Consider the following 60,948-nt stretch of genomic DNA (forward strand, 5'->3'; position numbering starts at 1 on the left):
ACATGCAGAAAAGACAACGGAGAACACTTTGCAACATGCAGGTCAGCCCAGGCTTTGCATCCCCTTGATACCCCAAATCTTTTCCCAGGTACTGTCTTGGTGAGTACATATAATGATTTGAGAACTCAAATCACGTAACCACCTTAAAAATAACTGTCCTTCAGAGAGCTGAAGTAACTAAGATTTCTTGCATTGCTATCCACATTCAGCATGGACTTTTCTTCTGATAGCATTGGCCATCCATACCATTTGTGAGAAGAATCACGCAAAGTTCAGCTGCCTTTTCTCCCTGGTTGGGTTTCTCTGCTGATAAATGTGTCACAAGGACCTGTTTCACCAGAAGTACTGGCAGACCAGAAACTACTTTAGAAGGAACATCTCATCTATGTTGCACAGTTCTTCTACTTACATTCCACCCTACTTTTCAGCTATTCTAGTAGTAGGATCTAAGAAATGGGTGTTATGATTCTTCTAGAGGAGAAAACAGTCTCTTTTTCTCCATTCTATCCCATGGGTTTTGCTAGAACTCACAGTGAATGGTTTTCAATCTCTTTCCCAGCCGTTTCAAAATGTTTTTTTTTCTCATTGTTTTTTCTCAGTGTGCACAAGATGAGGCAGTTGGGATAATGTGCGTTTGTGTTGTGGGTGGCTTCAGTAGACTTCAGTAGTCTAAAACAACCCACTCTAGTCGCCCTTTTCATCTCCACCTTGTGGTCAAACCAGATGACGGTGCCGTCTTTCAGACATACATTTTAGGATAGAATAAAATACTTCATTCAACTTAAAGACAAAGATTTTATTTGTTCAAAGGAGTGGCATTTGTATGGGGGGTTGAAGTATTTTTCAGGATCTACTTTCTATGAAACCTTAGGAGAAAGCATGTACTACTGGATAATTTTTACCTAATGTAATTGCTTAAATAGGTATGGCATAATGGTCATCATTATATGTAGGTATATGTTAAAATATTTACATTGAAAAGTTTTATTAGAATTTTTTATCCATTTTGATATTCACCTGCATGTAGACTCCTGTGAAGATTCATCTTTGTCTAAGATAGTTAAGTTCATTTTTCTGTACATCTGAGAACCAGAAATAGGAGAAAAAAACAAATTAATAATATTTTCTCATTAAATCTAAAGATTTAAGAATTCAAGCATCATAAGAATTGCTGCCTGAACGCCATGGCATAAAACCTGAAATAAGCAGAACTGAATTTGGTATGGGGAACATTCATGTACTTGATAACTGTGATTTAGCTCATAGTTTTCAAATGCAAGATTGAGTTTGTAGTTGCCTCTCAATGCAGTGTGTATGAAAGGGCCAGTTCTACAGAATACAGGCACAGATTCTACTGTGCTTCTACTGTGCTTCCTATATGTACTACTTCCTATAGTACATATAGGAAGGAGTTCCACAGTTAAATGTTTTCAATGGTGGAACAGGCTACCCACCTGCAAAAGCTGAGACTCAATGGGTTAGAGAGTTGTTTGCGCTTGCCCTGTCTCATAACATGTTGCATTTCGATGACACTATCCGGCAACACATGAAATAAATAAACTCTATTTGATGCAATGTAGATAAACCTCCTGATGTACAGATGTTAAGCAAATTACTTAATAGGAAAAAGTTCATATGCATGAGTGGAAATACCACATACAGTAAAAATAAACAAGGCCCAACCAGCCCACTGATGGAAAGAGAGATAGCAGTAAGTGAAGATTAAGCAGGCACTACTTAGTTTTGCACAGTTACACTAGCTGCATTATGGAGATTTGCAATCTTATCCTGAAGATTTTGCACTAGACAGTGCCCCATCACTGAGATCATCCCAGCTAGGAGATCTTTTTGCCCTGTTGGTCAGACTACAGCTTCTAGATTTTAAATTCGTTTTGCACAGAGACAAACAGGGCTCTCTCCAGGCTGATTATTACCCAAGGAACAAACAAACTGAAGCAAGAAACAATTTTGGTTGTGAATAAAAGTATGGATGCTGACAAAGCCTATATGAAGCCCTAGCATTATGTTCAAGCACACCCCTCTGGAGCAAGGCTTTTCTCAGTGGTAGCTATGAGTAGCTATGCACACAGCCTATTCTACAGTCCTACAAGAAGCAATCCATTTTGTGGCTAATACACTGATGCAGGACTCCAGTGTAGTTCGTCTCTCCCCTGTTTCTGCAGCTGTATCTACATTAGAGTCCCCAAGAGTGACTTTGCTATGTGTAATTATACGTGCAGCAATTAAGGCTCTAGTAACCAGCAACTGAAATCCATTTCTAGGTAGACTTATTAAACTTATCCCTGTGCAGCTAGTTTGCCGTTTACAGAGATTAGGTTCCTACTGTCAGGGTGCACTAACAAGCTTTAATGGCCCTGGCTGGCCTCTCCTGGGTCTCCACCCGAGCTCTCTGCCTATAGGCCCAGAAGCACCATGTAAGCCGAGGTGTGGGTTCTTGCTTCCTTCTTGAGCTGCCTTGTAGGAGAGCTGATCTGTGAGCTGGTTACACCTATGCCTTACTCTGGATTGATTTCATAGTTTGACCCCAGGCATGTCTTATGGCTGTGAACATGCCTCGTGATTGCTGGTTTGTGCTACCTTCACCTGACCTTGACTTGTAGAGTGACTTCCCTTGGACCAGCCTTACCACCATGAACTTGCCTCATGATCTGGACTGGGCTACTGCCCCCTGTACCGCCCTGCTTTTCCCTGGTGGAGGAGTGGTGAGAGGGTAATTTTGGTCATACCCCTGCTAGTCACTGCACCTGACCCATGGGTATTCTTCAGTCCTAGACTGCCGCTGCTCCATCACAGCCAGTGATGTAGATGTAGAAACATCTACAGGTGTTTCTACCTTGTGCTATATAAAAGATCAATAAGGCAGAGTCCTTGTTGTAGTTCAGCTTAAGTCTTAGACCAGCATAGGTGGGGGAGGATGATATTTTTTACTTACTAGAATGTTATTAGCTATATAAATGCCATCCTGAATTGTGCTGGCAAGGATACTCCATTTGTCATTAACTCCTTGTTATTGCATGTATTCCTGTAGTAGAAATTCTGCCCTTTGATCTTGTTGTAAATAGGAACTAACTCTGACTCCGCTACTGTTACTAGGTTTGCAATCTCGTTACTGAGGGAAATCTGGATGAAGGCATATCTGCAAACTCTGATAGGTACCTCATAGCCTTATGTCCATCTTGCTAAGCTGGGCACTATAAAAATCTTTATTTTAATGATGCTTAAATCATCAGCACCAGATGGGATAAGAGAGTGGTCTCCACTGCTTGCCTATGTCATGATTTCCTTAGAATATCTTTTTATTCTAAAATAAAATATCTAAATCACTGACGATAGGAGAAAAGTTTCCATCCGTTCTTAGAATTACGTGTCTGAATGAGATGTTAAAGCTCCCATATAACAGTGTCATGAGCAGAAATCATTGAGTGGTGACACTATTTGCTTTTAAATATCAAGTTCAGTAAGACTTGTAGTAGTTTCAGCATTGAGCAGAAGAGACATTACAAAGGGATGCAGACCCTAGAACTACTTTTTAAGCACTAAAAGAAAAACTGTGTATACTCCTCAATATTAATTTGGTATTTAGTTTTCGTAGGTTTAATATTTATTTCATAAGATAGGTTGTAAGTTCGATACATGGTTCTCATAAGTTCTTTATCTTCCTGATAGTCTCTTGTCCTGATGCCAGCATGAGGATGGTTAAATTCCAGAGGACCTGGGTCTCTAGCCAGCTCTTTCTGTTGTATCATCCAATTATTCTGGAGCATGTTTATCTTTGGAAGAGTAGTGCTGCTGATACATCAGGTTAACGCAGAACTTACTCCCTGGTCAATTGGGATAGACATTTGGCCCATATGCCATTTCAGGAAGCCGTGTAACCCTTCCTCAACTGGCCTCCACAACTTGTTTCTCATGCCTCATTTGGGCACCTGAGGTTCTGACCTGGTCTTCGATGTGATCTCAGTGTCTGGCTAAGAGTGTGACAAAGAAAGAAACAGCCTGGGCACAGAGCCCTGGCCCTAGTGTGTAACAGGGCCATGTTCCAAAGAACAGTCTGACCCACCCGTTACATTTGAGGTCTCCTAACACAAGGCACAAGCTGGTTTTGCACTCAATATTCAATATTTGCTCTTGTCCCTGTCTCAGATGGTATTCCATACAGTCTGGCTTGTGCCAATTCCTGTTGTGCCAGTAGGTCCTCAGCAACCAGAGTCATTGCGCTCTCTTCCCTACTGTGTTGTGACTCCCTGTTATTCTGGCAGATTGGGTCCTTGAAGCTGGAGAGCTTCCACCCCATGCCTTTTTGCAGAGCTGGGCTTCCTGCCCCCTCTTTGCCTTGCCTCTCCTCATGGGGCTGATTTGTAGCTGATAAACCCCACAGCAAAGCTCAGGTGGGGCAGGAGTCTCTTCCTGTCTGTGTTTCATATCAGAGAGAGTTTTCTTATTCTGAGCTAGTGGAAGAAATGTTCTTCCTTTAGCACTAAAAATGCTAAAATTATACCTTCCACAAAGTGATTAAAGAGGTACTCTGGCATGAGCAGGAGTAAAGTTATAAGCCCATGTCCAAAGGGACATCCCAGGTAGATGGGGAGAATGTAAGGAATGAGGTAGAGATGATGGACACCTGTCACGTTCTTCTAAGGTTTATGAAATGGTACCAATCCTGCTCCGTATTACTGTTCTAGTGCATACTATCTCTGGAAAATCTAGCGTAATTGGAAGCAAAACCATGTAGCCTGGGAGAGTTTTGAGCATCTGCTGGTCTGCTGGATCCTTGCCCATGTGAGAAGTTGTGCTGGAAAGAATCCTGTTTGGTTTTTTTAAGTTGCTACTGTGCCTTCTGTGACCTGGCAATTATTCCCAGGCCTTACAGGAAATATGCTTCTGTCCTTTGGTCCCCATCTCTAAAATACTAACGAAATCACCTGCTTACCTCAGCGGTAGAGGGTGACTTGCTTAGATACCAGATTAAACATAACTTCTGACCTGTAAAGGTCTTAATCAGCAGAAAGTTTGTCTCTCTGAAGGCATTCTGCACATTGATGTGGGTGAGCTTCTGTGTAATCCTCTGTACAATCTGGCAAGTAATAATGAATTGCAGTAGTGATAAAGCATTGGAGTCTGCAGTCAGATCTTTGCTATTTCCTAGGTAAAACTTGGTGCTTACTTCAGTCTTGAAGCTTGTTGACTGGACTCTTTTGGTAGCAGAAAACCTGAAGGCAATTTCTGGACCTCTGGGGAAAAGTCTGCTATTTATTTCTCTTACAGTTTGTCTAGACGGCATCTAGCCAAATGGAGGAAACTGTAAATAGTGAACAGAACAAATATAAAAGATAGAACAAGGCTACTGGCGGAAATCAAATACAGCTGGTACTTGGAGGATGTTGCTGACACAAGGTATTTCTCTGACAGTATCAGAAATGGTGACAAGGCCCACAGTCTCATGAGTCGGGAGACCGTAGAATGATTTCCACAAAATCTACAGTATTCCCTTTGCCTAGAGTATTTTTGGCCACTAACTTCTCAGAGAGGCATAAATAGGTCTTGAAGTATACCCATCTCTTGTGACCAGGGAATGGCTCATCTTGTGTCCTAGGCAATACCAGGTGTGCATCCTCTGTGTGACTGCATGTGAACTCGCAAGTTGTGTTGCTGCTGTAAAAAAGGTTTTCTAATAAACAAGCATCTTCCATCTGCAGCAGGACCACTTTCACTGTGTGAACTTGATCTTCATGTCAATTTGAAATACATATTTGGGACAGTGCAGCTTTCTGGTACTGAATTTTGTGGCTTTCGGTCATGCAGTTACATTACCACAAAGAACTAATAGCAGCCCAAATATAGTCCTGTGCAGTGCTCATTGTGCTGCTTCTCAGTACAAAAGGAAAATGTTCTCTTTGCTCTGATGGCTGATTTACACACCACACTGTGTGGTTTAGACTGTTTGGAAACTGTACTGCCTACACAGGCATGCACAAACCTGTGTGCCTAGGTGGTACCTCTTAGTAGGTTAACTTCAAAATACTTCATAAAACATGGTTGTGGCTGTGTAGAAGCCTCATTTAACTAACAGTCAAAATACTGACCGTATCAGGTGGAAATCTGGCTCATGTCTGTGTTCTCCCACTATATTGCTGACAAGAGAGTGGCTGTGAGGAAAAGAGCATGAGAAATGGTGGGGGGAAAGGAAACATCAAGACCTCCAAGATCAGACTGCAACAGGTTTGTCTCAAGGTTCTGCCTTTTGCATTAGTCATCTATATGGTCATTCTCTGGCTCATAAGAGAAGATCTTGGTATGTCAGGGTGTATGACCATGCTGGTCATAAACAACAGAACAAAGAGGTTTTTTTCCAATACAGTCATAATATGGCTTCTGTTGGAATTCCCAACACTGATTCCAACTTCATGTGTCTCTGATATGGAACAGAATAAAATTGGAAAGGAACCTACCCTTGTTCCCAAATACTAGTTTGAGTTATTTATGCCCCAGAAGGAAGAACAATTGTAGACTTTTTCCTGTAGGAAGTGTGCTTACAGTTTCTCCCTCTGGAGGGGCTTGCTCATTGACAGATTCGAAGCCTCTCAGACACAGAGATACTAAATACTTACAAAAATGGAGCCATTTCTACTTCAGACACAGGTAATCCCATACTGAACCTGTGTGATGCTCTTCCTCACCAATGGCTAGCTCTGTGCTGACAGGCTAGAATATGGGGCTATGTAAAAGTAATTGTCACTGGTAATGGTATTGACACAGCTAGAGCCAAACAGCAGAAAGGCTAGTGCATGACTTTCTGCTTCAGTCATCGGCTCTGCTGGTTCTGGCCCATTTTCTGAGAAAAATGTCTATGTAGATTACATCTGTAAATGGAACCCAAGGATCCTGGTGCCACAGACTCCCATGGCAGCTACTGACCCACACAGGGCAGCCTAAAGTTAGACTTCATTTTCCCATTGTTTCACCCTTGTGATCTTTCTGGTACACACCCTTATATTTCAGGGTAATGTGACATACAAGGAAACAGACTTTTCAGGCAAGTTTTTAAAGCAAGCTCTTTCTGTTACACAGCATGGGACATGGACACTAAAGTGGGAATACTTGTTTGTCACTCTTCCTCAGTTTCCTTCCTGCTTTTCAGCAGCATTTGGGATTTGGATTGATGGTCATGGCTATAGGTTTCTTTAGATCACTTCTCTTCTACTGGACTTTTCCTCAGAACTCTAGAGGCTCATTGTGTTTTTCTGCCATGAAAAGCCTAACAATCCTAAATCCACCTGACTTAAGAAACGCAACAAGTGTTGTTCACAATCCTGCTACATAAAGAGCTGTGTTACTCCATTTCCCTTTTCTGAAACTGCAGGCCTACCCCTTTGTTTTTGTTGTTCCTACTTATAGGCTTAGCGTTGGTTTGAACTTGAATTTATACAGACACTTTCCTGTCTTTGGAAATCCTTCTGTTTCAAAATGCTGTAATTCTTCTTGCAAAGACTCTTAAGGTCTTGGTCTACACTCACACTTCTGCATGTAAAGTCTTACAGTGACACGGGACTATACCTGTGCTTTCATTCTCTGAAACTCATGCATGTTCCTTTTGGGAAGAAAGATTCAGTGAACAGTGCAGTGCATGTATGAATTGTGCATTTACAAAATTTTGTCCCTTGATTAATTTTGGCCTTTGTGAGACTTGGCACAGCATATCACTAACAAAGGCAAACACTGCCAAACATTAACCCCTATGTCATTGCTACAGGTTTTCAAATGAAAGATTGTCCACACTGTCTGGTATGAGTAAAATGTTATTGAATTATAGATCTAAGCTAAAAAATCAAGCATTGGGCTGAGGCAGACATCTACCAAAGGTAATTCCAGCCCGAACTCGTAACATTTAGCAATATTGTAAACTGTAGAAAACAGATGTTTATAATGGGAACTGTTGCACACTCTTAAGAGCTGGCTGTATGAATCCCACCTACAAGCACTCACCCATGCTTCCGTACAGTATTTGCATAAAGCTTACTTGTGAAAAAACACAATGTAATTTGTCAGGGTAAAAGGCTTTTCCTCCTACTCATGTTTCAGGGGATTTCTTTCTAGATTAAATCTTTTTCGCCTCTCTCTTACCTAATCCCTTTCCAAAGTGACAAGGTCCACTTAGCAGAAGGTCCTGAAGTCACTCCTATGACTTCCATTAGTTATACTGCATGAAAGAAGAGGGTCCATGGGTTAAGCTAGCACAACCCAAGATCAATGTTGTTCTAGATTTCAGACTTCCTGTTTGCTCTTGTGCAGGTAACTGCATGTAGTTTTCTAACTATAATTAAAGCATATTAAAAGTGCTGTTGTGTGAGTAAACACACTGAAGATTAAGAGGTGCTTACCTAGCACGGTATTGCTAGCTCGGGGTAGGTAGGATGGAGGTCACTAGGTTGCTCACATGCTGAGAAGATGTGGGTGGATTTTTCATAATCCTCTGATGGACAGATACATTGAGTAAAACGTAAAGAACTTGTGGTCACAGATTTGCTGTCTTGCAAGTACGCATGCGTGGCAGAGGAAGACTTGAAACTTACTGATTTCAGTTTGTTTTGGTAATGGAAAGTTAGAACTAATGGCTGGTTTTCTCACAAGAAGCTCCACCTACTTCTTGCTCACTTTGTATCATTAGTGTAAACATACTACATCAAGAAGGTGATAGAAGAAAAAAGGCAAAGAAATTCATATGAAAAATGCATATTATTAAAGGCTTGAAAAGAAAGCTGTCAGAAGTAGTAAGGAGAGGCCCAAACATTGCATAGCATATGTGACTAATTACAGATTGTAAAATAATGCATGTGACAGTGTACACAGACCACAGGGAAAGACTGTCCAGAAAGAATTAATGAGGGGCTTCATTAGTTTGCCAAACTGTGGCTGGGCATCTGCTGGAGTGACCTGGAGCTGCGGCAATCTGGGTCTGTAGAAGAAAAGAAACTGCAGGGAAACAGCTTTGTTAGAAGTACTGGTGATAGCTTAATAGGGTTGGTTTTCACTTGCTTAACAGAAATAGTACACTGGAACTCAGAGTAGTGTCTTCTGCAGATCTCCATCTGCAGCCTGGGGAGGACCCCACACCAGAGCAGGGGGATGCCTGAAGGAAGCTGTGACCCTGTGGCAGCCTGCACTGGAGCAGGCTCCTGGCCAGACCTGTGGCCCTGTGGAGAGAGGAGCCCACACTGGAGCAGGTTTGCTGCAGGACTGGTGACCCCGTGGGGGACCCACACTGGAGCAGTCTGTTCCTGAAGGGCTGCACCCCATGGAAGGGACCCACACTGGAGCAGTCTGTTCCTGAAGGGCTGCACCCCATGGAAGGGACCCACTTTGGAGCAGTCTGCTCCTGAAGGATGCACCCCGTGGGAGGGACCAACTCTGTAGCAGTTCATGAAGAACTGCAGCCTGTGGAAAGGACTCACATTGGAGAAGTTCATGGAGAACTGCCTCCTGTGGGAGGGACTCCACACTGGAGCAGGGGAAGAGTATGAGGAGTCCTCTGAGGAAGAAGGAGAGGCAGAGACAACGTGTGATGAATTGACAGCAACCCCTATGCCCTGTCCCCCTGTGCTGCTGGGGGGAGAAGATAGAGAATTTGAGAGTAAAGTTAAACCTGGTAAGAAGGGAGGGATGGGGGAAGGTGATTTTAAGGTTTAGTTTTATTTCTTATTACCCTGCTCTGACTTGATTGGTAATAAATGAAACTAAGTCAGTTTTGCCCGTGACAGTAATTGCTGAGTGATCTCTCCCTGTCCTTGCCTCAACCCATGAGCCTTTCCTTTTTATTTCTCTCCACTACCCAGCTTAGTAGGGGGAGCTATAGAGCAGCTTTGATGGGCACTTGGCATCCAGACAGGGCCAAACTCTTTTATGAGCTTATTGTAAAATGGTAACAGCAATCATGAAAGAGATATCTGAGATTAAGTCCTTTCTCTTGCCTATGATTTATTTGCATATCATCCCTCCTCTGTAGGACTGAAATGATATGATGACTCAACTAACTGCACAGATATCCTGGCGCAGAAATCCATGCTTGTAGCCAGTCTGAAGTTGTATGAGTTTAACAAGACATTTTCTGGTGGTATACGTGGAGACCAATAGGTTTATGGGATATAGAGCTTTTCTTCCCTGACGGCTGCTTTCAGCTCAACCTATCTCAAACTGAGCCACTTGTAGACAGACTTTCTGCTGATGTGAATGAGAGAATGTGTTCCCTGCAGTGGATGGGGGACTTGTTAGAAAAACTTTGGTCCAGAAATCTTGAAGGTCGATTTATGAATAAAAAAGTGCCTGTTTTCTAGGGAACAAAAGTTTTCTTCCCACTAACTTTCTTCATGGCTGGGCACTATCTGCTCCTTTGATCTGTTGGAAAACTCTTGTTTGAAAACTAGCTCTTTTGACAAATAATCTGCTGAATGCACGTAAGAAGAAACTAGATGTTAAAGGATCCTGTTTTCTGTGTGAAATTTGTACTGCCCATTAATGGCTGGAAGGCATAGCCAGACAAACTCAAACAGGAAAGCAGGCACACGTTTATTTTTATCTAATTCTATGTAAGGCTAAAGCTAGTTCTAATATTAGTCTTTTCCAACATTCCTGCTCTCATGGCGAGGACAGTTTTAGTCTCTCCTGCATGAAGGAAAATATCCACTATCTCTACTTCAGGAGGATATGGGGCAAAATCCGTACTTTTCTTCCAGGAAAATCTTTCTAAAAGACATGCTAACAAAGAACTGTAGTTAAAATACACTGAGCTAGGGGAGATTCGCTTGTCTTCTAGAATGAGCCATTATTTCTTTTATTTCTGCAAAATAAAAGATGAGGCGATAACTGGGTTCACATTTGAAGAAGAAACAAAAGCAAAGATCTGATTAAAATAAACTCCCAGATTCTAGAGCTACATCACAATTTCAGTTATCTCAAGTCTCTGGCTGTACTGTTCTTCAGAGCAGGATTGGGAATGAGCAGTAATTCACCAGCATAATGCCAAATGTCACATTAATACAATATCTCGCTGCTACATCATGAGCAGACATGCAGAAAAATTAAGCATCTAGGTGAATGTGGGGGGGAACCACTCTTCACCTCCAGCCTTTGCTCTGATTCAAATGCGGACTGAAAATTCTATTTCTTATTCATTCCCGTGGGAATACATTTATTGATATGTCTCCAGGTATTTTTTAATCTGGTTATTCATATTTTGGTGCATGAGGCTACATAGACTTGCTAATGTTCTGATGTGTTTGTTGTGTGTAAAAGCAAGGTAACAGTTCTAAAATATACTATCTGCTATTTAATCATCATCTTATGTGTCAAGCAAATAACATTTACCTTGTAGGGTGAAATGAGACCTACCCTAACTGAGCCAAAACAGCATTTGATTCATTGTTGGGATTTTCCGGGCATTTTTTATTGTTGTGAGACTTCAGGGAAGACTTAAAGGTTTTTAGATGTTGGATCTGAATGTTTAATTCCAAGGTTTTTTGGCTGAAGCAAATTGAAGCATTCAGAAATTCAACATCCATCATAAATATATTCCTAGCTCTGCCTTGGTACAGGATTCTTGTCTGGTCTCCTCTGCACTGAGTTTTCAATTGTAGCCCTGAATGGGTTTGAAGTGGGTGAATATCTGGTGCCCTGAGGTTTTGTGCAATGATGGAGTTCAGAAGGCAGTTTTAAATCAATGTCACTGTGTGCTTATCTAGCCAATACTTTTTCAGATTCTTTATAAGAATGTTGTAGGAGACCATGCCAGAAGTCTTGAAGTTGAGGTACACAACATCCGCTGCTCTCCCTGCTCCACAGAGCAGGTCTAGTTGCTACCTGGGTTACACAGTCGCTGCTGAAGACTACATTATCACTAGTGGATGTGCTGTGGTGACAGCATGAAATGTCAAAAACAGCTCATGGAAATAAAGTCAGTTAAACTTCTGGAGTACACAACTGTCCTCACTTAACATGTGCTCCTTTTCTTCCCCAGAAAATGCTTAAATGCTTTTGTTCTTCTGGATGATGTTCAACTCTGCCCTGTTGAAGGCATGTAACTTGTCTTCTGTCTTAATGGACAAAGGCCCCAAGTGGCCACTTGGATCGGTAGCCTGCTCCAGAGCTACCTGTTGTCCTCAGTCCTACATGCCAGTAAGAAGCACGGTTTGATGCACATTCCTCTGAGCAGGTTTAGTTGTGAGCTTTTAATAAAAGGATTTTTCTCTAAAATCTTTTGATGTCAAATATTTTTTTTTTTAATCTTTTGGCAAGTGCCTGAACACAGGGAAAATATAGTTTACATCAAAAAGCCCCACAAAAGCAACTGGCATGTGTTGATGTGTAGTTGGAAACCTGTAGTTTGGAGCTTGTCATGTTCCTAACAAAAGCTGAACATATTCCCAAGCTGCTTCCTGCCACCAAGCTTCCTGTGCTGTCAGTCTAGGAAAGCATGCGGAAAGAGATATAGCAACTATGCCTTCTATTTTTCACTTCTAACAGCTGGGTGAAGATAAATTGTACATTAGATGTTAGGGAACTGGAGGAAGCGTTCTGCCTCCAGTACGGACAGGGTGTCAGCACAGCCCTCCCCCTCAAAAAAAATAACAACCAGAGATCTTTTCTTTAAATTGTGGAACCACAGAACGGTTTGGGTCGGAAGGGGCCTTAAAGACCATCTAGTTCTAACCCCACTGCCATGGGCAGGGACACCTTCCACTAGACCAGGTTGCTCCAAGCCCCATCCAGCCTGGCCCTGAACACTGCCAGGGATGGGGCAGCCACAGCTTCTCTGGCAACCTATGCTAGCCCCTCAGCACCCTCACAGTAAAGAACTTAAAGGTTCAAGTCATGCCTAAATATGCCCTGGAGCAGAAAAGCGGTTCTAAACTTGCTTTTGCAGAAAGTTACTGTGCCAGCATGGGGAAAACAGTGAATATAAGGTTAAGTAGAAATGTCTGTTGTCTGTTCATCTTTAGATCCTTTCAAATTATCTGTCTTCCCTTGCAGTCCACTCTGCAGTTTCTCTTCCACTATAAAGAGAGATTGCCTCTGACTAGAACACAGCTCCACTCTCATACCTGACCACAATCAGCACTTGAGAGAACTAAGTGGGCCCTGCTGTTTAAGCAGATGTCCTTACCTTCCCTGACCCTGGCCATTTCTTTCCATGCCTGTGGTACTTTTCTTCTTACAGTTTGGTGTGATAGCTTGTCAGTGGGATGACTTGGATTTGTATCCTTGTACCAAGCTTCAGAAATACCATGAAGTAAGAGCATCTTTCAACCTCCAAGTGTTCCTGCTCACCACACTCAAACAGAATAGCAGGGATATGAAGAGACTTGTACTAGGGACTTGTTACACTGAAGTAGTGGTAATGTGGAGGAGACACAGCTGGTGGTGCTGGAGCAGTCCCTGAGATCATTCTGTAAGAGAACAGGATGTGAGAGGGATTTTATGTAATCCTTTGGGCAGTGAAAAAATGAGTCTGTGCTCTCTGTTGTACATGCCTGCTGGGGAAGGACTGAGCCTGGGAAGAGCCAGTTCTTATTTATGGGTGAGAGGAGAAAAATCAGTGCAGCGTGTGAGCTTTTTCCCCCTCTTTGAAGTTCGAGAGTTTTTATGGGGTTTTTTGTTGGGTTTATTGATTGTTTGTTTGTCTGGGTTTTTTAGGACAACAACAGTTTAAAACTGGTAGAAGTTAATAAATAAATAAATAAACTAAGAGTCACATAAAAAAAGTAAGCAATCCTTTTTTCCTGCTGTTGTGGTTTAACCTTGACCAGCAAATAAACCCTCCCCGCCCCAGCCACTTGGTCGCTTGCTCCCCCCAGTGGAACAGGGGAGAGAATTGGAAGAGTAAAAGTGAGAAAACTCGTTGGTTGAGATAAAGACAGTCCAGTAAGTAAAGCAAAGGCTGCACACACAAGCAAAGTGAAGCAAGGAATCCATTCACCACTTCTCATGGCAGGCAGAGGTTCAGCCATTTCCAGGAAAGCAGGGCTCCATCATGTGTAATGGTGACTTGGGAAGACAAACACCATCACTCTGAAAGTCCCCCCTTTCTTCTTCTTCCCCCAGCTTTACATGCTGAGCACGATGCCATATGGCCTGGAATATCCCTTTGGTCAATTGTGGTCAGCTGTCCCAGCTGTGTCCCCTCCCAACTCCTTGTGCACCCCCAGCTGCTCACTGGTGGGGTGAGAGGCAGAAAAGGCCTTGGCTCTGTGCAAGCACATCACCATTGCTGTTATCAAAATGTTGCAGGCACAGTAGAGTAACATAATAAGCAGTACAGCAAGCAGCGAAAACAAAAAGCAGCCACTAATGAGCACTAGTCTCTAATATACAGTAATGCAAGCAAGCACCATGGCAAGCACAGGAGCCTGCCAATTAATACCTAAACAGCTATAACAGCTATACATTCAATCTAGCACATTCCAATCAAATCTGTCATTATCATGTGGCGAACACACCAGTAAGATGGATGGCCAGTGAGAGAAAGGAAGAAAAGTTCTTAGTTGCTCTGGTAGTTGCCCAGGAGAATGGGCTGAAACTCTGACTGTAGAAGGCTTGGGTTGCTCTATCCACCCTTCTTCAGGAGGATTTGTGATGGCTTGGAGAGTAAATAGACCAAGGAGTAGGGGCAAGGCTGGTTACAGAACCCTGTGGACTCTGGTACGTGTGATCTCTTTTATCCTTGATGAAGGATAGAGAGACTCAGCCATTCAAATGGAAACTTCAACAAAGGATATGAGATTTTTCTTTCCAGCTGAAAACCTGAGCAATCTAGAGAAAAGGAGAAGAAATGTAATAATAATAAATTTACATGTAATTTTACATGTAAAATGTAATAAGAGCTCAACAAGAACCCATCCTGAATACCATCGACACCAGTGGGCTGTTGCACATCTTTGTTGGTATCCAAAAAATTTTTACTTGCCCTGCAGTTTGTGAAGAGAAGAAAGGAAGATGAGTCTTCTCTCTGTACTCTCTTTGTCTGTGACATTCTTAGTAAGAGCCAAGCAGAGTTGCAGCTTTGGGGATGGTCTTAACCTAAAATAAGATTGCTGGTGGAGAAGCCGTGTATTTTCATGTAGGTTTGTATGTGCAGGTGCTCAATGCTTGCTTAGCTGCTGCAGAAATGAGATTTAGCTGAGCATGACTTGCATGCAGTCAGTTGATGTGCACTGTGGAAACTCAGTTACCACAATAGCTACAGATATCAACTAAAGTCAGTGTTGTTTTCTGCTTGCTAGCCTTTTGATAAAGCAGTTAAGTTACCACAAAGAATTAGCCTTTTTTGTTAGCTTCCAAATTGCTTATTCTTCTAGCTCGTGTCTGCATTCATTCGCATTGTGTGTCAGCTCTGCAGAGTTCAGTCTCTGTTGTGACCAAACAGCCATAGGTGACAACAGATGGAATGGGGCTGTGTCTGTAAATGTGACAGGAGCAGTTTCAGGGAGCTGTGTCAGCAGAATCATTGTCTGCATCCTGCAGGTGTCATTCTGCAGCAACCCCAGGCAGCGATTTACACCAGTTTATCTGGCTGCACCAGAAAGGATGAGGGGCAGCAAGGCAGTGGTAGAAAAGCTGCCACACAGGAGGGAGTGCAGTGATACGGCATTTCCTTTCTGGTATAAAGCTAAACAACTCTTCTGTATGTTAGTGTGCTGAGACTGAAAAGCTTGTTTGTTTTGTGGTTTTTTTAATTACTGAAGTTTAGGTGAGGTTTTGGCCCTGGCTCCTTTGGTAGCTGGTTCAGATGTGAAATGAGGCTCACAAACCTTGAGATGTGGTCAGTCATGGGTAGACGCAATGAACGAACAACAAAGATCAGGATCATGTTCTGGCTCTGTGGAAGCTGTGGAGTTCCCTGTTCTCTACCCTCTCGTCCTCCCTGCACATGTAATGCTCTAACTCAGCCTTAGACAGGTATTCTTCTGTCCTGGGGGTCTGGGCAATCGCCCACCTTATCAGCCTTAAACCTGGTCTATGTGCACAAGGCACTATAACAAAGCTAATAAATCAGGCTGAGGTTCATTGATGCCCTCAGACCAGCTGAGATTTGTGGACAATTGTGTAGGCTTGCCCCCCTCAGAGAGCCCCAACACCCAGAGGAGTTTAGTACCTTGTCTTCTGTGTTATACCTTCTCTGTAACATATTAATGCTCCAGTTCTCAGCCCAGGTTGCTGGCTGACAGCTAGTATCAGCTGTGTAACTGATACTCAAAAAAATTAAATAAATGCTATAACAGCTAAAGGGAGGGGAAAAAAGTAAAAAAGAAAAAATACTTAGTCTGGGTTTGGAAGGGTTGTGAAGAGTGTAGAAAGGCCCAACAGCTCTGTAACCTGGGCACAGGAAAAACACAGACACAGGGGAGCGTGCCTAGCAAAGGTGCTCCTGCAGTACCCTCCCACTTCTGCCCTTACATAAGCTGACATCTCACAGGAATATCGTTGTGGAGATGTAGCAGACTGAATGACTGTAGCACGTGGAAAAGGTCTCTGGAAGTATTACTAGTTTGAAATAGAATCTCTATACAGTAACAATGATGAGACGTGGATTTCTGCTGAGCATGGAGGAGTGAGGTGGGTCTGGAATACCTGTGGTTCCTTTGAAATTTTGGGTGCACAGTAATAGTCAGTTCTAGTCAGGTCTATTCAGAATAGAAGTCAAGAAATGGTGAAGAGGCACAGCTATGTTCAGGGGCTTAGTAATGACAGTATGTCACTGAGGGAAAGATTAAACCCAAGGCTCCCTTGTGATAGGTCCAATAAGATGTGTTTAAAGAAATAAGTATTAGAGAGCTGTGATGTGTGGACTGCTGCTCTCTGGATTACACAGAGAGATAAATGAGTGTGAGCCTTAGATCTCAGGATTGTTATAATTTCTATGCTTCATGGAGCAATAACTGCTCAAGCTCAAATATTCTCTCTCCCTTTTTTGTAGCTGTTGGTGAAACACTTCAAAATTCTTATAGTGAAAATGAGTTGCTCAAATTTCACTTCAGTCCTGTGTGTTCATCCTGGGAAGGGAAGGTTGCTGTCATTACTATGCAAGAAAATTCCTTCTGATTTATTTTCTCCTGTAAGACATGATACTTAAATACTGGGATACAAAGTATTTGAAATGTAAATACTGGGATACAATGTATTTGAAATGGAGTGACCTCATTTTTATCCAATATGAATTAATTTCCTGTTGCATATATGTTAGATTTGGTTTTATACAAGAAGATCAATATTTGCATGAGTGATAACAGCATCTATAGTTGCACTATAGAGATGATGGAAGACAGAGCTGACAAGGGTTGGGTAGGATCTGTCCTGCATGCCATGTTTCTGCAGTTACACCAGCTGCGTTGCAGATGTTTGCTTCTTTTTCCTGAATGCTTTGGTACTGCAGAGTCCCTGCTGCATGTCACATTGCTGACTGAGGCATATGCAAGTTTCTTTCATCTCTGCCCAGATGCCGAGTTAGAAATAGGTCCAGATAGCTCTATAGGTGGAAGGTGCCTTGGCTTGTACTGGTTTCTCATCATCTAGGAAACAAGAGACCAATACCATAAGCGTGAGGACAAGGCTCTTTCAGGAACGCAATTTTGGGCTCTAGCATTGTAAGAACAGAAACACACACACACACACAACCCCCTTATTTGGTAGAGAAACAAAAGAACATAAGGTTTTATGTCTGTAATCTCACATAAGCATGACCAGAGCTGGCCATGGTCCGGACAGCACCAGACAGAGAGGTGCCAAGAGCCGCAGCAAAGCATGGAGCTTGAGTGGCTTGAATGCAGTAGTTAGTTCTGCCTCTGTCAAGACGGCATCTTCTAGACAATCATAGAATCGTACAATAGTTAGGGTTGGAAAGGACCTTAAGACCATCTAGTTCCAACCCCCCTGCCATGGGCAGGGACACCTAAGATAGTGGGAAAACAGTACTGCCAAACAGTACTGGGCACAAAACTGGGGAAAACCCAATGTGTCCCCATGCCCTTAATGGAGGAGCCTTGTCTTTTGCTATATGGGCACTAATTAGATCCTTCTCACCACTTCCCATAGTCCCGCTGCAGGCCTTGCATGTGCATCCCAGCAAATTTCAGCTCTGATTCTCTCCAGCTGAGCACCTCAGTGAAGTACCTATGGTCGCATACAACTCCCCAGAAAAATCAACTTTACCATCTAAAGCCTTCACCTACCAGCCAGTCTTTGGAAACTGGAAGGTGGCTTTCAGTCTTCCTGTCACAACCTATGTGACAATTAGCAAGACATAATGCTACCACTGGACTATAATACATAGATCTGGGTGATCATACCATTGACATCTTTGTGTGTCATGAAGATCTGAATAATCCTGCGTTCCATTCAGCCCTATTGGTGGGAGGGAAGACTACTACATCCACCACCTTTCCTAGATTTTGACAAAGGACTTTACAGTTCTGACAGCACTTTTGTTTATCCTTCCCCTTCCAAACATACTTCTCACTGGAAACTTCAGCTGCACAGTTCCTACTGCAATCCTGCCAGTGCCACTGATGTGCATGAACAGAAGGCTAACCAAGGTTTTGAATGCCAAATGCACAAAGGGAAGCTCACCTGAGGGATGACAGACTATCGAGTTGCTCTGGTTCCCAGCTGGGTGGGACACAAAGCAGGTTGTATTAGTCACGTTGCTGCTATATGCTGTGAACTTGCTGACAACAGTCACTGTCCCGTTGTCATGGCCTTCTTCCCTGGGGGTGAAGCTGCTCTCCAGGACCCAGGAGATCTGAGCAGCCGGCTTCCCTGCCACTGCCTCGCACACGGTGTTCCCATGGTCATCGCAGTACAGGGTCAGCCTGGGGGGGACTGCAAAGCATCAGGAAGGGCTGCCTGGGCACAAGCAGGCTCATGTTCATCTCTGCTGACTGTTGCCGCTACAGCTGCACTTTCCAAAATTCACTTTATTAAACAGTTCCAGGCAGCAACCTGCACCTTGGTCAGTGCAGCTTCTGCTTCAGTGCCATGTGGTTTGGTGGTTAAGTGCAAAAAACCCCATTTCTCATGTTTAGAGGCCCGTCAAGATGCAAAGATCACATTCAGACCACTGCAGCATGAGACACACCATAGTTTCAGCCACAGAATTTGTGAGTGACATAGCTCAGCACTAAATGGCAGAGGCAGCAAGAAATAATAGTCCAAGCCATGAAAATCGGAAGCTTCCAGGGTCCTAATTACTTGGGTTTTAATTGTGAGCAACATACCCAGGCACCTTGAAGAGCAAAAATACCCAAAGCAAAAACACTTGCTCTGTTTCACATGTCACGGTTTGGCATAGAAATTGGTAATCTGTTTAAACCTCTGGCCACTGTGGTTTTTCTGTTGCTAGACTGACCACAGATTTCAATAAATCAGGTTGTTGCATTACTACAAAAAAAAAAAAAAAAAAAAAGGGAAATAAAGAAAAAATATTATAGCGGCGTTCCTGAAGTAATTCCTGAAAGGTTTATTCTTCTGCTTAAAACCATGTACCTATGGCTATTTGCACCACTGGTGATGACAGGAGAGAGACCTGCTCTGTGGGTTTCAACTGGTTTGGAACCAAATAAAGGTCATTTGTAGATTTATTTGGGAACGCTCCTCTAAGCATGCATATAGGAGCCTGTGACTGTAGTCTGTCCTGAGCTATGTGCATTTGAGTTATACGCTGCTGTGAAGCAAAACAGATTTTAAGAGGCCTTAATTTACAGGGCTAAAGTGTAAATTTACAGGGCTAAAGAATACAGTTTATTTCCCCTAGGTTTACACCGTTAGCCTAACTCTCACCAGTAACTGCTTTCACTGATCACAAATTTGAGAAGGAGCCTATGCATTTCAGAGGGAGCTTGTTTTATTCCAAAAGATTTGAAGCTATCTCTGAGGAACACGCAGGTTGTTGGCTGGCTTTTTCTTAGGGAATAGAACTCCCTCCCTAGAGCTTCACAACCGGGCTTAATACCAGGGAAGTAGGATATAGCCTGTGCTATCTTCTAATGGTCCTTCCTGGTCTTATATCTATTCACTATAATAATTAAACCTGCCAGATTTTCAGGGCATTAAACAGAGGTCTCTGACGGCAGAAGAAGAATCGGTCTCTGTCCCAAAGGAGAGGCAGCGTTCCCCAGGGCCCTCAGGCTGGCCTGGGTGCAAGGTCGAACATCAGAACAGCTCTTGGGAAAACGGCTCGTTGCAGTGGAGAGATGGAGCGTGCTGAATGACATTGCCGCTTTGCCCCGTTTCGTGGCCAAACAGGGGCTCAGCGTACAGAGCCCGCAGCAGCCCCGCGATGTTCCTGGGTCTGTAAAGAACAGAAGACGAGCAAGAATAAAAAGCCGAGCCTAGGAGAGACGTGCAGCTCTCTTGCAGCCCTATGAAGGCGAGCGCCCTGCGGATACGGCACCGGCCGCACGCACCACCGGACACCCACCGCACCGGCCGGACGGGGGCAGCCGGGGGCCCCGCTCCGCCCTCCTGCCATCCGCCATCCGCCTTCCGGGGCGCGGCCGCGCCTGCGCGGCGCCGGCACCACTCGCGATGGTGCTGCTGCGGGCGGGTGGCCGGTCCGCGCCGCCGCTGGCAGCCCTGGCGCAGGTGCTGCGGCTGGAGCAGAGCCGCCGCACCGGCCTCCTGTTCCCGCTGCAGAAGCTGGAGCGGTACCTGGCTCCCGGCACCGACACGTCGCGGTTCCGCCTCTTCCAGCCCGGCCTGCCCGCCCTGCAGCGCGCCGAGGAGCTCTTCAAGTCCGGCCGCGACCACCCCATCGACTACCTGAGCTCCGCCGTCCGCATGGCGCACGCCCCGGCGCTGGCCCTGCCCGAGGTCGGGTACCACCGCACCGCGGCCGGGTAGGCTGGGCGAGGGGAGGTGTGGAAGTGCGCTCAGTGCCTCTCCTTCTGCAGGTGTGCTTCATCGGCCGAAGCAACGTAGGGAAGTCATCTTTAATCCGGGCCTTGTTCTCACTGTCCCCAGAAGTGGAGGTCAGAGTGTCAAAAACTCCGGTGAGTGACCTCTTTAACTTCCCGCCCCCTTGGTCAGCAGCTGGTGCCAGCCTAGAGGATGGGATTGAGAAGGGCAGGAGGAACCAAGCTCTTGGGTAACTTGAAGCAGCAGGAGATCATGCCAGCCGTCGTGGTTGCCAGCATGTGGCTGATGTGGGCCTTGCTGTAGCAAAGGAGAAGGTGGAAGGAGCCTAGCTTAGCCCTTCAGCCAGGGCTGGCACATGTGCCAGACAAAAGAGTCATGCAAGCTGAGCGGAGGACCCGTGAAGGCATTTTTAGTCTCTTTTAAGAATAGAGCAGCAAAGGATTTCCGCAAGGTCAGGAGACCAGGCAGTTTAGGGCAACTGTGGTATTTTTGCAGCATTCTCCGGTGGGCGGTGGTGTGGTGTAGGGTATGGTACAGAGATGTTTTGTGGGACATCTCCTAGTCCACTGCTTAAAGCAACTTTTTAAAACCCCCCCTTCACCTTACCTACATCCTCTCCCCAGGGCCACACCAAGAAGATGAATTTCTTCAAAGTAGGGAAGTACTTTACTCTGGTGGATATGCCAGGATACGGCTACCGTGCCCCGCAAGACTTTGTGGAGATGGTGGAGGCTTACCTGCAGGAACGGCGCAAGTAAGGGGCCTACAGAGCAATGAAAGCCAGATACCCAATATGGTGTCATGTAATTAGGTGGGAAAATGCAGGGGGAGCAGCTACTGCCAGTGGTAGTGTTGTTTAGTTCTGACATTGTTTCCCTGGGAATCACTGTGGTGTCACTCATTCATGCTTAGATCAAAATGACAGAGAAGATTATGGTGCTGCTCCATGCTGGCCCTTGGCTCCTGTGAATGGCTTTTCTTGGCTGTGTTACTTGTTCTTGCTTATGAATTTGGAAGTAGCAGAACAGGCATGAAACAACGGTAGCTTGTGTTTCTGGCAGCTTGAAGAGGACTTTTATGTTAATTGATGGTGTGGTAGGACTTCAGAAGACAGATCATGTTGCAGTAGAGATGCTGGAAGAGTTTGGGATTCCTTATGTGGTAAGTAATGCTTCATTCTGATCTTGGTTATAAGCTATAGATCATCTATAAAGGTGTGTACCCTCTACCTGAGCTTATCCAAGTTGTCCTACCAAAGTACTAACAACCCCTTTATTGTTAATAAATAAATATGTTGAAAGGGGTAAGCGGAATTTAAGGGATTTTTTGCTTGACACTTTTTTTTTTTCAGTGCCCAGCTTGAGGAGCTTGAAACGATCTGCTCCTTATGCAAGCTAGAGAACTGTTTTGGTGAACTGTATCGTACGATTTTCCACCTAGATATGACTCAGAGCTTTCGGCCTACCTTGCAGGATGGTCCAGGACTCTTACAGGTTTCAGGGTAGCAGCAAAATAATCTTCTTTTCCTCTTTTAATTCTCCTTTCTGGATCTATGCAGATAGTGTTAACAAAAATTGACCGAGCTTCCAGAGGACTGTTGTTAAAGAATGTACTGGAGATCCAGGAGTATGTGAAGGAGAAAACTCAGGGGTGCTTTCCTCAGCTATTCCTGGTCAGGTAAAGCTCTTCTCCATTGCAGCTGTTTCCTGTCAGGTGATGATTTCAGTAGGGCAAACTACTGAAAAGGGTCTGTCTGCTCTAGAGGCGGCAGTTCTGTGTGCACCGAGATGGAGGGTGGGCGGCTGATAGTGGAACACCCCTCCTGCATGTGCATGGAGTTCAGTTTTCAAGGCTCTTCTTCCTTTGGTCTTTCTCCGAGCAGCAGCAGACCCTGTGCTGCATGCTAGTGGGCTTTGCCATTCTATTTGGAGTTGTGTTAATAGTAGCAAGCGGTAGTTGTTTACCAGGGTTGTACTGCACTGCAGGAAATTAATACAGCCAGTGGCTGAGTTTGCTTATATTGCTCCAAGCTGTGTCAACACCTCTTCATTGTTTCCACAGTTCCCTGGAGTTTTCAGGGGTTCACCTGCTAAGGTGTTTTGTAGCCCATGTTACTGGAAACCTGCCCACGGTAGACACCAGCTGAAAAGACTGGTTCTTCGCCTGCTCAGCTTCTCCAGGACAAAAGGTACCAAAACCAAAGGTCTGGATTGTTGTTGTAAATAACTCAAGGTACTAGACTTTATTTTTTGATAAATATTTATAAGGCTAAGGTTTTTCTTTAATAAATTCATCAGTTCAGGAAGTTTGCGCTATGAGTTAATGCAGGTTATTACAAAACTGTGTTATAAAACCTCTGTGACCGTGCCAAGGAGAAAAAGGGAAAGAGAACCTCCAAAGAGAAGCTAAGGTTTAATTCAGCATTTCCTCTCCCTCCACCGAATTGTTCAAAAAGCTACCCCTGCATGCCTAAGCTCTGCTATGTTTAGGATGTGAGAGATGATAGTCTAGTAATCCTATTAATAAAAAGGCATTTAGTCTAGAAAAGAAAAACTGTAGCCCTAACATTAAGCAAACTATACTTACCAAGTTGAATTGAATGACACAGAGGTTTGCTTCTTGCAGTTTATGTAGCAGGGGCTAAAACACAGCTTCTGTGCAACCTGCCTGCTTTAAGGTCATCTTGAGTAGAAATGGACACATTCTTTGTGAAGGTGTGTTTAGTTCTCATGTATCTTATTTTTGTAACTCTTCTGCATCGTGCTCTCAATAGGTGCATCATGATAGCATGCCTCGCTTGCGTTGTTCCTCTTCCTGGTGGATGAAGGAAAGGCCAGCTCTTTAATGGGGTCTACTTTATGATCACTGTTGGCTTGAAACAGAGTGGAATAAAAGACTGACATCAAGGAGAACTATCTCCTCCTGCACTTTATCATCAGTCACTGCTGTGACTGTCACTTTATCATCAGTCACTGCATCTACCTTCTGTTTTAAATCCCGCATGATGTTCTGCAGCTGCCCTCACATGAATTGCCAGAGATGGGAAACACTGTCTGTTACCTCCATGTGTTCTACCCTGGCAGCTGAAGCACAGTACTGATGTCCCATGCTCTTTGAGACACTGTAGCAGTTCACAGAACCGTGTGCCTCAGCAGCTGTGTCTGCCTAAGAGCACCCAAAGCTGTACAGTTAGAAGGCACAGGATCGGACAAAAGGACTGCCACCACTGGCAGCAGTTGTACAGGAATGCTTAGACCAGAACTAGGAAGTGTCTATGTCCAACTCAGGGATTCAGTCTTGTCATGTCTTAACATTGCCAAATGTGGGTGTGCAGATGTCAAAGTTACTTACGTGAAGTCTTTAAAGCTCAAAAGGCAGTTCTTTTGTAAATGATGCTGAGGGGAAGGTGGTACTTCTAGTGTTGCCTTTCATTATGGAATTTCGTGTAAGTGTCAGACCAGACATGAAGTGACATCTGTTTTCAAAATACATTTACGAAGGTGTGTGTGTGTGGGGTTGAGGAATGCAGTAAAAAGATTTGGATCTATAGCTTCCACATCTTAGCAGAGATCAAACTTGTGATTCTCTTAATATTTTACCTCTAATACAAAAATGCTCCAGAGCCAATGGGATGCTTTATCCTAGGGGGAAATGCAGTAGTATCGAAACATATGGAACACATGCAAGCCAATATTTTGGGAATAATCTTTTCTTAGTATCTTAAAATGACCATAAATCTTGCCAACGTCTCAGCCTTCATTGAAGACCCTCTGAAGATAAGCCTGTATATGTAAAACAAGCATAGTTCTGGTTTTAGTCCCTCTTCTAAACAAAACCCCTTATAGTGCTAGGAAGTCTTTTATTTGTCACTTAAATACATTAGATGTGTCTGATAATTCATTTATATAAAAAATGCTTTGAAATGGCAGCAGACTGTGAACTGGACCCCATGATCCGTGTGTGTGTGTGTACACTTGCCTTGGGGTGTCCCCTTAGCGGAAGCTGTGCGGAGCTAGGTTGTATGTTTTACTACCGCTGTACTAGAAACAGTAGGTACAGCCTTATCCTGAAGAACCAGCTTTACCTCTAGACACATCTCAGTTTTCTGCTGTGTTGGTCAAAAGATCTTCATTTGCAAGTGCTTCAAATGCTGGAATCACTCTTGCATTTCGCTCAGCCATCTGCAGGAGAGAACACCACAGTTGCTGGTTACACTCAAGAATCGGTGCCCCTTTCTTCTTCCCCACTCGCTGATCAGTGGTGGGCCTGGCAGCATACTGAAATAGTGGAGATCATTTCAGTTTTAAACGCTTTTGATGTCTTAAATTGTTTGCAGTGTATACGCCACACTGCAGGCACCCAGCATTGCCTTGGAAAGCTTTGCCTCTTCTGCAGCTGTTATTTACAGAAATGATGTTGAGTACTAGCTTCTATGGAAAAGGATTTCACCTTGTGCATCTTTTCTGCTCTTTCACCAGTCCTTTCTCCTTTTTCTTCCCCTGGTGTCTGGTCTAATCTGTTACTATAACCCTGACACTACAAAGCTGGTATTTTTGCAACAGTCACTATAGCATAGAATGCATTTTAGTAGGGACCTTGACCTGGTACTATGTCAATAATTCTATTTATTAATGAAGTAACCTAAACAGGGTTAGCCGTAGACATTTCAGATTTAGTGCCTCTGAGGCAATTATATGGAGAGGCAGCGTGCACTAAAGCAGAAAGAGCTGTTTTCTGTCACTTTGAAGGTTGTTTAGTGTTGCCTTCTTTCAGTCTTTATCTTGTCACAAGTCTTGCTCCTTGCGTTCAGCATTGTTTTCATACTGAGCCAGAACTAGGGTATAGTACTAGGTCTCTGGTGCAGCATGAAACAAATCTTGGATGCCAAACAGAATATGCTAAGTGTTGAATGCAGACAATTCATTGTGCATTAAGTGGGGTGGCTGCCTATGAGAAGCAAGAAGATACTGCTACATCAGCTATCAAAGTTTATGGCAAGAGAGGAACCAGAATTTTAGCAGCAACTAGTGGTTCAAGCCTGTATCACTGGCTAATCCTACTCGTACTTGAGATTACTTTAGTACATGCTTATCTCAGCTATAACACGGTACTGTATTTTACAGAGAAATTGCAGCTTTTTGTGTGCAAGTAAAGACAAATCCAGGGAGGCATGCAGCTTCTTACACCATTCTCCTGCTTAAGTGTTGTGGAAACAAAGTAGGACCAGAACCCATTTACAGAAGAGGCAAAGGAGGGAGGAGTAAGTTGTGGGGTTTTCCTATGCTACAAACTGGGCATGCTATGAGGAAAGGAACAGAACTAAGAAAAGGCAAACTGACCTTACATTACATCCCAAAATAAAAATGACTGGTTAAAAAATTGCAAGGTGTGACTTACCTCTAGATGAGAAGCCACCCTCTCTGCAATATGCTATAACCAGTCTTGTAACTTCCTTTTCTTCTCATCCGATGCATTTACAGCCAGTTGGTATCTAAAAGCACCACCAATGAAAAGTAAAGTAGGCATCCCTTCCTCACCTGTACAAATCATATTAATACTGGCTGTGGTAACTGCAACTTGATCTGCTCCTAAGAAATACCCACAGCACTAAGCCTGTAAGCACAGCTTTATTTTAACACTGATTTAACACTGTCCAAGCACTTCTTAAATACTGGATCTGTAACTACTTCAGATATAATTAGTCTGCTTTTAAGCATCTCATATATAAGCATAGGAAACTGGTTTGTTCAATAAGGTAATTATTGAGAGCCATCAAGTGTTTAGTTAAATATGCAGCAGATTTTTTTCAGGTAAGGTAGCTCCCATTTTTGTATTCTAATAACCTGCAGTGGCATTTTTGCACTTGTGACACATTTACAAAGTTTATAGAATACAATAAATCCACCACTTGCACGGATGTAGCTACTTAAACCAGTATTTTCTTTGAAAAACATTGAGAATGATAGAGAACATAGCATGCCGAGCAGTAGGGAGGCTTGGGGGGCAGGGAATAAATCTTAGTGCTCTTCTTGCTAATGCTGTTCCCCAAGAAGTTCTCCTCCACCGGTTCTTGTGTGATGAATATATTACTGTTGGACTGTTGCTCTCACTCCTGATGCAAGCACAGAAGGTGGTGTGTAGAGATGGCACCAGCCCCGACCTCCGTCAGGGAAGGCTGTTGAGATTCAGACACCAAAAGGCACTGTACTCACTTCTTTTGATTTCATTCCTTGCGAACCTTCACTGCTTCGTCAAGACTCTCTGACTCTACTCTCCAGTATGTTTTTGTTTCTCCAGTGTCTGCACCTCAGCTGCACCTTTTCCTTCTTCCTCTTTAGCTTCTTAGAGAAAAAACGTTGCCCAGTGTGAGCAAGGCATTTATTACACTAGGAGAGTGAGCCTCCTACTGGAGACATAATGGATTTTTCTTTATAAGGAAAAATTAAGAGAAAGTTTTTACTTAAACTGAAACCTCACAAAGACACAAGAAACTTGTGTTTCTCAAGCATCAGCAAAACTAGTTTAACTGCTCACAACAATCTGTGAAGGATGTAAGCTATTGTACAGTTCAGAAGTATTATTTAACAGGGCAAAACAAACACACTCGAATCAAAATCCATGTAGATTCAGTAGGACTTAAGAACCACAGCTGCCTTTGTGCCTGAACATGATAAAAGATATTGCACTGATATTTAGAGATTCTTTTTTGTCCAAAAAAACCAGGTGTGGGAAATGTGTTACTCAGCCCCAATTACAGAAGACATTTCAGAAATTCTAGAAACTGATGATGGAAAAAATATAACATGGAACAATACCTGCCAAGCATGATTACATGTTCCATGCTCACTTTATCAAGCAAGGAGGAGAAACTTATGCCAGATCATGCTAAAAACAACAGAGAGAAGAATAAAGCCCAGTCTTCTGTCTTGGCTAAGCCATATTGGTGCTACATGCAAGCAGTGAAACTGCTTGCAGTTTTTTCCCTTTCTGTATTTGCTTAGCCCATATTTAAAACCGTGGCATTTATAAGAACCATCAGAAAAGGAATAAAAACCCTACAAGTTTACTTTTACCTCTTTTTGTTTTTTAATGGTCTAAGAGCTATAAAGTCATCAGTATTTAGAATTCATGCAGATTACAAGGACATTTACTTCTATGAAGCCTGACAGGGCAGGCATCAGTATCTTACCTTGTATTGTTAAGTTTCATCTTCAGTTTCTCCTGAACAGACCTGGGCATCTGCAAAAATGTATTCTCTCCCAAGTCACAGAGGATCTGAAAGGGAAATTCCAGGAGCTCACTTGAGACCCTCTTTCCATAAGACCCTGTCACAAAGCGGTGTACCATCTTTCAACTTCTTAGTACCAGCAAAAAACCCCAAACCAACAGGCTCGCTGACTTCTGTGTGACACTCTAGCTGCTATTTCTTCAAAAATGGAAGATACGAATTGAAATTTACTTTGAGCTTTGATACAGCACATCCACTGTTTTTCATATTTGCAGAACAGAGATTTTTGCTCGGTCTATAAGTGCACAGGAACTGTCAGCATCAAGTCACAAATCAACTCCCAACGAAAGGCAGAGGAAGTTGATCTCACTTTAGCTGTTCCATAATTATCTGTTACAAGGATAAACGTACCTTCTTCACAAGCTTTGGGCCTAGAGGAGATGCAGTAAGTGTGACTGTGTGGTGAGACCGTGTTACAGACCACCCAGCCAAGGTAAGAAAGTGGATGGACATTTCACCCTTTCAAGTAACTCCAGGAAGTCTCTTTATCAGATGCCTCCCGAGGCCTCTTTCAAACCACATTAGCCTGTTCTGATAGCCTAATAAGAAGTGCCATATACAGATTTGGAGAAGGTTACCAAATCAATGTCAGAGTAATTCCTTTGTGCCACAGTTAAAATCTGGAAAAATTACAACTTTTGTAAAATTAAAGAAATTACAAGAAGAAGAGGATGCTCATAGTATCCCTGCTTCTGCAGGAACAGGATTTTACAGGCTTAAGCGCACTCATCTTTGTATCATGGGCAAAGCTATTTGCTTTACAGTTAGTTATGCAGTCAGTAGCAAGTGATTGATTCAAGGTAAACAATCCATACTCCAGCTTCTCCGTGCAGTCCCCAGACTACCCCTTTCTGGGCCAAGGCAAGTGCCTGTACAGCCCAGCTCCAAGCTGTGTGTGTTGGGTCAGCGTCCCCACCAGAGTCCCTGTGCTGACACAGGCTGGGATCAGAGGCAGCAGCACCCCAGCCAGGGAGAGAGAGCTCACTGGTCCTACCCCCGTGTTTCTTTTCATGCATCAAACCGTTTCTCAGGCAAGGAGAGCAAGTGTTTGCCTAGGAAGTGGCTACATAGGTAGTTCTGTAGCCAGAGAACTAAAACAAGAAACAAGGTCTACACCTACACAAGGGAATTAAATTTTACAGGGCTTTTTTTCTCTTGAAGAAAACGCGCTACGTTAAAGTCCTTCTGGCATCAACGCAGCCGAAAACGACACCGGCTCTGGAAGCAACAACTGCCGTCAGGGTGGTGCTTGCAGCGGCCGCACACGCGGGTACCGCCCGCCCGCCGCTACGGGAGCTGCGGCCCGTGCTCGCCGGCAGAGCGGGCGTTTCCCCCGCGGAGCCCGCGCGCCCCGGCACACCCGGCCCCGCTCCCGCGGGGAGCGGCGGGGCCCAACCACCCCGACCGCCGGGTCCGCCTCCCCGGGGGCGGGGCTAGGGAAGCGGAAGCCGTTCCGCCCGCCCGGCAGCGCCCGGCGCGGTGTGGCACCATGGCTGACGAAGAGGAGGACGCGCCGGTGAGTGGTGGGAGGGGTTGCGCTTCCCCCTGCTGCCGGACGGGACCCTTCGGGTCACGTCCCAAATGTGGGGAGGGGAAATGGAAGGGGTCCCCCCGCCGCCCCGGGCGCTGACGGCGGTCTCTCCTCCGCTCTCCCCCTCTAGTTTGAAGAAGACGCGGAAGAAGCTGGAGGGGGCTTGGACGGCGGGCAAGGCAAGAGGAAAAGGCTGTTCTCCAAAGAACGTGAGTCGAGCCCGGCCAGAAAGCCCGGCGCCGCGCTGCCGGGTCTGTTGCTGCAGAGCTCACTGCAGCGTTGTTTTAAGGACGATGTCCTTCCCCCAACACAGCTGAAACTCTGAGGAGGCAGCTGTGGAGTTACAAGCCTCAGTTTTCCTTAGAAAAACTGCAACTTCCATTCTGCACCTGGCTGAAAGTGCAGGAAGCTGTTGTGTAGGCCCCTTGGCTAATTCATTCTCTGAACCCAAGTGTGCCAATGGTCAGTCACACTGTCAGTCGGTGTTCAGTACTTGGTAGGCTAAATGCATATTTAAAGGGTGTCGCTTGACATGCTTTTCTGTATATACAGCACTAGGACTTTGTTGCCTTCTGTCTAGCTGCTTATTTCCTGTATGTTTGCTCAAGAATCATCTGGCCCAACAGACAAGAGTGCCGTCCTGATGCATGAATTTGTGGGCTCTTAACTAGATGCATGCAGCAGAAATGGATGAAAGAAGCCTCATGCTGAGTGTTTCTTTCTGCAGTAAGATGCATGATGTATGGATTCGGGGATGACCAGAACCCTTACACAGAGTCAGTGGACATTCTTGAGGACCTGGTAATAGAGTTTATCACGGAAATGGTAAGTCAGCTCTAGACAGCACTGTCAAAACATCTTCAACAAAGGTTAACACCTCTGACTCAAATACTGCATTATCCCAGGCCCAAAACTCTGATGCTAGTAGGGAAAAGCTAAATTTGAACTTTGCTCTTCCAAGATTAAGGCAAAAGTCATGCATCTTGCTCCATGTGGATTTAAAATGGTGTCTGAAGTCCTTAAGCTCAGTATTGGGAGGGAGGGGGGAAACACACAACTGACTGGGGTTTGCTGTGTCACCACTGTATATGCAGCTGACAAAAGAGAAGACTCAGCTTTGAAAGTCTGTTGACTTTTAATGTTCTTCCAGTGTCTTTACATGGGAATGTAGCTCTGCACTACAAAAGAAATGCAGGTGGGGCTTGAAGCCATCACTCTCCCAGATAACTGGATACTGTTTGAAAGTTTGTTTAAAAAACAAAACCACACCAGTTATTCTGACTGTTTGCAGATCCCTTTTCTTTGCAAGGTTGGCCTTGCTTTCCCCACATCAAAATGCCCTAAACTGTCCTGCGATAGTTACCGTGCGTTGCTTTCAAGTTCTTCCTGATGCTGTTCACCTTCAAGGACTCTGCAGGCTGGGTGTCCTACATGTAATCTGACTTTAGTTTTGATGCTGTTACTATTACATCTATATAGTGGTATGTGCTGGGTATAAGTGACAGGCAGCCAGGGACAGCAGAGCGACAGTAAATCCATGGTTTACTGGGAAGTTCTCTTTGACTACAGTGATGGTGCCCAGATCCTGCAATTGCTTACTTTTGATTATAAAGTGGCAAGAAATAAAGTGGAATTGAGAGCTTAAAAAAGAATTAAGAGGCAAAGGAACTCTGTTGACTTTCCTTTCTTCCTCTAACAGACACACAAGGCCATGTCAATTGGGCGGCAGGGTCGTGTACAGGTTGAGGACATTGTCTTTCTGATACGCAAGGACCCCCGGAAGTTTGCCAGAGTTAAAGACCTCCTAACTATGAATGAAGAACTGAAACGAGCCAGAAAGGCCTTTGATGAAGCAAACTATGGATCTTGATTCTGTGCACAAGCTGTACTGGGGCATTACCTGGGCACCTGCTGCCCAAAAGGAAGGAACATCATGCATGGTGTTTGGAGGGACTATTCAGGATGGAGGTCACGTCATGTCTGCCCTCACTCCCAGCCTTTTCCAAGAAGTATTCAAGCAGCTGGATGTTATCTGATTGTATGTGGTATACTTGGGTATTTTTGTATTGGTTTATGAATTGAGAAAAGAGCTCTAATGATTCTTGTAATGGTGGGAAGTCTGAAATAGAACTGTGTTGAATTGGATATCTAAAGGGCTAATTATGTGTGATTCTCTACAGCTGTTTCAGTTATCACTGGGTATTCCTGTGACAGGAAACCTAGAAAATGGATCTTGGTGAACTAGACAAAGTCTTCAAAAGCCCAAACTACTATAGGAATTCTGCTCTTTGCTCTGTATATGCTCTCTGAATAAACCATTTTAAGTTTGTGCCCACTTCTCCTAACTAAACTTAACTGATCAGTTCACACAAGGTGTGTAATACAGGGGCTTTTATCACTTCCTTGGCTAGGAAGGTGGATACTGAGTAAGGATAACAAACTCACTATTCTGGATCAAGGCTAGGTGAAAGGATGAAGACTATTCAGCTGTTTGGAACACCCTTCCATAAAAAAAAAAAAAAGCAGCTGTTTTACAAAACCATAATAAACCAGTTGCCCCTTTCTTAGCAGAATTCAGAGTGTGAGTCACCAAGACACCATTAGGGTTATGATGGTTTTACTTAAAAAATATTTATATATGTAAATGGAATGACTTGACCCTTTTCCTCCTTGCACATCCAGCATCAGACACCTATTGTTGCAAAAATAGAATCAATATCCATCTTCTCAGTAGCTTCTTTCCACATAGGGCCAGGGCTTCCTTCTAGCAGCAGCCGCTTAGGGGTCTCTGTTGCGCTTAGTTTGATACAGCCTCTGTCAGCACTGGAACGTCCTGCCCAACTCAGAGGCCCATCCTGGAAAGCTGGGAGAATGGGTGATACACTGTTCTCGTGGACTCCAAAAATCCCAGGAGGTTTTTGCCAAACAGCCTTCAGAGTTCTCTTCAAACATGTGGATGACTTGAACCTCCTTCGACAGAACCGTGCCCAGAGGTACTGCTTTGGCCAGCGTGCCTTCTGTGACCCGTACAGGAGGTATTTACAGACCGATGTTTTGACACAGCACAGTTTCTTCTTCAAGCTTAAGGGAAGGAAGGTGCACAAATCATAGAATCATAGAATCGTAAGGGTTGGAAAGGACCTTAAGATCATCTAGTTCCAACCCCCCTGCCATGGGCAGGGACACCTTGCCCTAAACCATGTGGCTCAAGGTCATAACTTTATCACCTGCTAAAGTATTACTTCATTTGGGGTTTGGAGAAATTTGGTTTATTAGCCGCCTTTACCATTTTCCCAAGAAGATACAATAGCACCTTGTTGTACTTTTGTACAATAGTAGCCAGGGCATTCTGAAGAAAGATGACACCCCTTGCATCATATCACTGTTACCATTAAACATGCACGTTTCATGTTAACAATTTAAGCTGCATTTTCATCCTCCCTCTTATGTATTGGTGCATCTGTTAGCCTTTAAATCCTTTCACAAATGACTGAAGCTAAACACAATGTTCATGTCAGAGCATGCAGTAACCTGAACTAGTGATCCCGTCTGAATTTACAAAGAATGGGTTAGACCACTGCATTTCCCTACACTGTAGCAAAATACATAATACTAAAATGTAAAGTGTCAGACCCAGAAGCCCCACACCCATGCAAAATTACCTGCATCCTTGAGCCTCCACATGGTGCAGCCAGTTGCTTTTCAATAACTTGCTACGCAGAAAATAAGCTTCTGGCTTAAATTTGTTGCCTTTGCACCACAGAATAACTTTTCTGAGCGCCTCTGACAGCTCCCCAAACGACGTAGCTGTTTGGACCATCTGTACAAGAGATCCAGCATGCTCCAGTTTTGCTATACGAGAGGAAAGTGATGCTGACTTTGCTTTAAAAGGTGTTGATGCAATGCTTATACCCTGAAATAAAGAGTAACAGAAATAGTTAAGTAAGTCTTTTAAAAACATGACATGCCCGACCCTCTCTGCTGGAGAGGAGCAAAGCACCAAGGTTTTTGTGAGAACATTCCTTACTTCCTAAGGAGAAAGTGGAAGAGCAGACTTGTTTTGTGGAATACAGCAAGAGGCAGATAATTAGAATTTCTATTGCTGTCTACTACTGGCTTGCTCTCAGGCCATTTCACTTGACATACCAACAAATGCTGAAGTTCCTAAGCAAAAATTAGTAGTGACTATCTGTGCAAAGCCTTCATGCTAACTTGGCTTGTTAGACAAGCAAAAATAAGGCAGGGAAAGGGACATTTTCAATCAGGGTTATCATTTTGAGAGTTAGGATCTTTAAAGTTAAAAAAAACCCCGAAACCAAAAAGAGTAAAATGGTACCATACAAACCTCTTGTGCTGGAGGTCTGGATGGTCTAAGCAAGCTCTTCACATCAATCCCCAGGCGCTTCCCTACAATGAGAGAGGAGAGTTCCCATTACAAAGTAAAGACCATTTTAAGTCTTTGCACAGACACTGTAATACTCTCAGCCCTGCTGAGCTCTCAGATCTACTGCTGCCTCAGCAGGCTCATACCTGTACTCAGCATTTCAAGGGGACTACACTCAAGGGATGAAGAGGATGCAGAGATATACAGATGGCTGCAAAGGAGAACTTAATGGGCAAAAGCTCCATGCAAACACCTGGATGCCTGGAGTCACTGCCCACAGCCCGGACTGCAGGGAAGACATGGGCACAGCCCAGAAGCAGTAAGCACAGGACACCTGCATCCTGTATTTACAGCTTTATCTACTCTTGTATGAACTGCAGACAATGTTCTTAGCTTCCCTCACTATCCTTGGGCCCTATCTATGCAGAAGCAGGAAAAAACAAATATTTACAAAACCAGTATACTGCATTCATTACCTGCTTCTCTGCAGGCTTTGCTATGAAATGATATATCATGTTTAATGAAACAAAAACCCAAAATGTCACAACCGACATTATCCACAGCTTTATAAGGCAAGAGTGCATGCCACATTCTCCTCTTCTTCCAAGAACAGCAGAAGGGAGTTTGTACTAGAACTTCACTCTGTGGGTACTAGCAGTGCTTGGCTCTGTTGGTCAGAAGTTGGGATCAGTCTCAGACATCAGAAATCAGTAGCACTGTGGCACAAGGCCTTACCTCTTCTGGCTCCAGTCACCAGAACCGGCTCTCCGATGTCCGTGCGGCATGGGATGCTATAGTTTTTCACAGCACTCCTGCAGGTCACAGAATTTCTCTTTTTCCCAACCTCTGACACTGCCTCTGGCATCGTTGGGAAAAACTTCTTCATCCAGCTGGTAGTTTTTTTTGTTGTAAGCATTCTAGCCTTTTGCTGCTTCATCTCGGAAGAAACATTAACTCCAAGGAAGTTACAGATATCAGACGGGAAGGTAAACCCCCTGATGTAAGGCATCTGTTGGGTCTCAGATACCAGATGAAGTGATGTTGATAACATGGCATACAAGGACATGAGGCTCTGCAATACACACCTGTACTGAATCCTGAAGAGAGAAGACAGAAAGTGATGCAGTCTCCTATAGCAAAACCTTGTGCTCACTGAACAACTAACTTCAGCTCAAGCAGAGAGCTGACGGAAGAGATCCCAAGCTGCCTCTTCCCTATTCCCCCTCAATATAAGCTTATCTTGTATGCTTCCATCACCACTTTCCTTAAGGTTAGCCTGACCATTAATGAACTGTTCAAGATCAGAAGGTAGGAGTGACTTGACTCATAACTTCCTGATCAGGAGCCACTCTGCTTCCCTAGAGCTTTGCTGAGTGCCACACCTGGAACTCATCAGGTAGTCAGGTCACAGCCAAATCATTTGACATGAAGTCTTCCCCAAAAGCAACCTGTACCACCTCGGGACAATGGTACAAGCACTGATGCCATACAATTGCTTACTTGATGTTTACTGGGGAGACAGATTTCTTGTGCCAAAGAAGGTTTTACCGAGTTCTTTACATAATGCTGTTACTCCTTCACTACAGACAGCAGTTACTTCCGCGAACTGAAAGACCCCAGAACACTGATTTTCCTGGAAAACTCAGCAATATTATAGAACAACTTTATCCCAGCCTTTCCATTTCAGGTCAAGGCAGGACTTATGCCTGCTGCAGAGTTCCAGATGTTAGCCTTTGTGTCAGGCTGACATTAACACTAAGATTTCATTAGTACTACATAACATTTGCTATGAACCAAGAACAAAGCCTTCTGTAGCAGCATTTAAGAAGTCTCTCTCCACTTATACAATTCTTCAGGTGCTAGAATCAAGTCCAAAAGAATGGAGGGACTCCCCCTCCTCCCAACTGAATAAAGCTCTCTCAGCAGCAAGGACTAATTACAAGCCCTCTCCCTGACAGGCACATCAAACAGACAGACAACAAACAGACTTGTGAACACACAAACCATAGCCGGCTCAACAACCCTGAAGCCACAGTGTTCAAAAGTATGAATTCTTCTGAGCAGAGATGTTTAACGGACAAGCTGAAGATTATACCAGTTAAGGATAAAAAATAAACAGCATGTAATGAGACTTGCTGAACACACCGACTAGAGGCAATTCACAAGGCAATATCCTGGATAATTTGGGAGATGATATTCAAATTTCGGGTTGCTCAAGGCCAGAACAGCAGCCAGCCAACAGCCCAAGGTTCCTACATAATAACTTGAAAATAAGGTGTATGGCTATCAAAGAAACTTCAAGTTGCACGTATGAATTGCAGTTGAGTCCATCAGCAGAACAGGGCCTCGAGCAGACCTAGTTTTGGTCTCATGAGGTGCTGCTGGTGAATTATAAGAACATTTTCACCACGAAAAAAGGATACAGGAAAGCTTTACAGCAACAGTCCAGCAGACGTAGTATGAGCTTGCAACCTCCCAATACCTTCAGAGCCACTGTTTCCAGTATAGGCTGGCTGGGAACTAAGCACTCTGCATTGCCTTGGGATGCATTCTTCCTGTATTGACACACAGATGAGGAGATGGTTATGATCTAGCACCCCATCCCTTTAGCTCTGCAGACTGTTACTGGATAGTATAACATAGGGGATGACAACACTTACTTGGGGATCAGTTCTGCCAGAGTTTCAATGCAGCCCACCAAGTTCATTTTCCATAGGCGCTTCAAGCATTGCTCTACCTAGAAAAAAGAAAACCCCTTTGACTGGCATTTTGAGAGACGGGAGCGCATTGGTCTAAGAACTGTAACTATATTAAGTGACATTTTCCCTTTATCAGTTTAACAGAATAAATTGGAGGTGTGCATGATGGAATATTCTGGTATGTTCCTGTATCTGCACTATAATGAACAAGTTCCCTTTATCACACCACTGTGAACACGGAATGAAGTGAAGGGTTGGAGTAGGCCATTGTTAACTGGTGCTGCATGGTTTCTCCTGCTGCATACCTTTGGTATTGCATACGCTTGGTTTTGACTTTCAAGAATGAAAATGCATAAACAAACAGAGAAGGTAAGATTCTTCATCAGGAACTGTAGCGATAGGACATGCGGTAATGGGTTTAAACAGGGGAAGCTGAGGTTAGATATAAGGAAGAATTTCTTTACCATGAGGGTGGTGAGGCACTGGAACAGGTTACCCAAAGAAATAGTAAATGATCCATCCCTGGCAGTGTTCAAGGCCAGGTTGGACGGAGCCTTGGGTGACATGGTCTAGTGTGAGGTGTCCCTGCCCATGGCAGGGGGGTTGGAACTAGATGATCTTAAGTTCTTTTCCAACCCAACCTATTCTATGATTCTTGTTCTATTTAAAACTGTTATTTGAAGATACTGATAGTCCCTTTACTAGAAAGCTGGTAAAGAGTTCTTAGAACATGCCTAATAGAGCAGCCTAGGATTATTCTTCCCTCCTCCCATTATTACAATTAATTGAAAATGAAATCTCTGTATTACTCTATAGTACCTAATATTACACACAGCCTACATTCAAAGGTATGCAATTGTATCTACTTCAGGCCACAGCCTAAGTATAAAAAACCAAGTATTGGTTCCAAAGGGCTGGAAAGCCAAAATCGCACTGGTTGCACAGAGCCAGGAATCCCACTGAACTAAACCGTGAGGGAGCTTAAAGACACCAAAAAGGCGCCTGCTCCACAACAGTTTTCGCACGATGCACCACGCATCAAGCACCACCCCAGGGGCCCGGTGACTGGGGCCCGGAGCGCAGCGACCAGCCGCCAGGTACCCGCTGCCCAGCCAGGGCCGCTCCTCACCTGCTGCAGGGCCAGGTACGGCCGGTGCCGGAGCAGCCTGCTGTGGTAGACGTAGAGCACGGCCCGCAGGACGCGTCCCTCGACGGCCAGGCCCGTCCCCGACAGCCGCTTGCGGGCGATGCCGCAGCGCCGCCGCAGCGCCGGCAGCCCCCTCACTGCGGGCGGGACACACGCACCGCCTCAGCGCCCGCCGCCGCAAGACCCGCCGGCCCCCCGCGCGCCCCCCGAAAGCCGCGAACGCCGCCGTCCCGCACGGCGCCTTGAGAGCAGCTTAAAACGTCCCCCCCGCCCTGCCCTGCCCGGCCCCGGCCCGCGGCGGGGACCTGCAGGGTGTTGGGCCGCCAGGGCCACCGTGGCACTGCTCGCGGGCCACGGTATGTCCAGCCGGTTCCACGCCGCCTCGGGCGCCGCCATCTTCCCCCGACGGAGACGGCGCTGCGCAGGGCAGGAGAGAGGCCGAACGCGGGCGGGACTATGTTGGCGGGCCGGGAAGGGAGAGGGCGGGCCGGCCCAAGTCACCCTGCGGGGGTGCTGCTCTCCGCGGCAGGGCTTCCAGCCCGGAGGCGGGCGGCGCGGCAGCAGCATGGGCTGGGGCTTGGCGCTGGGGTCCGCAGTGCCTGGTGTGCCTTCACCCGTTCCCGAACAGCACAGCGGGGCTGCTGGCTGCCGGGCACCCCGGAGCCGCGGAGGGGCAGCTCCCGGGCCTCCTGCCTGCCAGGGCCGAGCCGGGGAGCCCAGCGCAGCCCGGCCATGCACCATGGCCAGGCTGATGCCGGAATGTCCTGGGTTCAGCGCTTGAACCACGACACGGGGGCAGGCTCGAGGCATGGGTCAGCGCATTAAACAGTGCCTGGCCGTGGTGGGGCATGTTTGCTGTGAGCGCTCACCACATGGCCTAGTGACACCGGGACACACTGGCCTCGTGTTTCCAAGGCCCGGGGCTTGTGTCTGACATACTGTATTTGCAGAATGTCATAAGTGAGAAGGGAAAAAAAACCGAAATATTCACAGTTTTTAAACCTCACAGTTCTTGACAGTGTTCAAGGCCAGGCTGGACAGGGCCTTGAGCAACCTGGTCTAGTGGAAGCTGTCCCTGCCCATGGCAGGGGGTTGGAACTGGATGATCTTAAGGTCCTTTCCAACCCAAACCATTCTGGGATTCTGTAATTCAGTGCCTGCCTTTGGAACTTGGCTGTTCAGAGCCAGGGCAGCAGCACCTGAGATCCCTGCAATGCGCCGCAGGCACTGTGGCTGAAATAGGGTTCTTCAGGGGATGACCCTATCACAAGCCATACAACTGTCCCCTCCCATCTCATACACACACACCCTCAAGTGCAAAAAACCCTGTGTAACTTAATTCACACCAGTAGCAATTCCTGTCAGCATTTTGAACTGCCCCTACTCTTGGTGCTCACCCAGCCTGCCCAGTCCCTGCAGGCACTGATTGCTCCCAGCCTCAGCTGTTGGCATTTCTTGTGGCAGAGCCAAAGAGTCAAGGCCAGGCAGGAGTGGGCCCTGAGGTGGGTGCAGGAGCCCTGTGGAGTTGATTGCTGTAATGTATTAGTGCTCCCAGAATAGTTTCCCATGAAATGGATTGACTTTTCATGGTCTTCTGTGAGTTATTCTCTCCTGAGTATAAGAAATTATTTCCTGCCTCCTTCCCTCTGCTGGAAGTTGAATGTACTCTTTTTTTTACCTGCCAACATTGGTATTCCACTTAATATATTTGTTAGGAACAATGGACTAAAATTGAGTATTATTTGTTTACAGTCTTATGTTTAGAGTACATTTCGTTGTATGTTTTCTGTCAAGGAGCCTCATACAAATTCAGATTAAAGTGGTGTCCCTTTAAAGCTATAGAGCAAAATTAGCGTTAATGGTCACACCTGTAGGAGACCAAACGAAACCAGGATAGAGGATAAAAGGCAGCAGCTTGCCCTTGAAAGGAGGGTGTTGAGCTTTGTAGGATAAGAGTGGAGCTGAGAGGTAAAGGTGAAAATGGAGTCTCTGTGGTGTGAGCAGAGGATCACAAAGGTTTCTCTAGTTGAGATTCTGAGGTGTTTTGAACATCCTTTAACTGAGGAGCAAGCCTGGGCTGTCTGCTTTCAATGTTGCTGTAGAATGGAGCAGTTGGCTCAAGGGCAGTGCCCACCACTCCATTCTGTATTCATAAATGGTCCTGAAAGCATCTTTATCCATGCTGATGGTACTGCTTCTTTCATGGTGTACCATGAGTCCGGTAAGTGTGTGTAAGGGCTGCCAAGGGTTGTTCTTATAATGGGCTGGTATGTGGGGGATAAAGTGGGGAAATACTCTCCCCTTCCCTCTCTTCCCCCTTTAGTATGTTGTTATGAAGCTGTTCTGCTGCCTGAACTTAATTTCAAAGGAGTATAGATGAGTGATAATACACACATACAGCTTACTAGCTTTTCTGGTAGTGCCCTAGTGAGTCATTTGGTTCTAGGGAATAGCTGGGATGAAAGCTTGTTATTGGTTATGTTATTTGAAATAAATACTCTGAGGCTTTATTAAATGTCCTGGTATGTTAATCTTCCAATGTATGGTTCCTTTGGTATGGTAACTCTCAAAGCGGGTTTATGATTGACAGTTTCACCTTTTTTTGTCAGTGTACGTAGCCAGCAAGTGGCAACAAGTTTTTCTTATGCATTGCTTGGTTGCGCTACTGCTCTGGTCAATGCTGGGCTAGCCCTCCAGGGACAAGAGCAGGTAATAAAGAATGAAGACAAAGATCCTGGGTCTTCCTTGTGGTTAGATATCTGTTAGCTATGAAAAAAAAATGTATCCAGCAGCCATTAGTTTGGGACTAATGCTCACAACAGGGAGAGTATCCTGTGTTGCTTTCCAGAAGTCTCCAAATAGATACCTGCTTTCCCCAGGTGGGATTGACCTTAAGTCAGAGGGGTTTGTTTCCTTATTGCCAAGAATTCTTCTGGTTTCCCTCTTTTGACAGGGATTCCAAAAGCTGTTTGTCAGTGCCTATGCAGTTATCTTTCTCCTCCTTTTCTTTCCCTTTCAGATGTTGGCAGCATTCAGCAGTCAGAGGACAAGGTAAGCCTGTGTCTTCACCTTTGTTATGTGTGCAGATACAACCTTGCTGTAGTAGAAGGCCAGTTCAGGAGATGCAGATGTCTTTTGAAACTATCAAGGTGCCTAAATTTGCCATGCCCTGTGAGAGTGACTGTCCCCTGCAATCTGGAAAATGAAACAGAATGCTGGGACTGAACTCAAGTAAGACAATGGGACTGGGAAACAATGGGGACACATGCTGCCTATTGTGGAATAGCCCATGGTCTTTTTGTCTTAATAACATATAACTTAGAGGTGCTAGATAAGGCCATTTTAAAACCTTAAAGCAGCTTATTTAGGTAGTATATCAGGCTGTCCAATGAGCATCTAGCTGCCTTTTGGGCCCTTCTCATCCAGAGAGATGTGCTCAGCCCTGAGGAGCAGTGGAGGGTAGGCTCATGGTTGGGAAGTGATAGCTGTCCAGTTCTCCACAACACTTTGTACTGCACTGCTTCCTTGGTCTCTGTCTGCAGCTGTTGGAGTACTTAGGAATGGTGATCTATGAAGCCCTGGACTGGGGAATCAACGACCAAGTGGAGCGAGAACTGAGTGATCCTTTGGAGAAACTGCTGTGCCTCATGTTGAAATTGGATGGTGGGGCAATGAAACCAGCAGTCACCCTGCAGGGTGTTATCAAGGTTTCCCTTTTCCCACTTAATAAATATAGTAGCTTTAAAAGAGTTGAGGAACAATGCTGTGAACTAAGGGCAAGAATATTTCTGGGAAAAGGCTGGGTAGCTTGCTGGAGGACATAGAGGAAGCATGTGGCTTTCCCATCAGAGGAAAAAGGCAAACCCATTTTAAATGCACACAAGTGCCTCTGGAAAAGAATTGAAAGGCTAGACATGGCTGCTGCACAGCTATGTCTACAAAGCCCTTCTGTACATAGTCTACAAATTCAATACCTGGAAGACTATGGGTATTGAAAAAAAAAAAATAAAATCACTTGTCCCTACTGTTCAGTTTCTGCAAAAGCTGGGGTTTGAATGTGTCAACTCAAACTAATGTTTTCCTTTCAACCATAATTTAAAGGTATGAGAAACTTTCCATCCCTCAGTCTGATCAGGGTGGGGAAAAGAACGGGGCACGTGACTCCACCTGCTGTGGGGTTTTTGTGTTTTGTCTGCACTGGAGGCTAACCCTTCCAGGTACTTATTTCAAAGCACACCTTATAGAGAACAAGATAACATAGCTACTTACATTATTGTACATAGAAGATGGGACATCTTGCTGCTTTGTTCCTCTGCATCTGCAACAGTGGGGGGAAGATGTTTTTAAACTATGGATTGAGAAAACTGAATCTTGCTTTATTGCATCCAACCATATTTTTCATTTCAAGATTTCTTTTAAATAGCTGCACTTCTTTCAGGCCTGTGAGGAGCACTTGTCCAGGTCTTCTGAGGCTACCAGCCATTACCAAATTACCTGTAGGAGACTGTTTACTGGATATATGGAACTTAAGAAGCTTATAACTGTCATCCAGACCTCCAAAGAGGTACATTTGAGATCACCCCTTAGCTGCCTATTCCCTCTGCATTCACACACTCACCTAGTTCTAAAGTAACCTTCCCACTGCACTAAAAATAGAGTACCTAGCTGAAGGTTTATTTTCACAAAGTGAAAGGTCTACTGTTTCTGTACCATGTTAATAAGTTAGTGTAGCTTTTGGAAGTTTGGGTGTCTGGGGCTTCTAGGCTTTTCGGATTAACATTAACTTGTACTGAACGGTGCAAGGTCATAACTTCATGTGCTTGCTTCTCAGAGTCTGAGAAAAATGGATGTGGAAGGTGTGGTAGAAAAGTCCTTTCAGAAGAAGGACAAACACTGGGTAAGGGATTTAGTTCTTTCATTATGAGGGGGTGGGGTTTTTGTCTACCTTGGCTCTCTGCAGCTTTTCATTCACTCCTCTATGAAAAGTAGAGTGTGAATCCAAACAATTTCTTAGGTTGTTCAAAGCTTAAGTAGCTAAAAACTTGTCTGCAAAACAAGCTGGAGAATGAACTTGAAGTTAAACTATTTCGTGTGTTAATCTCACGTGGACATTTATTCCTCACAAAGATCGTCATTGTGGTTCAACTTAAATGACTTCTAAAAATGAAGTTGGAGGCAGTCTTTGGAGTAAGTGTTTCTTCCTGCAAATGAGCCTCCAGCTCTTGGCAGCAACTGATACTCACCAAAAGCAGTCTCTTCCTCTCTTGTAGCTGGACTGAAAACCCTCAAAACCCTGTTCCGTTGGTGGTAGTACTGGGGTGGACCAGTTCACTCTTTCTATGTGGAGTCTGTGCTGGTTCAGGGCTGGAGGGGACTGAAGGCCAGCAGTTGTGTCCATCTTTGTGGTTGTGCAGCTCCAGCAGCTCAAAGAAAGAGCTGAAGGAGGGTGAGGTTGGAGATGTAGCTCCTACCTTCTGCTCACTGCCTTTCTTGTCTTTCCATCCTCTCCTTCTGTAGATCTTGGACTCTCTTTGGGGCAAAGAAAGCAACTTATTCTGTTCCTTTCAAGGCCCTACACAGTCAGGGCTCGATCAGAAACAAATAGCTTTTCTGGCTGGAGCTCTGCCCAGCATAAACAAATGCACTGTAGTCTGGAGTCTGTGGAGACAAATGGCAAGCCCCAAGAGACTTGTGGACTCGCTCCCTTTGTCTAAATAGCACATGCTTTGAAGCGTGCTCAAACTATTCGTATGAAAATGTTTGTGAAATGTGTGTTTGGGCATATTCTCAATTTTGTGTTCTATTAAAATAAACTGGCAAGCTATCTGAAACCACAAACTCATCAACTGCTATAGCTCTTTTCTGCAGGGAATACATGAATAAATACATGGGCTTTGCCATGTGGCCTGAAGGCCAGTGTGTTTGGCCTCTGCTCCTTCAGGAGACATGAATTCCAAAGCAGGATGTCTGTTGCAAGTCCTCTGCCTCTAGTTTCCAAGTCCCTAAGCACCAGCTGGTTGCATTGCTCTGACGAACTCTTCAGTTTAAAATAACCAGAATGCCAACTTCACTGGGGTCCCACAGATTAGAGCTGATGCCTTGAGTGGTGCCAAGCAGCTAATGCTGTCTATGGACCACACTTTTTCATGTGGACTGCTACAATACAGGCCTTCTGAAACCTAGATCCCAGCCTGATAGCATGCAGCCTTAGCAGAGCTTATCCATATGCGTCACAAGACAGTCTTTGCTTTGAAATCTAAGCAGTGAGACCTTTCAGGAAAACAACTGTCTTACCACTCATCTATTGAACTGAAGGCAGTGGGTTTGGAGGTTTGTAGCATTTTGTGTGTGACAATACATGGAATGGCTCAAGTAGAGTAATTGCAGTGACCCAGTCAGTAGGGAAAGTGTGAATGGTAATGATACCACCTACATCTGAAAAATGTTTTGGGTGTACAAGTTGCTCTGAAAGGGCCAGATGAAGGCAATTCTTGTCCTGAAACTAATGTGGCAATATTACAGTACAGAAGTCTGTCTTCAGGTCATATTTTTCAGTCAAGTTCTGTCATCATGTGAAATACAGTTGTAAAAAGTGCACATGGCTCAGGATGAGCTTTCATAGGTCTCTAATACTGATCAGTTTGCCCAGAGCTGAGGTATGACTGTTCTAAAGCCAGGCTAAAACACTCCAACAAAAAAATCCATCTCCTTGAAGGCAGCCATCAGTCAGAGCTTGCATAAGAGTCTTCTGATCTTATACAAAGGTATCTGAAGGGAAAAGTTGAGAGAAGATGCTTCATACTGTAAGTGGAAAAGGGAGTCTAAGTCAAATTCTGTGCTGAGGCAGTGTTCTAAAATATTTTACTTCCCTTTCACTGTTTATAATACAATCGCTTGTTCTCATCAGTTTGCCTTTGAGATCCAGATAAGCTGTTGATTTAGCACTTCCATTACAATGTTGTTTAAAGATGATATTGAGTTGATTATTTTTTCCTGCTTTTAACTTTTATTGGGTTATACTGCATGCCTGAGCATCCTCAGATGTTAATACAGGAACAGGATGAGCAGATATCAGAGTTATCAGCTTGTGTCTCCAGGCTGAAACTACTGACATAGGCTGCTGGGAAGGTTGAAGTATGAGATCCCCTTTTTATTTATTTTCTTTTTTATTTCTTTGTCTGTGACCCTCCAGCCATTGGTTTCTGAAAGTTCAGAGGATTTTAATGGTAAGATTTGGGATTTAATTCCCAAGGTTTCATTGGATCAAATAATATGAAAAAGCTCTGGCACCTGGAGCACTAGCAGGAAGTATTCAGGTATTCAAGAAAATGGCTCTAGCTAGCTGGCAGCAGAAGCTGTGTTTTGCTAAAGTATGTTCATGAAGTTAATGACAAAATTTGGGAATGAGCTTGGTGAGCCAGCTCCCAGGGCCCTTGTTGTAAATTAACTTCTGCAAAGATAAGCAATTCTCTGCTGTGGTACTGCGCCCTGATCTGGAAGTGAGTTGAGAGTGGTGTTAAGGACTTCAGCTGCTAAGTGTGCCCTATTACATGGAGGGAGGAGATGGGATGGGGTGCTGCTCCATGTGTTTTAGCCAGCTGTTGACTAGGCCCTCACTGGTTTCTCTAAGGCATCCCTGTGGCCCAGTGTTGTGCGTGAGCTGCAGAGTGGTGTGAAGCTGCGCAAAGCCACTGAGCGACCACAGCATCACTTGCCTCCAGCAGAACGTGTCCGTTCTCCATATGAATTACTTTTAGATGATATTCAGTGCAAGAGGTACATCCTTCGGAAGGTGAGTGACCAGAGTCAATGGACGACTTTGAAACCACCCATTCTACCTCATTGCTAAACAGTATTTGTTAAGACCTCTCCTCCAAAAGCCTGGCTTTCTCAAAGGTAATTCACCCTCTTTGTCCACCCAAGTTTTTAATTTCCTGTAACTTTTTAAGTCAGGGGTAGCCACTCTTTCATAAAGCTGGATGGTGAACTTTTTCTCCCTTCAGGGGTCAGTGACTCCCTTTCCTGGAACAATTTTGTTGCCTTGCATGCGAGTTTCATGAAACAGACTTTTGCCTGCTTATGCTTCCCACCTTGAACACTTGTGTCCTCCCAGGCTCCTTGAGCTGAGCTGTACCTGGTATCTCTCACTAGTTCCCTTGCCTTCCCAGATGTGGGATATGTGCAAGTACAGAAGTGCTTTTGAGTCCGTTGCTCAGCCTCAGGCAGAGGCCTGTAGGCAGTGCACACGAGCTACTGCAGGAGTTCACTCAGGGTAAAAACAGCTGATCCCCTTCCAGAGGCAGCTGATGTGCTGGCTCAAGTGGCAGGGGCTTCCAACAATGTGGCTAGTTGGTGAAGATGACCAGATACAAAAATGTCTGGGATGTCTCTAAAGGCTTGTGATGCTCTTCACTTGCTGCAGCTTGAGCTGGGAATGATGAGCAGATCTAAAACATTGGCATAAGGCTTTGTGGCATTGGCGTGCTTTGCACACAGGCGCCTTGGCAGAAGATGAGACACAACTCTACTTGTAATAAAGAATGATATTTTTAAAAGTGAAAACTTTGCATACAGCACTAGACATTAGCTTTTTTTTTTTCTCCTTGTTAGTGCTGCTAGAGTGCAGGGTTTTTAAAAGCCTCAGTTAAAGCCTGTACCTTTGTAAAACCCCAGCTCTTGCTTGTCTTGACTGTGACTCCAGCCTCCAGATAAGGCTATGACATGTCTCTCGAGGTGATATCTTGATTGATATATAAATGACTAGTAGTGGAAAGGAGACAATACATCGTAACTATTTATGTTCCTTGCAGTGTACTGTGTATCAATGCACTGTGCAGTACAGAACCATAACTCAAGGTGGCAGGATTAACTGGGTCTTGATTTTATTTCCTTTTTCTTAACTTTTTATTTTGTGTGGTTGACGGAGAAGCACAAGCATGCTTGAAGAGTAGTAGTCAGAAATGCTAGAAGAAAGCATAGAGTGCTACTGCTCAGGTCTTTGTGAAGGCTCTTAAGCAAGGATTTCCCCATCTGCAAAGCTATTGTAAAGCTTCTCTAGCAAACGGCGCTCTAATTTGCAAATGAATGAAAATACAGCTATTGTGGGAAGCTGTAGTGTTGTTGTACCTGCACTCCCACGTGTTCGGAAGCTGTCTGCACAGGGAAAGTAAATGGCATAGCCTCAAAGTAAGAATAAGTGAACGAGGCAGCTGAAGACATGCATGTGCATCTTGACTTTTTGTCAGCTCTCTCCTGTGCAGTGGGCACAGGCCTTAATGAGGGAGACAGTCTGCCTCCTGTGAATACCTGCCCTGCAATTCTATCTTGCTTATTGTTCCTGGTTTACGTAGGACTGTAAGCCACTCTCTGGGACTCTAGCTTATGCATACAGCTGCATGCTTCTACTGTTCCTGTTACAGTTTTGTTAACCCATTCAGTTACTCTCCTCCCTGGAGCTGAATTGTTGCTGATGAATGTGATCCTGCTTGTCGGGATCATTCCTGATATTAAAATTTGAACGTGATGTGTTTTAGTAGCTTCTCAGATCAGTTCACAAGCTGCTGAGGCTAGAGGGCTGTATGCTTCTTGTGCAAGCCTTGAAGGGCTGTGCAGCACTTCTGATTGCCTTTAGTTTACCACTAGAAGTAAATCTGTCTCTACCAAACCCCATGTAAATAAATCTTATAATTCTTCACTTACCAACTCAGTTTTGTTATGCCTTTCCCATCTCCCCATTCCCAAATCCTGATTTGACTCATTCACTGTGCCACTGAATAGGAGTGTGTATCAGGAGCAGAGAAAGAACTGTTGCTTCAGCATAATTTCTGTTCTTTCAGGTGATCATCGAGCAGAAACACAGGACCCCCAAAGCTGATGTAACTGCCCCCAAGCCTCATCTGAAGCCTGTAGGTGACCCTGTGCTGCATCTAGTGATAGCAAAAACAAGATGATTCTGGAGTTGACAGGACGGTTTCTAGGAATGTAAAGTTACTGGTTTGGGTTTGTGAGGGGGGTATATTAATCATATTTAACTTTTGGGCACACCCTACTGCCTAAATATGTGGTTAGGAAAAAGGGAGGTGACATCTTCATAGAAGAAATATGATCAATCTCCATAATTCCTCCACTGTTTCTCCCATTTGGAACATTTTGTGGTCCTGAAAGTACTCCTGGAGTTCTCAGTTTCAAATTTGAGAGTTGCTAAAGTATTCTACTATACAGTAGCTAACATTTCTCTTGTGTGCAGGGCCCAATGAGTGAGAGACACTTGTTGAAACAGTGCTATTGCTGACGAAGTAGTTCTGTCACCACTTTGCTCTATTGGCTCTTTCTGGTGCTATGTTTTGCTTCCAGGTGCTGGAGAGGAAGCTGAAAGAGCATGTGCCACAGGAGTCCAGCTGGCATGAACAGCTGACTGCGGAAGTAAAACAACCGCAGAAACTTCGATCATCAGCAGCAAGGGAAAATGGAAGCAGGCCCAAAGGTACCTGCTGCAAAGTGACCTATCAAGCATGCAAGTGAAGTCAGTGTTGACTAAAAGTAATAGATGGCTTTTGAAATGAAAGCCCACTCATCTTTTCCATAGCGTGTGTAATGTAAGGGAGGTGGGAATGCAGATTTTGTGTCATAGAGGTGGTATGGCATAAGAATGGTTCTTTCTAGAAAATCTGTTTGTGGCTTATTAAGTCTCAAAAGATATTTCAACTTACCCCTTTTTAAATGGAAGTTCAAGTTTGTCTGTCCACTAAGAGAGAGAACAAGTTTTCAACCATTACCTAAAACATAAAAGATTATGTTACAGCCATGACAAAGTCTAGCCAAATACCAAATTCTGATGTGTGGCTATCAAATTTCCTTGTCACAGCACAATATCTTTATTTTGCCTGTGTGTATGGGGGTTTTTGTTCCACTCTCCCATACAGAAATGCTTGTGACACCAAATACTGCCTTGAAATCTCCAAGTAATAGTTTCCTAACTCCCCAAGATGACAGTACTGAGTTTAAAATTGTCAACACTGCAAGACAGCAGCTGCGACCAGGAGTTCAGGTAAGGCTTTTCAATGAAAGGACTCTGGAGAGGCACAGGTACTTCAGGTATTAGATCTGCACACACACGTAGCTTGGGACATCAGGTTCAAATCCTAGTGTGGGCAATCTTGTCTCCAAAGTGAAGAAATGTGGTGCTATTAGGTTCACTGAAGTCCTTTCCTCTACAGTAGCTCATGCCATGTTTAAACACTCCTTTTTGTGGCATGACAGCAGTCTACAGAACAGAAGCCTGCTCTGGTCTCTTAAAACTAGATCCTGCAGAAGTTTTAATGTTCATAGAAGTTTGGCCAATATGGGTGGAGCAATTTTGGGACCACCATTCTTCAATAAACCATGATACATAGTCTTTGGGTTCTTTAAATCCTGGCTTGACTGCTTAGTTCTGGGATCCAGTCTGAGCATATTCAGAAATTCTGTGGAACAGAACTTGAGCTCTGACACATCATATCTAGCACAGATGCGCTGGCACACAAACAGGAATCTGTTTTCTGTAAACACTTCTGTCTGAAATGCAGTTGCTTAACTGAGGAAAGCAGATATGAATTAAAAGCAGAAAATCTTAGCATATTTGCACAAGTCTGTGCTATTTGTAGGAATGTTCCACATTTGAGAACCCTGTGGCTGATGTATTATTGCTAAACTAGAAGGCTCTTCATATGGAAACTAATATAACTTGTCTTCTGCTTTTCTAGAGAAGCTAGAAACAATGCTGTTGAGATACAGCTTTGCGTTTGAGTTGGGTTAGTGGGGCACAGTCTCTTGAACTGTTCTCTAGTGTTGCTGTGTGTGAGCTGGAGTCAAGAAAATGGTCCAGTGTACTCAGAGTTGTACAGGGAGGATTTTGTGAAGTTGGTTCCTGAACAGATGAAGCTTTGTGACTAGTATCTGGATTGAACTTGGTTGAGAGAGAAAACAGATGAATGTGAAACTTCACTAGCTTGGCTGGGGCTTCCAGAGGGGGAATTAACTTGCTATTGCCTCTTGGAATATAGAATTGCTAAATATACCACATTGATTTCTTTTTCCACTCCACTTTTGGCTGATCCTTGAACATTTCTGGTCAGTCCTGGGTATCCTGGGTTTTGTTTAGCAGCAGCAATTCTGAGGAAGTGGACTTGGTATCTCTTGTATGTATGTTAAGAATGTCTTGTCGTCTGACCTACAGGAAACCACTCTGAAGCTGTCCTCCAGCTCCTGGCTTGCCTCAGGTAGGTCAGCAGTAGAATCCAGCAACAGTGCAGGTCAGTGTACTTCTAGCTGCACATCTAGGCCAGGTGTCAGTGGCCTGCTAGGCTCCCAAAGCCTTAGGTTGGGCTCACTGTACCCGTTGATCACCTGAAGACACTTTAAGAGGAGAAGCTCCAATGCTAAGTAATGTTTCTGGGGAGGTGCCCTTAGAAAACCATTGCTCTCCAGTTGACTGAAGCTCATATAGCTCCTGAAGCTTCAAAACAATGATAGCATGTCCCCAAAGGCCTAACTGGAATCCACAGCAGAAGCTAAATGGGTGTTTTGAATGTTCAAGTAGAAAGTGCACCACTTGGTGCTATTAAACTAAATAGTGCTAATGAAGCCTTGTCACTGCCTACTGACAAGCATAATTACTGTGACCTCTGCTTTTTGTGATCTGAGCTAATGGGTGTTGAGGGAGAGAAATGTAAGCCTTGCTGCCTTCAGAAGGCAGTGTAATGCTCTTAAGCATTCAGCTTTTAGGATGAATATTTAGAAGCTGCCTGCTGGTTTTCTATACACTCAAACTTTCTTCCTCTCCAGGTCTTGCTGCAAGTTGTGCAGGTCCTCCTGTGAGTGCACCCACACTAGGAGACATTAAACCTAACGGCTTCCTGAATGCTGGCCAAATGCATTGGCCTTACAGAGGAAGGTCCAAGTCTTTAGAGAGAGGCCTTCAAAGCAAGGAACTTGTAAGTCCAGCATGTCAGCTAGCAAGCCTGGTCTGATACATCTGATACTGACCAGAGCTTGCACCTTGATCCCTGTGCAAGCAGTAAGCATGTTTTGTTTTTATCTTATGCCATATTGTATGTTGGTCTTAAGCTGATATATTATTCGCTCCTTGGAGATGCTTAATTGAAGACTGGATGCTGTAGTGTCTTTGTGGAGGCTTCCCAGTTTGAATGATAGGAAGTAAAGTTCTTCCTCGTACAAGAAGAGAAAAATACCACTGCATTACTTGAAAGTGTCTGTCAAGGCTTCCTCAAGCAGACTGTAGTTGACAGTGGGACTGTTATGCTTTTTCCATCTTTCCCTCATTTATTTTGGATTCCAGTACAGTCACAAACATTCTTTAAGCTGCAGTAAAGGAAACAAGTGGTTGACAAAGTGTAGATAGCACGGCATCAGCGACTTTTATATATACGTGGTATTGAAGTTATCAGGCTCTGAATGATTGTTGTGGGAGCAATGCTGTGTTCTGTGTGTATTTGTGCAACCTTCTAAATCATGGCCTTGCCTGGCAAAGCGTGCTGTGCCTTTGCCTCCTTTCCTTCTGCATCCCTCCCTGCACCACCCTGGAAAGTCTCTAAACTGGCCATAACTCTGTATAACCTCTGTTCAGCAGTGGGGTGGGAGGTGCAGGTGGGCTGGGCTCCCCACCTGGGGGTCAAAGCACTGTTGTGTCTCCTGGTTGATCACCAGACCATAGCTGCCATTGGTATGGGGCCAGTGGGTCTTGGGAAAGGGGAGGTAAGAGAGTGTTGTGCTGTGGAAAGGGATCCTGTACTGAAGAGGGGCCAGGAGCCTGTCTGTGCTGTGATCTGTACCAAAGGGTAAAATTCCCCAGAGGCTGGCTCTGGACATGGTATTAACTACTGTGGGGACCAAGTGACCTGCTTACCTAATGAGGTGTCAGGAAGCTGCTTGAAAATTGTAGCAACCACTAAACCCCTGTAGTAGTTCCTCTGCTAGTATTGTCAGCGTCAACTGATGTTCCCCATCACTGGCAAAGCTGAGTTTTGGGGACACATGCTCCTGAGCCTTTTGGGACTGAGTTTTGAGGGTGACCTCCCCAAATATCTGCTTCCTTCAGCTTTCTCTGAATGCTTAACTTCTGTCTTCTGATAGGACTGTCCCTTTCCTACAAAGTGGCCAACACCAACCATTGCTGAGCTGATTGGAACCAGATATGCAATGATGGTGCTGGAAGGGCAAGGCTTCTTCCAAGGAGGTAGTGATGGTGTCTTTCGAAGAGCAAAGGTATGTTTCTTCTCTTTGTGCTGTCCTTGCCTTTTCAAAAGCTGGCTGGCTTCATGGCCTTCAGTGCTGAACTCTGAGGTGCTCTGTCTCAATATACCCTGTTCATACAGCTGATCCATGTTTGGCCCTAGGCTGTAAAAATCTTTTAATACTTGTGTGGTAATGGCTTCTAATAAAGCTTAAACTGTGTGCGTTGCTTAGAAAGTAACCCAGCTTTTGCTTGATGCTTCTTGCCCTATTATTTCCATGCTAGGAGAGCTGGCTGCCGTGACTGTTGGCCAGCTCTGAAATCACAAAGTAGCTAGCTGGGGTTTGGTACTGCTGAACAGTGAAACAAAGGCTCTTAACTCAGGCTCCCACACCTGAGTTGTGCTGTCTGTGAAAGCAGCTGAATTGCTGAGTGAAGACAGAGGTCAGGGAGATGAGAGGGACAGGGAGTGACCTGCAACACAGGACTGTTGGCTGTCCACTCTGCTCAACTACTGGCTTACTCACTGAGACCCCTTTAGATGGGGTGTTGTAACCAGCCCCTCTGGAACAGATGTTGTAAGTACAAGCCCTTTGCAACACAGATGTGAGGAAGTCTGTGCTACTTGGCTTAGGGGTCAGCTTCTTGCCCTCACTTATTTAGCAGTACAGACAGAGCCAAAGGGTTCTTCTAGCAGAGCTGTGCTACTGGCACAATCTGTCTGATGCTCCTGAGACTGAATCCTTGTTTTCTTCTTGCCTTACTTACCAGCCCTGCTTTAACTTGCCTGCTCTCTGCCTATTCTAAAGTGGCTCTCTTACCCTCTTTGTTCTCACTGCTGAAGTTTTTTTAGCTTTCTCAAGCTCTGCTTCTCAAGATAATATCACTTCTGACTGCCAGCTGTGTATGAATGTGTTCTTTTTTTATAAAGTTCAAGTGACTCATCAGCTTCCTTATGACTCATTTTTTGCTTCAGGATTCGATTCAAATTTGCCCTAACTTAATCTCTTTGGGACTGCTGCAGTCTACCTCAAAGAATGTCTCTCTTCTTCCCTCTCTCTTAACTAGCTACTGTTACACTCTTGCACAATACAGCTATTGTTTGGTCAAGAGCCTTTTTTTAAAACTCCTGTTGTCTGGCAGCTGCCCCAAACCTCTGCATCATAAAAACACTGGCCTACAAGTAAGACCTTTTTTTGCCTTTTTAGCTTTTATAATTCTTGTGTCTTTGCTATCCTTTATTGGATCTCTGTTATTGTATGTGAATCTAAAGCCTTTAGAAGGTTGGTTTATATGCTTGCTCTTTGGCAGGCAGTGGATACTGTTGGTACAAAGATATTTACCATTTGCATTCACAAGTAACTTTCCTTTCCGCAGATCTGTTTCAGCTGCCATAAGCAGATGTTCCTTAAGTGGCCTTACAGCTGTTACCTCTGCAGCAGGTGAGCTGGTACAAAAAGACTGAATAAGGAGGGAGAAAAGAGTAAAAAAAAAAAAAACAGTGCTGAAAAATAGTTGGTGTTCAAACAGTTGCAGTACTGGATAGGAACAGGTTGCTGAGCCCTTCAGTTTTGTCTTAGTGCACAAGCCAGGCTGAAGTGTCTACAGCTGCAGAGGATGTGGAAAAACTTGCCTCTGAAGTGGTATCTCAATTTTAACTCTCAATATTAAGCTAGTAATAACCAAATCTACTGTGCAAGTATTAAATTTCTCTGAGATCACGCTCTGCATTTTGCTCTAAAGCCTGGTTTTAACTTCAGTCAAGGGCTTGAGCATGTTCTGGGGGAGGCTGTACACCAGAATATTCTGGTGAGGACTGGAAAAGCGAACTTCAGACCCTGTGGCTGGGAAAGGAGCTGGACCTACTTGTGTCCACTTATTCATCAGAGGGTTTCTGTTCATGGGATGGCAAAAGGGTGGCAAAACTTCAGGCTCATCAAGGCTCATCTTAAATCTATTTGAAGCAGTGATGAAGCACTGAATTGATTAGAAGCAAAAAGTAAACAACCACTGGAAACTGAGTAACTGGTGGTAGTGCTGGGTGAAAAGTAATAGGCATTTGCAGTTAAAGCCTTCAAACTATGTATGCTTCATTTCAGATCTGCATTTGTACATCACTTCAGGTTTAAATTAGGATAAATAGGAGGGTTAGCAAACTGAATAGGGGAGTTCTAAGCTTGTTCGCTTTGCCATCAAGTGATTGTGCCACTGTCACAAATTAAGACTTCCGTGGGAGAGTCACCGTTAGCTGCAATATTGGTATCTGCTGGAGCATTGCTCAAACGATAATGCTGGGAACTCTTTTTCTCTTAGTGTTGTCTGCTGTGACTGCTGCATCAAGGCAAGTCTAGTCTTTACAACAGCGTATGGGTGTTTTACACTTTGTTTTCCCTGCACCTCACCTAGTCATAAGAAGCTTTCAGTCATCCCACTTACACCTCAGATGTACCCCATAGCTTGTTTCTGAGAATAAAGGAGAGGGAATACTACAAGGTGCAAAAGCAGCTAGGGTGCCACAGACATATTTTGTCATACTTAGCTAATACAGCTCTGGTTCCCTTTTCTTTCATCCTGTGTAAAGTGGTGGGGTTACTCTGCTCTATTTATATAAGGGTCAGAAAGTTCACTGCATTAATGTCTGTCTACTAAGTGCACCAATAAATCAATTGCATGCCATGTGAATTTTCCTGTTAAGGAGGAGTATATGTGTTCCCTGAGAACTCAGGTGACTTGTGGTGTGATTCCAGATGTCCATGCCCTTCAGAACATGTGTACATCTCCCACTTCACTTTCTGAAAATTCTGAGACTCTCCAGAGAGGAGGACCCAGCTACTCAAGAGCAGAAGAGCATAGAGTTGCTGCATGAAATAGAGCAGCGGGAGTATTTTGGGTAAGCTAGGACAGGGGTGTTCTGGTTTGCCTTGAAAGATGTTGCCTGTATATGCAAGTCTACAGACATGCTGACAGCAGTATGTAATCTTGTGCTGGTCAGCTGAATGTTATGCTGAATGACTGGTTAGCCACTGGTCTAACTAGTCTATTGTTCTCCGGAAGCATTGTGAAATTTAGATGACCAAAATGGAGGATGCGTAGGCGAAATCCATTCTGCTTTAAGCTGTCTGGCTTCTGACTTGGGTTCAGAAGCGTCCATATTAGTCCAGACACAGAAGGTTCCTTGTGACAGCTTCATTTGTATGAGAGTTTCCAGACCCTGTTATATTCTATCCCCTGCAGCTGGAGGTCTGTCACTACAACCCAGGGGTAGCCCCCTTCTAGCTAGTATGCTAATGCACTCTGCAGGTGCAACTGCCTGAAGAGTAATGCCACAGGTGGTTTCTCAGTCCCTCCACATGCTTTCCCTCCTTTCCTTTATGTCACCAGAAAGGGAACTATTTAAAAAAGAACTTTTGATAGTTCTGGGTGGAAAAGAAGGACCTTGTGGATGTAAGTGCAATATCTAGGGACTGGAAACTTGTATTATCTCGTATCTTTCCAAATCAGTTATATATTGTACTGGGTGAGCAGGCATCTTTTCTCTCTGAAACCATTCTTTAATGTAGCCAAAACAAAGTCACAGCAGTTTCTGGTTCAAAGCCTTGTACTTCAGTTGCCAAAAATCAGGGGTAGTGTTCACTACTGAAGTTAGCTGTGTGAGGTAGTGGTTTGGTCTGCCTTAAATGCAGGTGCTGCAGAAGAGGTCTGAGTGATTGCGTTATTGCCATACTTCAGGATGGCAAAAAAACCCAAAACCCCAACATACAGGATAATGATGTGGCCAGAACTTTGGATCAACAAGATACCCATTAGCCCTCAGCCCTTTGGCTGACATACTGTCAAGAGAGAGAAGGTGTCAGTAAATGAAGCTGTTCTGGTGCTTAGCAGCCTTCCTAAGTGGAGTTGTCTGCTCTGCTGAACTCATGCATCTAGCTAAATCAATTAGCAGTGTTGGACCATGGAGGGGAGAAGCGGGGAGAGTGCCATGTCCTGTAAGAGAAACTTGGGTCAGCTTTCCTGCTTTTCTTTTTCCCTTTTTCCCCCCTCTCTCACTCCAGTGTACCTGTTATTTTGGAACCTCGTTGCCTAGCACAGCCTCTGTGCTGTTACACAGGGACCATGGCAGGCTGGCTGACTGCAGACATCTGTAGACAATGTGAGCAGTATCTGTTGAACATGGCTTCCAGTCAACAGCAGAGCATCCCTCTCAGGAGAACTTCCTGGCCTTGAACCAAATTGGAATGAGTCTGCTATACACTTCTCCCGTCACTTGTTCTGTACCTGAAGTAAATGAAACAGCATTGTGCACCTACAGACATAAAGGCCTGAATACAAGACCTCCCTGCTGGTTAGTCTAAGCGGGAAGCACAGTTGGTATTTATATATTGTGAAGTATTACAAAGCTTTGTGGCTTTTAGAACTGTTTTAATTCTGTTCGTGTCTTTGAGGAAAATAAAAGTTGAAGCACTGTCATGCCTCTAGCATTTCCTCCTTTGCACCTTTGCAGTATTGTCTGCATTCACTGCTGAGCAGACTTTGTCCCATGTAAGAGCTAGCTTGCTTGATTTGGTTTTTGTTTGTGTGCTGTCAGTGCTTTGTCACCAGAACTCTCCAGTGCACGTCACTGAAGTACCTAGTGCATCTCAATGCCATCATCACCTGAGGGGTAGATTGTTGTTCTCAACAGATTCTTGCTCTCTATATTGGCCTTAAGCCTTTGGTCTAAGCTACACAATTATGATGTATGACATTCTAGAAAAATACATTGGTAAATTAATTGTGTGGTTAAAACAAAAAATGTGGTATGTGACTATCTGCTTCTCCTTAGGAATTGCCTGTATGGAAGGGGTATAGGTACTCAGATGGAGTTCTCCCTGGTGTGTTTTGCAGGGCCTGGTTAGACAGTGTTGAAGGATACAGTGGACTTGTAGTTGGAATGAGGCATGCTGAAGAAAATGATGATTGAGAAGGGCCAGTCCTTCCATGAGAGGAGGGAAGAAAGACATGTTTAAGCTGAGCCCAAGGTCTGCATCCAAACTGCCAGAAGGTTCAATACCTCCAGCTGCCTTGTGCTGGCCTAACTCTGCTTCCTCTAATCTGCCTGTCTGCAAGCTGATGCCTACTTGCAGGTTCGGGCAAGCTCAGCAAGTAAATGAACGTGGGGAAGCTGGAGCTTGTGCTTCCTTTTGGAGCAAGTTCAAGTGTTCTTCTTCCTTGAGTCAATTAGGAGGGGTGCAGCCTGCCTGCCCAGGTCCTTTCCTGCATGTGCTGATCGCTGGTGCTGCTGGGAGGCACATCCGTATCAGGCAGGTGGGCTCCTCGCAGGCTGCAGGGAATGGCAGCCAAGCCACAGCTGCGCTTGCTGGCAGGATGGGTGCAGCGCAGGGCCAAGGGCAGGAGGTGCTCTGGGACGCTTGCTGAGTGAGGTAGTTTAGAGTGAGCTGGAAATGAGCTGAGATCAGCCCGTTTTGATTAATGTGCAAACCCAAAATGCTTCTTGGAGCCTGGATGCAGCGGTATGGAGAAGAGAGACCTCATGTATGGCACTGAGGTAGACTTCACCTGGAGAGCAAAGGCAGTTCTAGGTTCTGTCTCTTGCATATCTGCTCTGGGTTCTTTTTACTGGCTTTCCCTCTCCCTGCCTTGTGACCACGAGCGGGGTGAGGAAATGCCCTCATTTGCAGAACAAACAGGCAAATGGGGGTGGGAGGTGGATGCTAAGGGACAGCCTGACCTTCCCTGCCCCTGATCTAGTGAGCTGTCAGTAAGACCCATGTTCCCATCACTCCTCTCCACTATACAGGTTGCACTGGCCCCATAGTGGCCTAATGAAACCTCTGTCCACCTGTACAGGAGTGACATCTAGTCCTCCTTCAACTCTGGTGTGCAGCTCTTGCTCCTGGCAAAGGTAAGTCATGAGAGCTTGTGGGGCACACTTACTAGAAATGTACATCTGTTTAAACACAGCTAAAGCAGCCTGGTGGTTCTCTTTCCGTGGCCAAGGAGAGCCTGTTGGAGGGAGTGGAGACTAGCTTTAACTGGGAGCCACGGAGTGTGGGGTGGAGGAGGCACACAGGCAGCCTGAAGCTGGGGTGCAGAGTAGGAGACTGTCATATGGAACAGATTGGGAACTGAGCTTTAAAGGTACTGAGAGCAGCACTTTCCAGAGATGCAAAGTGACTGTGCAAAACCTGTTCTGTTTGGAGCCCCTGAGAGGTGATGGTTTAGAGGACAAGCACATGACAGGATTTGGTCTGCTTTCTAGTCTTCTGCTGGTTGCTCTCATCATATAGGCTAGAGCCTTCCCTGCTCAAGAGGCAACTGGATGTAGTTATTAGTGTTGTGTTGTGGTGAAACTTCTCCATGGACAGGGGGACCATTCTCCCACCACTGCAGGAAGCAGCCTGTCTCCAAGCACCAGTGTTGGGTCCCATCACATGGCCCTTACTACCTTAAAGCACAGGTGCAGTTTTTAGTCCTACCCCAATAGTGAGTCATGCCTGAAAAATGGGAGCAGAAGTCTAATTATTACTACTGGTAATAGCAGGGGCCAGGACTGGGGCACTGGGAGCAGAGGAGGGATATCTGGAACAGTTCAAGGCCAGGCTGAATGGGACTTTGAGCAACCTGGTCTGGTGGAAGGTGTCCCTGCCTCCCGTGGCAGGGGGTTGGAACTAGATGAGCTTTAAGGTCTCTTCCCAGCATTCTATGTTCCATTCTATGATCGGTCCAGGCCAGCTTACTTCCACCTTGTTTCCTCCTCGGGTCAGCTCTCTGAAGGCAGGGAGGGGCAGTCAGGGCTGCGCTGGGACACCTTTCATTCTGCCTCTGAGGGGTCTCCGCGCAGTGACCCGCCCAGCGTGGCGGCTCTCCCGGCCGGGCGCCCGAGGCCTCACAGCTCCTGCCAGCGGCACCTGCGGGCAGGGCCCGGCCGCCTGCCCGGGAGAACGGCTCCGGCGGGCTCCGGGCCCGGCACCCCGCAGCACCCCGCCGCCGCGCCGCTCCGGCAGGGGGCAGCCACGGGCCGCGCTGCCCGCCGGGCCCGGAGCAGGTGGAGGTGCGCGGCCAGCCCCGGGCTGCGAGTTACAGGGGTCGTTACTGCCCGTGCCCCGTCTTTAGCCGCTTCTGTGAAATGAAAGACGTTTTAACCATCCTCATTTGATTTTATCTCTGTCTACCCTACAGCACCGCCCTGAGCCCCGGTCCTGGGCAGGTCCCAGTGGGCATTTCCCGCTGGCAGACTGGGTCTGGGCAGCCACAGTGGCTGTGGTGAGGTGGAATGTGGGGATGCGTGTGGCCAAGGACGGCTGGAACATGGACACAGCAACGCAAAAAGGAGGTTTTAGGTGGAGGTGAGAAGCAGGGGCGGCCTGACTCTAACAGTGTGGCTGTCACAGTTTGAGGCTTGAAGCCAGCGGGGAAAACCTGGTCCTGTAGAAAGTAGGTACAAACCTATCTGAATAACCTCTCCCAGGGTGCTGCTGCCAGCAACATCTTGTTCAAGTGAAAGGTGGTTTTGAGTGGGGTTTTACCCTATACTCCATTCAGTTTGGCTTATTTTTTTTTTCTTTTGTCATAAAGGATAAACATAAGGATATCATATTTTCCACATGAAACAAAAGTGTAGATGTGGTGTCGGGGAAGGACTAGATTCAAAAACTCTGCAGGCAAATTGGGGAAATGGTCTGGAAGAAACAGGATGCAGTTGAATAAGGGTAAGTGGAAGGTCGAACACTTGAGCAGCAATATGAACTCCCCAAGTACAGAGGAGGGAGTGATGGGTTAAATAGCAATTCTTCAGAAAAAGGATCAAAAGCTGAATGCGAGTCAGCTATGTCATGGTGTTGAGGTGATGGAAAATAAGTTGAGGGGAGATGTGGGGTAATTGGATCCAGCCTGGCAGAGGGAACAAGCCAAAATTGAGAAACCATTACCTACCCGGGAAGGCTGAAAGAACTTAAATTCTCTAACCCAAAGGAGAGAACTGAAGTCTTTAAGCACATAAAAGGACATAATCGTTGCTCCTTGTCTGGGATGGGGGGGCGGGGGGGTGAAGAAAAAAGAAGGCTTAAGTCACAGCAGGAAAGACTCAATTTAGATGTTAGGAAAAACTTTCTAATGACAGGGGTAATAAAGAATGGACTGCCTGGGGAGTGGAGAGCTTTAAGATCAAGTTAAGCAACATCTGTCAGGGATGTCCGAGGTTTAGGTGATCCTGCCTTGAGTTAGCAGGATGGACTGCTCTGACCTTTCAAGGTCCCTTTCAGCCTTAATTTTTTCAGTGATTCTGCGGGCCAACATTAATCCTTTTAATGGTATTTAAACAGTCAGCAGCTTCTCATAAGTAACTGCTAGCAAGTCTCTTCTCTTGCCTGCGGTTTAAAATTAACTTAATTTCCATGCATCACTTTCACCCTCCAGCTCCCAAGTCCTGCACAGTCAACCAGCAGCTGAATTCCTTGACTGCTTGTCAGTATCTTCCTTGCAGCTCTGTAGCTATCCACAAAGAAAAGGAAGGGATAGAAATGCTGCATCTGGGTGCTTATGTTGCCCGTGTGAGGGTGGCCTCCTTTTCTGCATTTATGCATAGGAGATATGGTCCCCCTTCTGTGATATCTGGATCTCATGTGTGGTTATTTCTTTAGGTGCGCTCTAGGGACCTGCTTTTCTATGTCGCTTGCAGCTTTCTGAGGGAGCTTGTGCCTCACCTCTGGCAGAGGCTGGCCTGTTTCAGAAAGGAGTCATGTCATGCCATG

At 45.0% G+C, this 60,948-nt stretch overlaps 4 protein-coding genes and 1 long non-coding RNA gene across 11 annotated transcripts; 3 read left to right on the forward strand and 2 right to left on the reverse strand.

The window, feature by feature from the left end:
• Positions 1-20,550: 20,550 nt before the first annotated feature.
• Positions 20,551-29,402, forward strand: GTPBP8 (GTP binding protein 8 (putative)). Of its 6 annotated transcripts, none has more exons than XR_003990086.1 (8): positions 20,562-20,874; positions 20,955-21,053; positions 21,543-21,673; positions 21,981-22,080; positions 22,478-22,596; positions 22,981-23,107; positions 28,423-28,640; positions 29,350-29,402. XR_003990086.1 is itself a non-coding variant. In XM_030476554.1 (7 exons), exons 1-6 carry the CDS (start codon positions 20,590-20,592, stop codon positions 23,063-23,065), a joined length of 819 nt encoding a protein of 272 aa, XP_030332414.1. In that variant the 5' UTR covers positions 20,551-20,589; the 3' UTR covers positions 23,066-23,107; positions 23,693-24,489. The 6 variants fall into 6 exon arrangements, 4 of the variants coding, with proteins under 4 accessions (XP_030332414.1, XP_030332413.1, XP_030332415.1 ...); XR_003990085.1 differs by having other exon boundaries at positions 29,369-29,402; XM_030476554.1 differs by lacking the exons at positions 28,423-28,640; positions 29,350-29,402 and adding an exon at positions 23,693-24,489 and having other exon boundaries at positions 20,551-20,874.
• LOC115603979 lies at positions 26,317-28,366 on the reverse strand. Its single transcript, XR_003990088.1, has 3 exons — positions 28,109-28,366; positions 27,132-27,260; positions 26,317-26,410 (listed from the first exon to the last, which is right to left on the reverse strand). It is a non-coding gene; the product is annotated as an uncharacterized LOC115603979 (long non-coding RNA).
• TAF13 (TATA-box binding protein associated factor 13) lies at positions 28,461-32,070 on the forward strand. 2 transcript variants are annotated; one of them, XM_030476557.1, is made up of 4 exons: positions 28,461-29,723; positions 29,869-29,947; positions 30,466-30,563; positions 31,438-32,070. In XM_030476557.1, exons 1-4 carry the CDS (start codon positions 29,697-29,699, stop codon positions 31,606-31,608), a joined length of 375 nt encoding a protein of 124 aa, XP_030332417.1. In that variant the 5' UTR covers positions 28,461-29,696; the 3' UTR covers positions 31,609-32,070. The 2 variants fall into 2 exon arrangements, with proteins under 2 accessions (XP_030332417.1, XP_030332416.1); XM_030476556.1 differs by having other exon boundaries at positions 29,492-29,723; positions 29,869-29,989; positions 31,438-32,067.
• A 268-nt stretch (positions 32,071-32,338) lies between these two features.
• On the reverse strand, positions 32,339-38,390 carry NEPRO (nucleolus and neural progenitor protein). The gene is made up of 9 exons (XM_030476551.2): positions 38,274-38,390; positions 37,951-38,105; positions 36,783-36,859; positions 36,546-36,677; positions 36,127-36,204; positions 34,858-35,219; positions 34,084-34,145; positions 33,401-33,651; positions 32,339-32,819 (listed from the first exon to the last, which is right to left on the reverse strand). Exons 1-9 carry the CDS (start codon positions 38,362-38,364, stop codon positions 32,423-32,425), a joined length of 1,605 nt encoding a protein of 534 aa, XP_030332411.1. The 5' UTR covers positions 38,365-38,390; the 3' UTR covers positions 32,339-32,422.
• Positions 38,391-40,020: 1,630 nt separating this feature from the next.
• LOC115603917 (protein spire homolog 1-like) lies at positions 40,021-56,617 on the forward strand. Its single transcript, XM_030476398.1, has 16 exons — positions 40,021-40,189; positions 40,988-41,019; positions 41,511-41,675; positions 42,407-42,532; positions 42,800-42,865; positions 45,599-45,760; positions 47,805-47,873; positions 48,322-48,451; positions 48,891-49,015; positions 50,183-50,258; positions 50,791-50,939; positions 52,099-52,230; positions 53,576-53,640; positions 54,512-54,539; positions 54,946-55,088; positions 56,251-56,617. The coding sequence occupies exons 1-16, from the start codon at positions 40,072-40,074 to the stop codon at positions 56,420-56,422; spliced, it is 1,758 nt and encodes a 585-aa protein (XP_030332258.1). The 5' UTR covers positions 40,021-40,071; the 3' UTR covers positions 56,423-56,617.
• The last annotated feature ends 4,331 nt before the right edge of the window (positions 56,618-60,948 follow it).

This window comes from Strigops habroptila, chromosome 2 (assembly GCF_004027225.2).
Source record: "Strigops habroptila isolate Jane chromosome 2, bStrHab1.2.pri, whole genome shotgun sequence".
Taxonomy (NCBI): Eukaryota; Metazoa; Chordata; class Aves; order Psittaciformes; family Psittacidae; genus Strigops; species Strigops habroptila.

What these genes read in the sequence shown, in the direction of transcription:
- LOC115603917 (XM_030476398.1), top strand. Translation starts at nt 40,072, where the DNA reads ATGGAGCAGTTGGCTCAAGGGCAGTGCCCACCACTCCATTCTGTATTC. An exon ending in TCATCCAGACCTCCAAAGAG is followed by an intron (nt 42,533 to 42,799) that starts GTACATTTGAGA and finishes CTTGCTTCTCAG; the next exon opens with AGTCTGAGAAAAATGGATGT. An exon ending in AGAAGAAGGACAAACACTGG is followed by an intron (nt 42,866 to 45,598) that starts GTAAGGGATTTA and finishes GGTTTCTCTAAG; the next exon opens with GCATCCCTGTGGCCCAGTGT.
- GTPBP8 (XM_030476554.1), top strand. Translation starts at nt 20,590, where the DNA reads ATGGTGCTGCTGCGGGCGGGTGGCCGGTCCGCGCCGCCGCTGGCAGCC. An exon ending in CGGCGCTGGCCCTGCCCGAG is followed by an intron (nt 20,875 to 20,954) that starts GTCGGGTACCAC and finishes CTCCTTCTGCAG; the next exon opens with GTGTGCTTCATCGGCCGAAG. An exon ending in AGTTTGGGATTCCTTATGTG is followed by an intron (nt 22,081 to 22,477) that starts GTAAGTAATGCT and finishes GGATCTATGCAG; the next exon opens with ATAGTGTTAACAAAAATTGA.
- TAF13 (XM_030476556.1), top strand. Translation starts at nt 29,697, where the DNA reads ATGGCTGACGAAGAGGAGGACGCGCCG. An exon ending in GCCCGGCGCCGCGCTGCCGG is followed by an intron (nt 29,990 to 30,465) that starts GTCTGTTGCTGC and finishes TTCTTTCTGCAG; the next exon opens with TAAGATGCATGATGTATGGA. An exon ending in TAGAGTTTATCACGGAAATG is followed by an intron (nt 30,564 to 31,437) that starts GTAAGTCAGCTC and finishes TTCCTCTAACAG; the next exon opens with ACACACAAGGCCATGTCAAT.
- NEPRO (XM_030476551.2), bottom strand. Translation starts at nt 38,364, where the DNA reads ATGGCGGCGCCCGAGGCGGCGTGGAACCGGCTGGACATACCGTGGCCC. An exon ending in GGCGGCCCAACACCCTGCAG is followed by an intron (nt 38,106 to 38,273) that starts GTCCCCGCCGCG and finishes TCCCGCCCGCAG; the next exon opens with TGAGGGGGCTGCCGGCGCTG. An exon ending in CTGGCAGAACTGATCCCCAA is followed by an intron (nt 36,678 to 36,782) that starts GTAAGTGTTGTC and finishes GTGTCAATACAG; the next exon opens with GAAGAATGCATCCCAAGGCA.